Source organism: Urocampus carinirostris, chromosome 3 (genome assembly GCF_059441175.1).
Source record: "Urocampus carinirostris isolate Australia breed hairy pipefish chromosome 3, RoL_Ucar_1.0, whole genome shotgun sequence".
In the NCBI taxonomy this organism is placed as follows: domain Eukaryota; kingdom Metazoa; phylum Chordata; class Actinopteri; order Syngnathiformes; family Syngnathidae; genus Urocampus; species Urocampus carinirostris.
Window position 1 is genome coordinate 16,544,314 of NC_142351.1, and position 60,948 is coordinate 16,605,261.

Consider the following 60,948-nt stretch of genomic DNA (forward strand, 5'->3'; position numbering starts at 1 on the left):
CAAATTTGAGTTGTTTTAAAAACAGATTAGCACATCCATCCATCCATTATCTGCACCGCCTATCCTCAGTAGGGTCGCGGGGGTGCTGCAGCCCATCTCAGCTTCCTTCGGGCAGTGGGCAGGGGACACCCTGAACTGGTTGCCAGCCAGTCGCAGGGTAAACAGGGACAGACAATTCGCTCGCTCATTTACACCGAAGGACAATTTGGACCGGCCAATTTACCTGACATGTATATTTTTGGAAACATGATATGGATCGTCTGTCATGAGTTCAAGTTTCGGTTGTAATCCATCCATTATCTGCACCACTTATCCTCATTAGGGTCGCGGGTGTGCTGGAGCCCATCCCAGCTATCTTCAGGCAGCCAGTCGCAGGGCACCCAGGAGACAGACATCTCACTTGCTCATTCACACCTAGGGACAATTTGGAATGTGGGAGGAAACCGGAGTGCCCGGAGGAAACCCACGCAAGCACGGGGAGAACATGCAAACTCCACACAGGAGGTTCGATCTCATGACCTCAGAACTATGCTACACACGCGCTAACCACTGCCCCCCCCGTGCTGCCCAGAAAGAATTATATTGTATGATTTTTGTATTTTCATAATGTCATTTGAATCCATCCATCCATTTTTCTCGGATTATCCATAGTTACGAGCTCCTTCAACTGGCTCCTCTATGCGGAGGAGGAGCACTGAGTTCCTCCTGGATGGCTGAGCTTCTCACCCTGTCTCTAAGGGAGAGCCCGGCCACCCTGCGGAGGAAATTAATTTCAGTCGCTTGTATCCGGGAAATCCAAACTCCCGGAGTACCCTCCACAGAGCTCCAGAGAGACGCGGTCGAGAGGCCTTCTGCAAGTCCACAAAACACATGTTGACCGGATAGGAAAACTCCCCTGCACTCTCGGAGACCCTGCAGCTGGACCCCGTGAGTGATGGCCTGGCCACCATGCGCTTGCCAGCAAACCCCACCTCCGTGCCTGGCTCCAGAGGGGGGGCCTGGTGACGCACGTCCGGGCAGGGGTAATCGATTCCCTATGTTTTTTTCCCGTCATAAGGGGTCTGCGAGCTCCGCTTTGTCTGGCCCCTCACCGAGGACCTGTTTGTCATGGCATGAAGCCTCAGACGGCATACAGTTTTTAGCTGGATTCCTTTTGCAATATGAAGCTGTTTCATATCAAAGAAATGTATTGTAAAATACAGTACAACTATGTGAAAAAAAACATCTTAAAAGAAGCATAATTATCTGCAAATAGAAGAACTTTTGACTCTGGAAATGTTTTAGCTGAAAATTTGCAGTGAAAAGCCGTTTGGATCATACATAATGTCGATTTTTTTTGTCCATTTAAAAAAAAAATGTTCCCAGCCTTTCACTTGATCTTGGGGGAACCTCTAAGAGCAAGATGGCAGACATACATTTCAGCTCCCCTCAGGTGATTGACTTCACATAGGGTTTCATTTGGCTTTAGGAAGTTAAAATTGAAAGAGAAGAGTTCATTACATTCCCTTTTACTGTAACGAACAGACTTTAAGCCGCGTAATTCCAAACGTGTTGTTTTTGCAGCGATGCGGGTGGAAGTTTTCTCGACCAGTAGGCGCTAAATAATACACTTTACATGCAAAAGGTCCCCGGTTCAAGATAGGGTGGAATCATTAGTTGTCCTGGAGAGAGATGGGCGCCACCAGGCTGTACTTGCCCAAGACACACTACAGGAAATGGTGCCCCCATGACCCTAAGGCAGGGGTGTCAAACTCATTTGAACTCTGGGGCCATACGATAGAAAAAACATTCTGTTGGGGGCCGGACTAGTAGATTAAAGAGAAAGAAAAAGCGAGATAAAGAAATAAGAGAAAGAGGGAGGGAAAAGGAGAGAGGGCGGGACAAAGAAAGAAAGAACGTGAGAGAGGGAGAGAGCGTGAGAAACAAGAGATAAAAAGTCGTGAAAGAGGGGGAGAAGGAAGGGGGAGGAAGAAAGAAATCCAAAGAGAAATAGAAAGACAGAAGGAGAGAAAAGAAAGCGTGAAGTGTAGGAAGAGAGAGAAAAGTTAAAAAGGAAGTCAGAGCAAAATAAGTTAAAAAGACACAGAGAGAGAAAGAGACAAAGAGCAACAAAGGAAGAGAAAAAGAGAGACATAGAGAGTGAAAGAGACAGAGAGTGGGAGAAAAGGGGTGGAAAAGAGAGAGAGGGATAGAGAGAGGGAAAGGCAAGCAAAGTGTCTTTGTTCGAGGCACCTGGCTTTGGCAACATCAAGTTGACATATGCCAACCTGCAGCTTGTTTTTCTCTTGCGTTTCTCTGAGTGTTGTCTCGCGGGCCGGATTCAATCCCTTGGCGGGCCTGATCTGGCCCGTGGCCCGCCTGTGCCCTGAGGTATTCACCCACCACTGCTATATATTATTATTTTAGGACGTGCAGTTCTCCAGAAGCCAAACGTCTGGATTAAAACTATTTGATGTACAATGCTGTCATCTCTTGGTGAAGTTATAAAGAGTGAAGAGGATGGGTCTCAAACTCAATTGAGTTGGGGGCCGCTGAAGCTAGGATTCGGGTGAGGTTGGCCCAAATGGTGTTGAACAAATCAATGCTGATAAAAACATACAGCTGTTCTTAAAGGGACAGTGTTGTGGTGATTAGGGCATCTACCCATATACCAACCCTGAGTTTGAGGACCCATCATAAATCCATTTTAACAAATCTTGTTTCAAAATAAGTCGTACTTGCTTATTTTGCACCACATCTGTATACTCACCTCGCTGTCCCACTTTGTTTTTAATCAAAGCAGCGACTTTTTCCACACTTTCTTTCTTTCGAACATCGAGATGCGCAGTGGTCAAGTTTCCTGAGCACGACTTCTTCAGTTCTTCTTCTCCTTTTTCGGTGTAGCAGCCGGCGATGACTCGGAAGCCCAGCTTGTCCAAGTGACGGGCCAGCAGGTTTCCGAAGCCTGAGTCGCAGCCGGTTACGTAGACATATTTGTCGGCCTTGTCGGGGACCCTGGCCAGCTCCCTGAACCAGCGGTACACGTAGTACACCACCACCAGTCCCAGGAGGTACAAATACATGCCTGCGGGAGAAGCTGGCATTCAACATTGTGTTAATACAGGCAGGACCGGCCTTCATGGGGCCCTAAGCAAAATTAGATTTGGGGGCCCTATTATTTGATAATTTGCACATCTACTAGAACTCAATCCATGTTCTACTCCAGTGGTGGGCAACTATTTGGAGTCAGGGGCCGCATGTGACATGTTATATTTCTTTTTAATGATTAATTTCATCAAATTGGGTTTGAAACGACCACAATTTGAGCAAAATAATATATTGGGTCACTCTTTTAAGCTTTTCATTTGTTATTTCGTTTTGAAGTATTACTGTAGGTTTTTAAGTCAAGTCAAGTCATTTTTATTTGTATAGCTCTTAATCACAAAGAGCCTCAAAGGGCTGCACAGGTTATTGCACAGACTATTATTTCAGACTATAATTATACCATCCCCTGATCTGAAACCAACATGAGGGCGAGGAAAAACTCAAAAACCTCAACATGAGGAAAATGAAGAAGTCAGATTTGTAAGTTCTGTGTTTTTTTGTAGTGTTACTGTACTTTTATTTTTGTACTATTTTTGTCGTATTTCTGAAGTAATTTCTATGTAGTATTTCCATAGTAGTAATTTTTAGTATTTCTGTAGTACATTTGTTGCATTTCGAAAGTAATTTTTTTTGTGTGTATCCGTAGTATTTTTGTTTTACAGTAGTTTTATGATTATGGTATTTGGTAGTATTACTGAAGTATTTTTTTCTTGTATTTTTGTGCTATCTCTGTTGTATTTGGTAGTATTATCATATAAGAGCGTTTGTTGTATATCTGTAGTATTTCTGTAGTATTTTTTTTTTTTTTTTTGTGATTTTTCCATCGGATAATTTTTTGTAGTATCGCCATACAGTACATCTGTTGTAAACCACCTCAGTAGTACTTTTGTAGTAACATTTCTCTAGTAGTTTTTTTATGTTATAGTATTATCTATTTATATTTTTTTAGTATTTCAGTAGAAGTACAATTCATGATTTTCCAAATCAGTATTTTAGTAGTATTTTTGTAGATTTTTTGCAGTATTTATATAGTAGTAATTTTCTCACATTTCTTTAGTATATTTGTAATATTACTGTAGTCGTCTTTTGGAGGTATTTTTGGAGTAAAAAATTCTGCAGTAGTATTTTGTAATATCGTATGACTGTAGTAGTATTTTTTAGTAAATCCATACTATTTTTTTATTTTCAGAATGAAAGCATAATAATTTACATACGAGGTCCCTGTTTTTAGGCACTATATTTGATATTTATTTTTGTAGTTAAGTGTAGTATTTTTGTTGTATTTCTGTAAAAGTATTTTTGAGTAGACACACAAAGTGACAATGGGGACAATGGTGGTTACGTTGCAATAATAATAATGCAATGAAAAAGAATAGTGCATTGTAACAATAGCGCAATGCAAATAAATGGGTGGGTTGATCCCTATAACACTGGGACATCATTGGGCAAGTATATATACTATATAGTATATATGTGTGTGTTTATATAATTGAAAATGCATAATTGCATTGAAATACTGCTACAATGAACATTATAAAGGAATCAAGTTTATTTAGCTTTGAAACCTTATCCATCCCACAGTTTGGTGGTATAGTACCTGATTTTAGCTAACCTGCATTGGCTCCCTGTTAGCTTAAGTTGTGATTTTAAGGTTCTGTTAGTAGTATACAAAATCATGCATAGACTTGCTCCCTCATATCTTGCAGATTTAATTCCCCCTATGTTCCGGCCTGGAGCCATCGCCCTGAAAATGCTGGTCTTCTAGTGATCCCAAGAGCCAAGAAGAGAGCCGCAGGTTAGAGAGCGTTCTCCATTCAGGCCCCGGTGGTGTGGAATGCTCTGCCCTCTGAGATTCGATCTGCAACCTCAGTGGAACTGTTTAAATCTAGGCTTAAAACACACTTAGATTCTATAGCTTGTAAATGATCTATATTTCCTGTTTACCATATCTGTGTATTAATTGTTATTGCAACATCCATTGCAGCCTGGTCATCCTGGAAGGGGATGAGGTCCCTTCTCAAGGTTTCTTCATTCACCTCATGTTGAGGTTTTTGAGTTTTTCCTTGCACTCATGTAGGTTTTAGATCAGGGGGTGGTGTGATAATCTGTGGTCTGTGCAGCTCTTTGAGACTTCTTGTGATTAAGGGCTATACAAATAATTAGACTTGACTTGACCTGACTTAATTTGTTATTTTGATTAATCGGTTTTCAGCTATTAGGTCCTGGGAAAATTCGCTCAACATGCAAGCCATCCTAGATTGGAGCAAGATCTGGGAATGGATTAACCTCGCATAATGGATGTATCACTGTATCACAAAATCTTCTTGGAGATTTTTAGGATACTTAATTCCTTAATTCCAGTCATTGACATCAATATTTAAATACTGGAATGTGGTTGGCGCCGATCCGTCACTTCACAGATATTGTAATCAACAGCCATTGTGGTAACTAACATTTTTGGTCAAAGCACTCTTTTGATTCGTTAATTCTAGACACTTCGACATTTTGCCACATTTGGCCCGCGTTCCATGAGTTTGACACATGTGTTCTAAAGAACACCATCACAAAATAAATATATTTTCCCTCACCCATCTCTCCATTTTCAAACAATTCCGAAAAATCTCTAGGGGGCCACCAGGGCAGCGCTAAAGAGCCACTTGCTGCTCTCGGGCCGCAAATTGCTGACCCCTGTGTTAGCAAATAGCAAATTGGAGCTAATAAATAGTAAACTTTGAACTTTTGCATTCAAACAATCTGGAAGGTCATGAGGTTGACTTGTTAATGTTTAACTCAAGGGTGGGCAAACTATAGCCCGCAGGCCACATGCTTTTTAAACCGGCCCACTGAACGAAAATAATAAAAAAATATACAAGTGATATTTAAAGGTAATTAAAATAGTACAAATAAAAACTGTGTTGTGATTTTAGTGCCACCTGCCCAGTGTCCCTTTGAGTGTCACCAGAAATACTGTATATTTTTTCATGAAGTACTATTGTGTAGTTCAAAATCAAAATCAAGAACCGGCAGCTAGTATCTGCAGTGAGGATTCTAACTAAGATGAAAAGTTTGATCACATTACCCCGATTTGAGCTAACCTGCATAATGTCACCCCCCTCTACGTGAGGTAAAATGAGTAGAAATTTCTCGACCTGCGAGTATTTAAAATAAATACACATTTATATGATAGTTCATGTGATTTTGCTAATCATTTAAATCAATGTATATGTTTTTTATGAATAACATTGTTGTACCAGTACGCGGCACTGAAAAATATACGCTGTCCCTTTAAAACACAACCTTGGTCGATTATGGATTATTTATTACGAATTGATTACTTTATTTTCATATGAATCCTTTTTAGGTCTTATTTTGTGTAGGATATTTAAGAAAACTGATATTTGTAAACTGCCTTGTGACTGGCTGGCAACCAGTTCTGGGTGTCCCCTGACCACTGCCCGAAGATAGCTGGGATGGGCTCCAGCACCCCCGAGACCCTACTGAGGACAAGCGGTGTAGATAATGGATGGGTATTTATAAACATCGGTAGATTTTAATCCAAACATTTTTGCAAAAAACCCAATATGGCCCAATCTCATCCAGACTCTAGCTCCAGCGGGTAATTTAAATTGAGTTAGAGTACTTAAACCCAAACGATCAAATTCAGTGCTTGAAAACATGGAAGTAATATGTTATTATGCTTTTTTTCTGAGTGTTTTTCAGATCAAATTATTGTCATGATTACCGATGTGAGTCACCTGTGCCCGCTCATCTGGCGCCAACTGCCACGGGTTCTGATTGGTTCCCTGTCAGTATTTGAACCCAGTCCTGTCTGTCTCCCCTGTTGTCAGTCCGTCTGCAAACCTCAGTTTATACTAGGCAAGCCCTTTTCAACCCCGACTCCCACCTGTCCTGTTTTTGCTCCCTTCTGTTTCTGGCCACGACCGGTTTTTCTCCCGACCACGTCTGCTATCCCGTCCCAGCTTACGACCCTTTTTGTCCCCGACTACGTCTACTCTCCCGTTCTGGCTTACGACTTGTTTCTGACCCCGACCACGTCTTTCTCTCCCAGTCCCAGCTACCGACACATTTTTCCGTCCCTGACACTGCCATCGCTCGCTACAGAAGATCCACTTCCGTGTTAGAATCACAGTCCGAGTACGAGAGCTACTTGCTTCCCGCGTCCAGCGAACACCGGATCGTGGGCGCAGCCCTTACCTTTTCCGTCAATAAAACTTGTGAAAAACGTAACGCAATTGGGTCCTGTTTCTGTTATTGTCCTGACAATTATCCTATTTATAATAAATATATAAAATGAAATACAACATGTAGATGTAGATGGCCTCATGTATTTTTTTTCATAAATACAAATTAGAAACATTTTATAGGTCTACATGATCTTTCATTCCTCATGCATCACTGAGGTATCGGATTTGAGGCTATCAGCAGATCCAAAGAATTAAATCAATCTTTTTTTTTTTTTGCTCATTGCTTGGCCCCCAACCAAATTTTTTAACCCAATGTGGCCCGCTAAACAAAAACCTTGCCCACCTCGGCTCCAGATTGATTTCACATAGGGTTTCATTTGGCTTTAGGAATTCAAAATTGAAAGAGAAGAGTTCATTACATTCCCTTTTACCGTAAGTAACAGACTTTAAGCCGCACAATTCCAACCGTGTGGTTTTTGCAGCGATGCGGGCAATGTGCACATTTTCATACCTGTCAACATGTACGTTTTTCCGTACAAAGTACGTTTATTATGCATTTCAAGACGTGTACGACGTACAAGAAAATCTGTACGGAAAAACGCAAATTTGTCAATTATGGGTACCATCTGGTATCACCGACTATCACGAAACGGCAAATCAATCAAGTCAAACCAGTTCGCCGCGGTAGCCTTTATCTCGTTTTTTTTTCATTGCAACACAGCGAGCGATTTGATGCTACTGTGCGCATGCGTCTGCCGCCTCGGATTTCATGTCGTAGTTGTGTAGTGAAAGGAAGTCCGTCTCTTTTTAGAGAACCGGCTTTTTCGGCTTAACTCATTAACGGCTCACTCGCTTTGATGCATTATATTACGAATTATTTTGTTGTATAAAGAGTTTAAGAAAAAACAGGGAAGCATAAAAGGAGAAAATGAAAAAGACAGGTTTGTGGTTTTCCCTTTAATCAGTATATTACCAACAATAATTGAATGCAGAAAATGAATTAATAATTTGAATAAGAAAATGTACTGTTCTACTTAATTATATTTGCATGTATTTTTTTCCTTCTACAGTGAACGTCCAAGCTACTTCATTTTTGAACTTTTTTTTATAATAAACGTCATTCATGTCGAGCAACTCAGTATCCCACAACAAAATGTTAATTAACACTATATATGACATAACGAAACACATGTACAATATAAGATGATAAACTACATAAATAAACACGTTTGAAAAAAAAAAATAGTGTAAGATTTTTTTTGTATTTTGTAAGGGAAAATACGACAGTTTGTAAGGGCATGGAGCCGTGGAGGTTGACAGGTATGCATTTTTTCTGTTTTATGCATTGTTACTAGTGTCGCTGCTGATTTACCAGTATGTGTTTTTTAACCAGCGTTGTGTTACTTGTGTTGTTATGTATTGGTGCTTTTTCTTCATGTGTGTTTGTTATCAAAACTTGGAAACTCTTTCTGTCTTTGTAGATATGTCATCATTCAACGCAGGAGCATGTGGCTTAAAGTCAATTAAGGTTATGTGAGTACAAAATGTTTCCTCCTATAAAAAAAAAAAACAATGGGTGCAACTCCTAGTCTGGAAATGACCGTAGTAATGAGTAACAAAACCAATTCTCATCCACTATATCTGAATAAATAGGACTATAACACAGAAACTGTAGTTACTTTAAGAAGAAATAGGTTGATTGCGGCACTAAATGTACCGAAAAAGGCAGTTTCAATTCCCACCAAGCAATGAACCCATACTTTCTAAGCATGTTAGCAAGAAAAAGGAAGACATAGAAAAAGTCTTACCGTTCACGGAGTAGGCCGAGAGCAGTGCGTGTGGCTTGAATATGGAGCTGTCCTCTGCCCTATTAATCTCTAATCTTTTACAGCCTTTGAAGCACACACCCCCTTTTCTCCACCATTTTTTTGACATCAGACTTTCCACAAAGTGCCCCTAGCTGTTAAAGTAGCAACACATGGCAGCGTGAAAGAAAAATACGATAGCGTGGCAGGGATTATTTGTTTTAAACGTCAAACTTTTGAATTTGGTCACAATTTAGACAGGCAATTTCTTAAACATCCTGGGATGTAAAAAAACTTGAAATGGTACAGCCGGCAGGATTTGTTTGTTTATTTTGGCTTCCTCTTTTGACCAGCTGTAACCTGCACAGTTCAGTGGACAGAAAACTCAAAAAGTATTGGAAACAGCAGGGGCAATTCCGTTTGTGTCATTTAAAAAGACAAACGAGAAGACATAAGTATAACGTGTGTCCGTGTTCGACATTATTTGTCTGCATTAGTTTGTGTGGGAGAGTGCATGCATAATAGTGGGGATCTTGGAAGGAAATGGGAGGGTTTTTCCTCTTATTGTACAACAGATGGCTTTATTTTACTGAGCATGTTGAAAACTTTTTTTTACAAAGGGTAGTGCTGCCATACCAACAGAAAACAACCCATAACAAGAATCGTAAGAACAATTTAAATAGCAGTTATCATGTAACCAATGCCAATGCTCAGGTTTTGAAATAATAATACACATTTTTAAAAATAATGATTACGACCGATAAAACCTTGTGTGGAGTTTGCATGTTCTCCCCATGCTTGCATGGGTTTCCTCCGGGAACTTTGGTTTGCTCCCACATTCCAAATACATGCATGTCAGGTTAATTGGCCGGTCCAAATTGTCCCTAGGTGTGAATGAGCAAGTGAGATGTCTGTCTCCTGGGTGCCCTGCGACTGGCTGCCTGAAGATAGCTGGGATGGGCTCCAGCACACCCGCGACCCCAATGAGGATAAGTGGTGCAGATAATGGATGGATTACAACCGAAACATGAACTCATGACAGACGATCCATATCATGTTTTTTCAAAGTCATATTTGTGTTTTGATATAGGGAACCCTATCATGAAACATTTCAAACATTATCATGTAAAATGTGAAACTTATGAAAAATGTGAGATATGCTGTTAAATTTCACTGCATGAATTTTTCATTAGACTGTTCCTATGCAACTTAGGTCAACATCCATGCAGTACCTTGTACATATTTTTGCCTTTTTAAATGACTTTTTTAAGCCATTTTTTTCTCTTTTAGGCCTTTATTAGGTGTTTATCCCAGACAGCTACGCCTATAGTAAACAATGTTCACTATGTTGTTATCAATGACAATAAAGGGAATTGTAATTCTTATCCATTAATGTTTTGTTTTCTTTTATTTCATTGATCATAAAGAACAAACTTCCCTGGCCAAAAGAGGACCTGGAAGCAAATCAAAAGTAAATAGTGTGTGCATCTTCCCCTGATCATCTGAAAATACTCTTTTGAAGGTTTCTTTTAGAATATTTCTTGGCGCTCTAACAAGGAACTCAAACAACGTTTTGTTCTGCTTTGATTCATTTTGCACATGGAGAGTTTTAGACATGTTTCTGGTAGTGTTTTGTTTTATAGCGCTATGAAGTGGTATTTTTGAAGTATTTGTGTAGAAGCATTTTTTTATGTATTTCCAAAGCAGTGTTTTAGTAATATTTTTGTATTTTTTTGTAGTCATCATAGTATTTTTTGTGTGATATTTCTTTTGGATTTTTTTAATTTTAATAAAATTGTATTTTTGTAGTAATTCTGGGGTAATATTCCTGCAGTATTTGGATCACAGTATTTTTGTAGTGTTTCTATACTACTTTTTCTCGAATGAAAGCGAAATAGTAAATGAGGCCCCTGTTTTAAGCACTGTATTTAGTTTTGAAGTGTTTTAGTAGTATTTCTGTAGTTTTTATGTTGTAGACACACGAAAGTGACAATGGGGAGAGAGTTGGCACCAAAAACGTTAACCACCCTTTGGGGCCCCCTAGTGGTCGCGGGTCCCTAAGCAGCCGCTTAGTTTGCTTATGCCTTGGGCTAGGGGTGGGCTCTGTTCGTGCGTGCCAGTACGGTGACTTTCTTGGACGCGCTCGAAGAAACTCTTTCTTTTTTCATCTCTTTGGGGTGGAGGTTGGCATTTGGGACAGTCCTTTTCTTACTTTCTCCATTTTCATCCTTGAATAAAAGAGAAGCACGAGCACACTCGTGAAATCGCCTCATTCCTCTGCCCCTTTTTCTTCAGCGTAATGCGCTCTGTGGCTGCAACACCGAGGCTGAAAGTGAGATAAAATAATCTGGTGGGAAAAGAAAAGGCTTTTTGATTTCAATTGGGCATTTTTAACACATACTTATAAGACAAAAACAAATCCACTTTCAACTTTTTAAGGACACCTCAAACTAAGCACTCCACTTTGAGAGAGGGGGGACAAAAAAAAAACAAATGAAAAGAGTGAACTGATATTTATTTTTTCACCTATCAATGATCAAACATCCTCTCATCAGTTTACACATCACTGTCTGAAGTTTTGGTCAAATATTTGCAAATTCTAACCAAAATCTGGACGTTTTGTTCTCTTCACGACCTGACCTCATACTCCTAACTGACCACACTTTTCTTGGATTACGTTTCTTCAGTTAAAAAAAAGCTTTTTTGAAACAGGTACACACCTCATCTACGTGTTCTGTCTCTGTTACCTGGTAACCTTTGTTCTCTGTGAATTCAAAACAGTTGGTTGTTCTGGGAGATTCTTTTTTAATTGAATGCTTGCAACCAATATATACAGGACTATATTAGACAATCACTCTGGCATGCACATTAGTACAGTATGGTAGGGCGCCCGCTCTGAGACTTGGAGGTCGCTGGTTCAAGCCTCGGCCGAGTCATACCTAGGACTTACAACATTGGTACTCATTGCCTCCCTGCTTGGCGCTCGGCATTAAGGGTTGGAATTGGGGGGTTTGGTCACCTAATGACTCCCAACACAGCAGTTGGGTCTAAAATGGCTGCGCCCTGTTTGGCTGCGGCTGCATCGGCTCGCTACAGTTTAACTGTACGGGTCAGGTGTATCGACATTTCGTTCTGTGTGCATTGTTACAGAGAATGACCATAAAAAGTAACTTCTATCCTATGTTCATTGAGTATCCCACTGCTTTATCCTCATAAGTGGTATGGGGGTGCTGTAGGCCATTACAAGGCCATAGACCATAGACAATCATCCTCACATACACTTATACATAGGGACAATCTGAACTCACCAATCTACCTACCTTCCTTTTTTTGGAATGCGGGAGAAAACCAAAGCAGGCACGGGGTGAACCTGCAAACTCCACACAGGGAGGTCCTTAGCCAAGTCAAGTCAAGTCAATTTTATTTATATAGCCCTTAATCACAAAAATGTCTCAAAGGACTGCATAGGATTACAATGACACAATTACCTGATCTTAAACCAACATGCGGGCAAGGAACAACTCAAAACCTCAGCGTGAGGAAAAAGAGAAACCTTGAGAAGGGTCCTAACAAGTGGTATCCCCCTTTCAGGATGACCAGGGTGAATTAAACTTCCATAGTGGCTGAGGAGATCGCAAGTAGTGCATTCTTCTACCAGAGGGACAAAAAGAATCAAAGTAAAATAAATGAAATGTAAGACACTTTTGTTTTTTCCCCTCCTGTTTTTATACTATTGTTAGGAATAGATATTTGAGCTTTACAGGAAAAAATGAGAGCAAGATAAATGATCAATGTGCACTTAAAGTCAAGTCAAGTCAAATCAAGTACAGAACACTGAACCTATGAGGCAGTTGAGCTATTATGGGAAAAATAATTTCATAAAAAAAACATGAATATTAAATGCAGAAGAGAAACTGGTATATTAGTATGTTTTATTAAATAATAATAAAAATCATTCTTGTTTTTTAGATTAAAAGAAAAGATTCATTTGTTTCCAAATAGATTGACAGAGGGGATTCTGCAAACCCACCCATCCATCCACTATCTGCACTGCTTATCCTCAGTAGGGTCGCGGGGGTGCTGGAGCCCATCCCAGCTATCTTCGGGCAGTGGGCAAGGGAAACCCCGAACTGGTTGCAAGCCAGTCGCTGGGCACACAGAGACAGACAACCATTCATATGCTCACTCATAACTAGGGAGTCACCAATTGACCTGCCACGCATGTTCTTGGAATGTGGGAGGAAGCCGGAGTGCCCAGAGGAAACCAGAACGGACACAGGGAGAACATGTAAACTCAACACAGGTAGGCTGGTAATTTAAACTAGCGGTAAGATCGGGCCTAAAAGATTCAGCCCGACCCAACCCGAGTATACAAGCCCAAACTCGACGGATTAACTTGACACACAGAGACGGACAACTCACTTGCTCATTCACACCTAGGGACAATCTGGACCGGCCGATTACCCTGACATGCATGTTTTTGGAATGTGGGAGATAACCCACGCAGGCACGGGGAGAACGTGAAAACTCCGCACAGGAGAATTCGAAACTCTGCAAACCTTGTCAGAAATGTTTTCTAAATTGCTGGATGAATGAGACTATTTTGATATCAATATTCTATATATCTTCAAATAATCCAATCATCCAGTACATAATAACGTAAATGAACGTGTAAATGGTTAAATGTATGATGAATGTTTATTATTTTGCTAATATTCTGTATATTTTTAAGTAAACTGATTTCCCACTTTATAATAACATAAATTAATGAATATCTAAATGTATGATACATATTTATTTGTTGCTACTATTCAGTATAGTTTTAAATAAACTAATTACCTTAGCCATTTCATTATATAATCAAATGAAAGAATGAATGAATGGTGGAAGGTATGATTAAAATGTATTTCCTGCTTGAATTCTGGATATGATCAAATACACCAATATTCCATTGTATAATAACATAAATTAATGCATGAATGGTTAAATGTATGCAGACCCTGCCTCTGGTACAAAAGGCTGCAGCGAGGCTTATAACTAAGACAAAAAAGTTTGATCACATGAGCCTGGTTTTAGCTAACCTGCATCGTCTCCCTTTCAGCTAAAGATGTGATTTTTAGGTTCTGTTGGTACGATACAAAATCATGCATGGACTTACTCTCTCAGATTTAATTTCCCCCTATGTTCCAGTCCGGAGCCTTCACTCTGAAAATGCTGGTCTGCTAGTAATCCCAAGAGCCAAGAAGAAATCTGCAGGTTCGAGAGCGTTCTCCATTCGGGCCCCGGTGCTGTGGAATGCTCTGTCCGCTGAGATTCGATCTGCAACCTCAGTGAATGACCTATATTTCATGTTGACAATATTTGTATATCGTTTATTACTGCAACATCCATTGCAGCCTAGTCATCCTGGAAGGGGGATCACCCTTCTCAAGGTTTCTTCGCTTTCCTCATGCTGAGGTTTTGAGTTTTTCCTTGCCCTCATGTAGGTTTTAGATCAGGGGATGGTGTAATAATAGTCTGTAGTGTGTGATAGTCTGTGTTGCCCTTTGAGACTTATTGTGATTAAGGGATAAGCGAATAAAGATGACTTGACTTGAAAGAATAAAAGCCATAGAATAAATCCTAACAAATTGGCATGTTGTTATTTCTGAAGGATAAAACGGATTAGATGTCCAAGTGCATTCTAAAATGACAATAGTAAGAAAATGAATCATATGGATTTTTGTGTTACGGTACTTAAGTTTTTGGGATTAATTGATTTATGAATACCTATCGGTTTTGGTTAAGATAAGCAAATGAAAGCTAGCTGTATTTTGAATTAACTAATAAAGGCAAGGGACATTTCTGATGTCTCGCCGCAGGTTCTTTACCTCGACCAGGCCGAGTATTGGGACTTTGGAAAAACAGAGCTGGAGAGGAGCAATGCAGTTGAGGACATGTATTACAAAGTTTCAAAATATAGATAAAACAAAGTGCACTCCGGTACAATCGATGGAAAGCGCGTCTCCCACCCTGTAAGACATCGAAATTTGTTTCATCTTGGATTATGCAACACTTAAAAATGAAACTCGACCGGGAACTCACTTAACAAGATAAAAGAAAGGATCTCAATGAACATGAGACTTTTGTTAAAACTCTGCACAGCTAGATTTTCGAGGTGGTATGATAAGATAAGGGTGGAAGACCATTGCTGGAAAAGTACTGATAAGAAAGGATACAGCAAGTCAAGTCAAGTCAAGTCATTTTTATTTGTATAGCCCTTAATCACAAAGAGTCTCAAAGGGCTTCACAGGTTATTACACAGACTATTTTTCAGACTATTATTACACCATCCCCTGATCTGGAACCAACATGAGGGCAAGGAAAAACTCAAAAACCTCAACATGAGAAAATGAAGAAACCTTGAGAAGGGACCGCACAACACACTCACTGACTCACTGACTCACTGACTCACTCACTCACTCACTCACTCACTCACTCACTCACTCACTCACTCACTCACTCACTCACTCACTCACTCACTCACTCACTCACTCACTCACTCACTCACTCACTCACTCACTCACTCACAGTTGTAACACGAGGAATACAAGAAAGAGAATTACAAAACAACCAATTGCATGGCGTCTTCACTCTTTTTACCTTTCCCACTAGAGGGCAGCATTGTACTTTACATCGTTTTAATCCAGACGTTTGGCCTGTGGTGCCTTCGGGTAACCCAGAAAACTCCATGCCCTCACATAATATGAATTACCCGTAAAGAAAGGAAAACTATCTAGAGATTCACTTACCAAATACATACAAATTTAAAATGTTCACATCCACGAGACACTAAACAGATATTATGATTTATATTAACATTCAAAATTAATGTTCTGTTGGTTATAACTCAGTTTTTAGATCTCTTTGTAGCCGGGTGCGTACTTGACCGGAGCCATTGAAGACAACAGGACGACATGAAGTGAATGACCTGCAGAACGTTGGCTTTTCTGCAGTTCGTTGTTTGAAGAGAAAAACAAATTGGGTCACCTATATAAAATGAGCACTGATAGAAATGTGGACTGAAATACATCGAATGCGTGTCACTAATATAGTTCTTCAAACGTTTGTTGCCTGGTAGAAATGACAAAACTCTAATTTTTATTTTTGCAGGACCGGTGTTATGCCGAGAAATGCATCCCTACCGAGATTTGTATCCCCTAGCTACTATCACAACTTTTACCTCGTTTTATCTCACTTTTATATCACTTTTCGGGAATGTGATGGCAAACATAGAACCAAAACCATCTTGCATTTGTTGGGAATGTAATACAACTTAAACCATTCCTTCTTTGTATTTGTTGTGAATGTAATCGAACGGTAATGCACACCGTATATAAATCACTTTTGAGCAGGTTACATGTTTATTTTGCCTTTTTCTACTCAAATCGCTCGTATTGAAACTGTTATGCACTCTACCATAAAGCTTATTTCAGCATAATAAGATTTATGATAGACCATGATTCAATTTTTTCCCCCTCAGAATTGAGTGATTCTATATTTATTTTAGTGTGTCTGAATGCACTTTGGAATTACTTTATGATTGTCTCATGTTTGTGATTTGAGTTTTTTCTACAGAATAAAATGTCTGAGTGATGGATTGCCCACAACTGGTGATTCCATACTTTTTGTTAGGGTTGTAGTTGGATACATTTGTATTTCTTTTACATAGTGGAAACCATACATAGTAGTTGCTGCCATTTTTGTTTGGAATTCAGATTCTGCGCATTGATTTGGCACTGCTTTTCCTTCGCATTAGACAACAGAGGACTCCACTGGTCAAATATTGCACACTGGATATAAATATTTTGATGAGGAAAATAGCAGTCTCATATTTCTTTCGACAAGCTGCCATCCAAAATCCAAACACAATTGCCCTCTTCTTTAGAATGCTTTCACTGCCTCCACCTGGAAGACACTGATATAAAATAATCATCATTTCTGCGTTTGAATTTGATGATGTCATCTGTTGAGCTGCAGGCAAGGGTTTATTACAGAGGCTTGATGTTCCTTGTAACTCTGTCTTCTACTTAAAAAGAAATCATCTGTAAATCGGCTTTCATTAGGGACAACTCAATAAACCCGTCGGTTCTTGTTAATATATAAAACACTCAATGGTCTATCACTAACATACCTATAGCAGTTGGCGCATATTCCATCACCATCTTACATCACTTGCTCAACTAACCAGTAGCCCCAGTCTGCATTTCACGCTGCAGTAGTCCTGATGTGGATACAATTGCGGAAATTGTTAACTACCATCCTTATTCTTCCAAAACCACAATTACGGTGGAGAAATTTGAATCGATGTTCCAAGACAAGGTGGTAATATTGAACTATGAAACTGCCTATAATTAGTCATGATTGCATAATTTCTTCATTCATGTCTACATTTATTTAGTTCTATTTATGTAACTTAATTTGTGTTTTATTTTCTAGTCAAAAGTGGCCTCAAGCGCCATTTTTGGGCCCATCACCTGTAATACACAATGAGAGACAGGTAACATCGATTTCAGCTCATGAGGAGAGTAATCAGTCAAAGAATGTCAGCGCAGACGTGGTGTTTGGAAAACCACCTCATACTTAACACCACAAAAACAAAAGAACTGATACTGGACTTCAGAAGGAATGGCAGGAATCCAGCACCACTCATCATAAAAGGAGACTGTGTAGAGAGTCCACTCCTTCAAATTTCTGGGTGTGCACATCTCCGACGACCTCTCCTGGTCTGCAAACACCAGAGCGGTGGTAGGGAAGGCCTAGCAGCGACTGCATTTCGTGAGAGTGCTCAGGAAAAAAACATCTAAAACAGCAGCTGCAGGTGTCCTTTTACAAAGCCACGGTGGAGAGCATTCTAACGTACTGCATTACAATGTGGTATGCTGGGTGCACAGCAGCAGACAGGAAAACGCTCCAGAGGGTCATCAAAACAGCCCAGAAAATCGTTGGTTGCTCTCTGCTCAGTCTGGAGGACATTGCCTGCTCTCGCTACCTCAGCAGAGCAGAAAACATCATCAAGGACTTTTCTCACCCCGGCCACCACCTCTTCGACCTGCTGCCTTCCGGCAAGCGCTACAGGTCACACAAAACAAAAACAAACAGACTCAGAGACAGTTTCTTCCCCAGAGCCATTACCACCCAAAACACACACCGCACAAAAAACTGAAAAACTCTTGCAAAAACACAACCTCATACGAACGTAAAATGGTACTCATGTCTATGTTTCTTGCACATGTTGACTGCACTGTGTTTACTGCTCACCTTGCACAATGTTGACTATTTTTTTTTTGCACTGTGATGACTATTTTTTGCACCAAATGCATATGTTGACTATTTTTTGCACTCTGATGACTATTTTTGCACCAAATGCATATTGCATAAACCCTTACGATACCAAACTGTATGTAACATCCTACATGCCGACATTTCTTGTGTAAATATTGTGTAAATTATAACCATAACCTTATCCTCCTTGTTTTATAACCTTATCTTCTCTGTTCCTTTATCTTCTTGGTTATTTTTACCTCACTGTGAATGTGTGAAACTGGAGTGTCATGCCCAATTTCCTTGTCACAATATGTTAACTCATTTTGTAACAATGACAATAAAGGTATATTCTATTCTTCTTCTATCAAGCAAGGTCTACCTCTCGTCCCTGTTAAACAAATACAATTGATTTCTTCAGGCAAAGGTTGAGCGGCTTGAGCAAGATTTTCCCATGGATAAAGAATCTTATTAGTAAAACAATACTCTATTCAACTGTGGGGCCCCTTTATTTTTTAATGTTTCCAATCATCTTATGGGTCGTCATTTTTTGTACAAGAGAGATAGACAAGTCTATTTGTTCCCGGAATATTCCGTAATAAAATCTTTGGAGGAACTGCTCATTTCTTTTTCAGACTCTCCTAGTTACCCAGGAATCCAACAAGTATTACAACAGCACTTTCCATATTTGTGTAAGAAGGCAGCAAGATGTCTTTGGATCATGTTTATTGTCTCCCCACCGCTGTTTGAAATAGCAGACTGCGCCGAATGAAGACTGTAAAATATGTTTCTGTTTCTTTAATTGTATATATTTTGATTGCATTTACATGTTCCATATTCAATCGATCAAAAATCTACGGTTGTTAATCTTATGCTAAATCTTAGCTTGGTTTTGCTGTCAAAGATCTGAAATCCAATTTCACAGATCAGGGGTCAGGAACCTATGGCTCACAAGCCATAGATGGCTCTTTTAATGAGTACATATGGCTCGGATCATAACATTCTGATCATGCAAAATTTATCTGCAGCGTCCTAATTCAGACAATCTGAGAGTTGAGTATAGTGCATTCACAAACCACGTAATTCCAGTATTAGGAGTCAATCGGTCCAGTCCCACCTCCAGTTTACGGTCAAGGTGGTACACCAACAGACCCTGTTTTGGCTGTAAATTGCTAAAAAATCCTTTATATATAAGCTCATTAAGTAATGTATGTCCAGTGTTGAGATATGTTATGATGAAAACCAACAGAACAAACTTTAAACACCCAGGAGGGGAGGGGGGTATTTTTTTGTTCACATTGTTAATAATATAGTTGTATGCGACTGTACAGCTGAACATTCAGCTATTTCTGCCATACGAAATCTCTGCTGGCCTAATGCTGCATGAAACACAAAGGATGGCCCAGCAATGCTAGCTAGCATTGATCTTGCGGTGTAAACTGTAACCACAAAACACAAATGTTGTACTGACCTTACCGACGATGCTTTGCCTTCTTTTACGATCCATTGAAATTTTTCTGGCATTTGGTCATCTTTTGTTATGTACAATCAAGTAACCTTGTAGTATCTCCATATATGATTCAATAGACTCGAGTAGAAAAATAATGCCCGCACAAAGGTCCTTTAATAAATCCATGAACTCTCAATGCACAAGTGTTGAATTATTTACATTCACTGTGTTTTTATTGTTTGATTTAGAGCACAGTTCAGGTAATGTTTATTTGTATAGCCCCTAATCACAAGAAGTCTCAAAGGGGCTGTACAGACTGCAGGCTATTATTACACCATGCCTTGATCTAAAACCTACATGAAGGCAAGCTATTATGCTGTTGGCTGACCTACTTCCTAGGTCTATTTTTTTAAGTAGCGGGGACACTGACTAAAAACCGTAATTGATCTGAAGCCTTTCCATTCATTTTAAAGGGAAAACATGATTTCTAATTTGAGTTTGTAGCCTGGTCACTGAACAAAAATTCCATGTGTTCATTAAGACAAGGGATTCTCCAAACTACGGCCTACAGGCCGTGTCAGGTATGCCAACGGATTTGATCCGGCCTTCCGAGACGATGCTGAGATAAGCCTAAATAAAAAGAGCCGCTTCTCATCAATGACCTGAAGTATAAGATATGTCCCCAAAGAAATGCGCTACTCCAAACAATCCACTGTAGCTGTACATGCTGACTACCATTTACCAAACAAAACATTTGTGGAAACTGATGTAATATTATTTAAAATATAACTCTTTTTTTTGGCGGCATTAGCTCAGGAGGCAGAGCGCTCGTCTTGGGATCAAGAGATCACCGTGTTATATGTTAAAGTGTCCTTGGGCAAGACACTGAATCCCTAATGCCCGCAATAAGCAGGTCGGCGCCTTGCATGGCTTCATGGCCGCTATTGGTGTGAGTGTGTGTGTGAATGGGCAAGTGTGAAACACATTGTAAAGCGCTTTGGGAGGTCTTCATTGACTTGAAAAGCGCTATATAAATGCAGACCATTTACCATTTAAGGTAATGCGATCGGATACCCCATGGATTTCTTGGCCTAGGTCTCTTTGTGTACCCCTATAAAAACTACATTTTTCATTGTGCTCAAGAGGCAATATTCAAATAGCTGGGAATGCTTTTTCTAAAATCAATCTTATTTATCATGATATGACATTTCATGCCATGAAACATTTATAAAGTAGCATTATTGCACTGAGGTTTTAAGGGAGATACTGCTTTGCTATTACTCCTGATTAAAGTTCTTGTTTGTCCATGAATGTCATGATTAAAGATTGGGATCACCTGTGCCTGCTCATTTGGCGCCAGCCGCTGCGGGCTATCTGATTGGCTCCCTGTCCCTTTTTAAACCCAGTCCTGTCACTCTCCTTTTGTCAGTCCGTCTGCGATCCTCTGTTGATACAAGGCAAGCCTATTTTGACCCTGACTCCCGCCTGTCCCGTTTTTCCACCTGTCCATTCCTGATCTCCCCGTCTGTCTCCGGCTACGACCTGTTTTTTGATCCCGACCATGTCTGCTCTCCCGTACCGGCTTACGACCCGTTTTTGATCCCGACCACGTCTGCTCTCCCGTCCCGGCTTCTGATCTATTTTTGATCCCGACCACATCTGCTCTCCCGTCCCGGCTTACGACCTGTTTTTCTGTCCCTAACACCGCCATCGCCCGCTACGGAAGATCCACTTCCGTTTTCGGATCACAATCTGATAGCGAGCACCGGATCGCGGGCGTTGCCCTTCCTATTTCGACTTAATAAACTTGTGAGAAACGTTACGAAATTGGGTCTACCCTTTGTGCTGGTCGTGACAATTAACATGTTTATTTGTTTATTTTGTGTGTTTCAAAACCAATCGGATAAAATGTGCTCTTTATACAGTGGGACCTCGTTACTTCGCGGTTCGACGTTCGCGGATTCAGAGCTTCGCGGTCTGTAATGGTAAAATTTTTTTTTTTTTTTTTGAAGGGGCGTCGCTACTTTGCAGATTTTCACTTTTTGCGGGGATCCCCCTCGGCCGACGACCCTAGCACGGTGCGCCGTTCTCGTTACCGGCGCGTGGTTTTGGTGCGGCTTCCGCTTCACCGCCCCCTAACCCCGCAGGTCCCCCCTACCCCTTTCCCCCGCGGCTGCCCGTCCGTCGGCCGGAGCCATCGAGGGCCGTGTAGCGCCATGTAGAGCCATCGCGGCCTGAGCGGGAGACGCCGGGCGCCGGTGTTGTGCCCAAATCCGACTCCGGTACAAAATCCAAAATTACAAATTTTCTATTATTTTTTTTTGAAGGTGCGCCGCTACTTTGCGTATTTTCACTTATCGCGGGTGGTTTTGGTCCCCATTAACCGCGATAACCGAGGTCTTACTGTAAACCAATAGACATTGAAACACAACATGAGCAGGTAAATGCAAACAAGAAAAACATGGATTGGCTTGTTGTTTATTTTCCTCAAGGAATCGGATTTAAGACCCTCTATCGGCATATTAAAAAAAAGTTAAATACATCAATCAGCTACTTTTTCTCTTCCGGCTCGGCCTCCGTGCAGTTTTTTTCAACCAATGCAGCCCATCAGAGGCAAACTTTTGTCTTACCTTTCCTTCCCTTTTTGACATATAGATGTAGACTAGTTTAACGTAAGATAATTCTCTTAAGTGTGGATGTGAACCACCTGGCTTTTCCTCGTGGTAGCAAACAGACAAATGCCGTCCATGTGTTTTTACAACCCTCATCTTTGCATGGCTCGTTTCACATCTGGTAAAGCACAGAACTTATTTTGTTAATTTTGACTTTTGGTGTGAAGCAACATGCGGTCAATCATTTCATTACAAACAGTTTTTAACTGTTCATAAGTGCTTTGCCTCACCACTTAGTACCTATTTTGTGGTGTCACAATTGTTTGAAAACCTAACCAGTCTATTAGAAAAGCAAAAGACAAAGTCAGAAAACATTTACCGTATTTTCCGAACTATAAGGCGCACCGGGTTATAGGGCGCACCCCCAAAAAATAGTTTTTGGTCCTATATTTTCTATACATAAGGCGCACCGGATTATAAGGCGCTACAATGGGAACGTCGACAAAACAATCAGATAGTTCAGTCAAACTTATTACCCCCTTAACATTCCGAAAGCTTGCAAAGAAGCAAATACGTGTCTCAGACATGTACGGAAACAGTGTCTGTACGATGTCACCAATCACTCAAATGCATCGTTCCAAATATCATTCGCAAGGTTAAAGTCTTGGGATTCAAGAAATGCCAAACATTTCTTAGTTTCCATTTTATTTTTTGCTGGCAACTGTGTGGACAGCAAAGTAAGAATGTTATTGTGCAGGGAAACGGGGTTCTTTACTGTGCATATGACAATAAACACTTTGAATTGAATTTAGTTTAAAAATAGACTCATCACAGAAACATCAAGATACCGGGAAAATATAAAGCCGCATAGCTCACCTAAGTTCTCTTGCAGCCTTCACGTTCATTAATGATACGTTAACCATGGTCTTCTTACAACCGTGAGTGTAGTAATTCCAGGAGAGTAAAATATTTACAAATACAGAATAGTAAAAAATGTTTTCCCTATGCCGTAGTGCAACCCAACGTGTGATTCACATTCATCTTTTTCGGCCAATTGCATGCTTTGTTTCACCCCCTTGTAAATGATAAAAAGGATCCGCCCCCTTTACCTCCGAATAACTTTAGCCAATAGAGACTGATTCAAATGATGATTGACACATTAATTAGGAAATGAAACGCCGGTATATAAATCCCAGCATACACCGCGGACTACTTCGCCTTCGGGGGAAAATCTAGTCGGCGGCTGCTTGCCTTAGTTGCATGACTTTGCGACTTAATATTGATCCATATATAAGGCGCACGGTCAGCTTTTGAAAAAAAATAAAATAAAGGCTCTAAGGTGCGCCTTATAGTGCGGAAAATACGGTAGTCTGGAAAATGTGGCCCTATGAATAACCATAGATTCCTTGTGATTATCAGGTTTCACGAACAGTACTGGCAGGATCCTCTCGAAAGGATAACAATAATCCTCCATAAGGCTTACAAGTTATAGTATTGATTTATTTGCCCTCAGTAAATAAAGAATTTGACAGAGTGCTTGCAGTTTCAACCTTACATCTGATTTGTCTTTTGCATTGAGAAACATATTACTCTGTGTACAAGAACAAAATAACATATTTTCAAAAGACTTAATATTGTATCATATTCTACCCTGGAGACCCGGCAAATTTTTTAATGATAAGCGTGACATCCTCGGCAGGTAGAACGTTCACCCGTGCGGTCGTCGACCTTTCCAGCAGCAGGACACAAACCGACCGGACACTTACCCTCAAAGAAAACACCATGAACCCCCAACCCCCCAAATACCAACTAAGCCCAACCCTTCTCAAAAACGGCACGTGAATCTCTCCAAAGGTACACAACGTGTCCTCCTCCTATATACATGTGGCATGAAGCCACAACCGGCACTCAGGTATCGGTGCAAAGGACGTACGGACTGCATGTCGACCATAAGGGACGGAAGTGCAAAAGTGTTTCTCAAGGATCTTTTGACCTGACTGCCTTTTCTCAGGACACATGACCCATTTTTCAAAAAGGACAGGAAAAAAAATTGGTTTTGGAAGGACACATTTTGGTAAACGTCTCATCTTCTTCTGCACTTTGGATTTACATACTTATTTCTCAAGTTATTGCCACGTCTCCTTGTATCAAATATTAATTTCATTTCTACGGTTCAATTGAATGATTTGTTTAACTAGAGAATGGGTTGATTTTCAGCAGAGGTGGTCACAGACCATTTGAAGGGTAGGGAAAAATATCCCGTATTTTCCGTACTATAGGGTATTGGCTTATAAATCTCCATTTAATAGTCTTTTGTCATAAGGCACACGAAATTGAGGCTATGGTAAGAGCTTCCATATGTATAGATGCAAAGATTGATCAGTCAATGAGTGGTGCTGACCAAAATTGTAAAACATTAGAGCTCATAACATTATCACACTATTTGTACTCATGCTTCTAGAAACACTGATTTTGCATAGTGGATTCTGGTCAAACAGTCTCTCCATTGCTCTACTTGGGCGTCAATAATGTTGCATTTTATATGAATATGTATATAAAAGAGCTTGTATAGTGTTTAGTTAAAAGACTTTGTTTTCTTCATTCTCTAAGATTCGTTGGTGAAGAAGTGGAAAGACTGTTTAACCCTTAAGAATGCACTATGCAAATCAGTGATTCCTGCACCATAAAATAGTGTGATAATGAGAAAAGCTCTAAAGCTTTTTCGTATGTCAACTGTACCACCGGTCGGCACGCTCAACTGCGTATTTTACGAGTTTGATCAGCGATGTTATCAGTGGATCAATCAGCGGTACATAAGGTGCACTTTCAAATTTCTGGCCAAATTGGGTTTTCCATCTGGCCTTATAGTCTGGAAAATATGGTAAATATCTGTTTTCTTAATTGAAACATAGGCAATCAATTGAAGAGGTTGACAGCATTTACAATAATTGCAGTTCTGTTTTTATTGATTTTCAACCAAATTTATTTTGACTTTGTGTGTTCGAGGACCACGATGCCTTCCGGGTCAGTGAAATTGCAAAGTATCAAAAAACTTGGCCAGGAGAATCGCAGCTATGAGATTACGGATGAAGGTAAATCAAATCAAGTCATCAACAATTGTTTCAAACCAATTTTGAATTATAAGACTTTCTACTTTTTTTTTGCAGAACCAGCTGAATCTTACATGTATGTATTACATCTGTCTTTTGTTTAATAGTAGAGGTGGCTCCATTTTGTTTTCAAGTTAATCTATTATTTCAATTATAACTGCAACATTTCCTCTCATATGTGTTTGAAAATCACAAATTTAAAATCATATGCTGCTGTTGTAAATCACTGCCCACCACAATCATACCACTAAACACATTTCTGACATCTTCTCTCTAGGTTACTTGGAAGAGGGGATTTAATGGTATCACCATAACAATAGAATCCATATTTTGATATGATCCTAGAGTGTGATAATTGGCCCTGTATTGCGGAGAGGTTGTTCAAAAGAAAAATAATATGATGGACGGTCTATGTAGTTCAAAATTCTGTGTGAAGCTGTTAAGAAGTCATGTACTTTTGGAATTTGTATCTACCAGTTACAATCTGCAAACCGATACCTCGACAATACACAAAGATTTTTCTCATTTTGTCACTCTTTTAAAGAAAGACATCTATTTTTGGACTTTTTTCGGTACACATTCATTCATGCAAAAAATTGAAAATTATAAAAAAATGGGATATTGAATTTTTAAATAAATGAACAGGCATATGTACTGGTACATTTTACATTCCAATAAGTTATATATTTAGACCATTTAATAACACTGAATTTTGAAACACACAAAATTAGAGCAAATGAATAAAAAGTGCACATTTTGTTAAGCACTAATCGCTTATAATTTGGATTGAAAAACTCAAACTGCAGAATGGCTAGCTCAGAGATTTTTGTTTCTCATTAGATTTGATATACAGTATATCTTGATACAAATACCGGATAAAATAATAGCACGTATACACAAATGTAGCCAGCTATTTGAATGTTGGGGACACTGGGGCAAGAGTGGCACTAAATCATCCATGCATCCATCCATCCATCCATTATCTTCACTTTTCTGGGGTTTGGTTGCGGGGCAGCAGTCTCAGAAAGGAAAGCCCAGACATCCCTATCTCCAGCCACTTCATCTAGCTCACCCGTGTTACCAGGGCGGCCTAGAGACGTAGTCTCTCTAGCGCGTCCAGGGAGGCATCCTTAAGAGATGTCTGAGCCACCTCAGTTGGTCATTAGGGCATACTTCCGAAGCAGCCCTCTGAAATGAACACAGTCAAATGACATCTCCAGGTCCACAAAACATACACAAACCGGATGGGCACACTCCCATGGACCCTCGAGGATCGTTCAGAGTGTGCAGAGGCGGTCAACTGCTCCATGTCCCAGTTGAAAACCACATTGCTTATCCTGAATCCGAGATTCGACTTCCTGACGGACCCTCTTCTCCAGTACCCCTGAATAGGCCTTACCAGGGGGGTTGAGAAATGTGATTCCAGGTCTCAGTGTGATTGCCCACGTGAGCGTTGAAGTCCCCGAGCAGTACAAGGAAGTCCCCAGCAAGACCACTCTCAAAAACACCCTCCAAGGACAAAGTTTACGCTGAACTGCTGCTTGGTGGGAAATCACAGTCAGGACCCAACCCCCCACCTGAAGGCAGAGGGAGGTTGCCCTCTCATGTATGGGGGTGAACCCCAATGTACAGGCGCTGAGTCGTAGGACAAGTAATCTACCCACACCTGCTCTGTGGCTCTTGCCACATACAACTCCAGAGTTCAAGAGGGGCTAGAAGACTGGTACTGGAAACCAAGCAGTGTGTGTAGTTGAGTACAACTATAGCCAGTCGGTACCTCTCAACTTCACACACCAGCTCGGGTCCTTCTTTGCCAGACAGATGACATTCCATGTCCCAAAAGCGAGTTTCTGTAGCCATGGATTTGTGTGCCAAGGACCCTTCCTTTGGAGGCCACTCAGTTCTCTACACGCCCACCATTCATACAAGTGGTTAGCCCATGGGAAGGGGGACTCATGTCGTCCCTTTGGGCACAGCTCGGCCAGCTTGGCCCCCTGACCATAGGCCCAACCACCATGCGCATGCCGGCGGACCATACCTCCAGGCCTGACTTCAGAGGGGCCCTGGTAACTCATGTCTAGGCGAAAGAAATTGTGTACCGATGTTCTTTATCATTATAGAGGGTTTATGAGCTGCGCTTTGTCTGGCCCCTCACCTATGACCTGTTTGTCATGCGTGATACGCCCAGGGGCCTGAAGCCCCCAGACAATATTGCTCCTCGGATAATTGGGACACTCGAATTATTCCACCACGACAATGTAGCAGATCACTGAGGAGGGCACGAAATCAAATCATCTTTATTAGAAGTACGTTTTTTCCCCATTTTATGCATATTATCATTATGTTTTTTTCAACATTTGGTGGTTCAGATTCAAAATCTTGATGGGCATGTGGCCAGAGGGCTGTAGTTGGCTCACGCCTGATCCATATGATTCTATTTTTACTTCAAAGTGTATTATTCTGTGCACAATGTAAATTCCGCTATAAAATTATATGTTTCAAACAACTCGAAATTGATTGAATTTGTGAAAATATATACTTTTAGATGTGACTTATTTTGGGGATTTTGTTTCTGCTAAGTGTTCTTACACTTCTTTTCACTGCCCTATTGTTATGATGCGCTCCTCTTTTTCATTCACAAACATGGCACTAGTATTATTACATAGGCCAGTCTCTAAGCACTGCGTTGTATATATATTTTCTGGCTTTCATCCTGATAGTCTTCTATCTTGTTTTTCCCTCTTAAAGATTACATATATACTTCGGAGTACCATGTCTAATCTCGTTGCATACAATGTGAACTACGTTGTTATCAATGACAATAAAGACAATTCAATTAAATTCAAAAACAGGCAATTGCCGTGGTCGATCAGCTAATCTGTATGAATGTTTCGTTAACCTGCAGGACCATGTCGAATTCCAAAGAGAAGGATGACAAGTGAGTAGCGCAGATGAACAAAAATACACAATATTTAATCTTTGCAATAACGTCAAATAACAGGGAAACATTTTCTCGTCAACAGAGGAAAGGGGAAAAAAGAGCAACCTGCAATAAGAGTTGGCTTCTTTCAACTGGTAAAAACACAAACAAATCTGAGAAATTCAGCTCCAGACTAATGCCAAATAAATAAACGATTGTATGCACGCAGTTCCGGTTTGCCACGAGCAGGGAAGTGCTAATGATGATCGTAGGGAGCGTATGCGCAGTGCTGCACGGCTCGGCCCAGCCGCTGATGCTGCTCGTCTTCGGCCTGCTGACCGACACTTTCATCGAGTATGACATCGAACTAAATGAGCTCAGTGACCAGCGCAAGGAGTGTGTCAACAATACCATCCAGTGGAATAAAAACTACACTGACTCCTTCGGAAGCATAAACCCAGCGGTTTGGAGCTCCATTAATTATTCACAGTGGGATATCCTCAAACCGTTGGAGAACAGGTCATGCGGGTGCGTTGTTGGTGGGAATCTCAAGGTTGTCTATTGGTCAAAAACTTGTGCAAGATACATTTTATCCCTTCATGTTGATTTTCAGGATACTTGACATTGAATATGAAATGACCAAATTTGCCTTCTACTATGTTGGAATTGGAGTAGCTGTCTTCATTTTGGGATACTTTCAGGTTCGTATTTCAGTAGTGTACATTCATAGACATTTTATTTGGTTTTTGGACTATGGGCTCTATAAACATAACTGGCAAACACCTGGAACGCCAATCCGACCCCAGGCAGCAGCGCCCACCGGAGATCGGGCCCCAGAGCGAGCCTGGTCTTATTTTTTCTCGTCACTTAAATGCAACATGTTTATTCCTCACAGATCTCTCTCTGGGTGACTGCTGCTGCCAAGCAGATCCAGCTCATAAGAAAAACTTACTTCAGCAAAGTGATGAGGATGGAGATTGGTTGGTTTGACTGCACTTCAGTGGGAGAGCTCAATACTCGCATGTCTGAGTGAGTTGTTGGTTGTTGTCCCATCAATGACTTGCGTGTTGTGGAGTTCATCATGAGACGTTTGCTGTGACACAGTGACATCAACAAGATCAATGACGCCATTGCGGACCAAGTCGCCATTTTCTTGCAGCGCTTCACCACCTTTATATGCGGCTTTTGTGTCGGCTTTGTAAAAGGATGGAAGCTAACGCTTGTGATTGTGGCAGCGAGTCCTCTCATTGGAGTTGGGGCTGGCCTCATGGCTCTGGTGAGACATTCATGCTTACTCCGTCATCCACATACTAATGCATAGGACCAAACTTTATTGGCTGTTCGGACTGAGATTCAAGAATTGTGCCCTATCTAGACTATACTCTTAGGGATCATTTCTATAGTTTTTGACTTGTGAAATGTGTTGATCATTGATTTTTGCAATCCGGAGATGGAATAAGAGCTTACTCTGTCCACTCCACGCATCGGCCCGGTATTGCAGTACCTCCGGGAACGGTGCATTCGCAATGATCGCAGCAAGGCTTTAGGGCTAGGACCTTAGTTTGGCCTTTTGACTGAGAGTAAGTGTCCCGGCTCCTAGGCTTTGTAGCGTATTATGAACTGACCGATAACGTATAATGGATAATGAATAACGAAGATAGAACAATAACCCTTAAAAATCCCTCCCCCCCTCATGTTTGGATTTGGAAAGATTTTTTCTTATATTGTGAGTGTTAAAATAGGAACGGAATTTGAAAATTGTGAAAATACTCACTCCCAAAACCCACTGGTGTGAAAGCACAATGCAGAAACACAGATTAGTACTGTAAAGGGTTGTCTTTTCTTCGGCAAGGTTCGTAACACAGAAAGTCAGGTAGCGAAGCAACATTGTCGAGAACACCAGAGGCAACAATTTTGGTCCAAGAGTCAGGCTGGGAGTCCGTTTCTAGTAAATCCATACAACAAAGGTGACAGTCCAAAAGTTCATCAGGCAGGATTCGTGATTCAGCAGGGCAGGCAGGGATTCCATACACTGGAAGTGTTGTGTAAAATAGACTTGCATTTGTAGAATAGAGTTGCATACATTTAGAAATGTAGAAAGACTTGCTTACATTGCTTACAGTAGTGAGGGAATGTTGACATCATTCGAGAAAATCCTTGGCAAGACAGTTGAGTTTCCCTAAAAGGGCATGAGACCTGCAAGGCCCCTCTTCAAGGACTCTCTGAGCAAACTGAGGCGAACAACATGTCCTAATAAGGGTACGACAGCATCTTCCTTGTTTTTACTGAGGACTGGGGCCGCCTTTTGGGTTGTACTTAAACTGAAGCTATAAAAGCGTTGTTATGTCTGGAGTTCTCTGAGTTTCTTTGGGATGACGAAATAAAGAGCTCCCCCTCATGGCAGGCTTTGGTGTACTTTATTAAATCACGTAAGAAGACTTAAAAGATTATCGAACCTGCATTTTCTCCTACAGAAGAACAAAGAGCTGAGACAAGGTCGCTTGGGCTGTGATAAGAAAGAACAACAAACTAGCAAGGAACCAAAAAGACTGAGTACTAATAAAAGAAAGTGAAAGAGTATAGAAAGGACAAAAAAATCATGGAGAAATCAAGACAAGTGACCACTGCTATGAGGAGGAAAATTTAACCGGGAAGAAAGTGGAGTAGCAAAATAACGTAAGGTTGAGTAAGTGAGAGAGAGAGGAGAGAGAGGAACAAACCGATACAGTACTTGAGTGAGGTTTGTGACAGAGAATAACTTAAAGTATACAATAAAGAAGGAACAACGTTTCTTCCTTCGCGTTTTTGTCTAATATCCAGGTTATATGACAGTCAATATAAAATCTGAGATAAGGAGTCACTTCTAACTTTCCCTACTGAATATTCTGGGCACAAATGTGCTGCATGATAAAGGCTGTAGGATTTACAAGTGCACAGAAGGAAAAAAAGGCTAAGTTAAAAAAAAGCTAAAATATACTATAATTTTCTACTGCAAAGAGAAATCTTTGTTCAAACCAGTTTTAAAAAGAAACTGAAATGAGTAGCCCATTTTCTGGGTCCAAAATAAAACACAACTGAGATAATGGATAAACTGAATAATAACAACCGAATCAAGACGTCCAAAAATTGCGAAATAAAAAATGAATAAATAAATAGGTTAAATAATGAGTCAAAATCTATGAGGAGTTATAAATGACTGAAATAATAAAATATTAACAATAAGAAGAAATATTAAATTTATGACTACATATGCAATGAGTATAAGCAACAGTTTTGTGAAGATTGGTTGTGGTATTGCATCAGGAATCGTGCTTTTGTTTATAATTTGTTAAACAATTACGATATATCACATTATCATGTAAAACTATTTTACACTGTGCAATTGGAACCGAACCGTCTTTACTGCCACGTTTTTTTAAAATGGTGGTTTTCTTGAGAGCCATTTGGCTCGGTATGACTTGACGTCATGGCTTTTACTTTGTGGCCAGTTTGTGGCGAAGCTGACGGGCATGGAGTTGCAGGCCTATGCCAAAGCTGGAGCTATTGCAGACGAAGTCCTCTCCTCCATCAGAACAGTGGCTGCTTTCGGCGGAGAGAAGAAAGAAGTTCAACGGTATAACAGCATCGTTTTATTAAATACAATTTGAGGTCTCTCACTCAAACACATATACCGAAAATTCCGCACTATAGAGCGCACCTGATTATAAGCCGCACCCACCACGTTTCGGGAGGAAAATCTATTTTGTACTTACACAAGCCGCACCTGTATATTAGCCGCATGCGCCCACATTGAGAAAATGCAACACAAACACAAAATTAACCCATACCCGACACCGTCCATAAATCACAGCCAGCAAAATGAACGGAAAATGATACTGGTACTTAAGGTTTGATGCAGACCTGCAGAGTCCGGATGCCAGTTGAAAGTAATCCAAGGAAAAAAGTGTATATTTCCAAAGGTACGGGTGGGAAAAATATACATCCACTATTGTTGGCCGCGTCTCACCTTTACTCCATTTCCCGTCAGCCCGTGTTTGCCCCGTCCCTTCTTTCTCATTTGCTTGTACAAAGCATATCAGAATAAGTTTCTAAAATAAATACATTACAAAAATATACAGTTACCAATACATATTATACATAGTTACACATATTTACAAAGAAAGACGGTACACCGAGAGAGTTTTCAAAGCTTTAATAATAATATTATAACTTTCATCCCAAACCGTGCCTGTGAAGGGTAGCAAAACGCTACTAGCAACACACTCACTACACAGCAAACAGCTCTGTTAAAAAAAAAAAAACATGCCGTACTTTTAGTGAGCATGGTAAGCCGTCCTCATCTTCCTCCTTATAACTGACGTCATCAGAGTCGTCGTCTTTCAGTATGGGAAAGAGACTTTGTCATGTCGACGTCGTCCCATGCTCCCTGATTTAAAAACACGCTAGTATCACGCTCGCAGAGTAAAGTTTACGTGCGGTAGCTCTGTTTCCTTCTATATCGGACTGCTCGATTGCATTTAGCTTGAAAGTTGCGTCATGTGCCTATCTTTTTGCAATTTGCATGATGAGGAAATGTCTACGCCAATTTAATTTGTGCACAAGCTAAGAAGTTGCAGTCTAAATCTTACCGTTTGTACTCGAGCGCGGCCGTTAGAAAAATTTCATAAATTGGGCGCATCACTGAATAAGCCGCAGGGTTGAACGTTTGGGAAAAAAGTAGCGGCTTATAGTCCGGAATTTACGGTACAAGCACACATAACCCGTGTACACAAGTTTAAAACGTTAATGTAGATAATCATGAAGATAACCATAATTTGATTATTTGAATAGTCAAAACACATATTATTACTATTACATATGCAGTGACATTTATCATATTTTATCAGTATGTTTTGGTTTTTAGTTTTTCTATGTCCAAATGGAGGTCAAGTAGTTCATATGTTGAATTTTTAGTAGGAAACAACTCTTTTTCTTTCCAGGTACGACAAGAACCTTGTGTCAGCACAGCGCTGGGGCATCAGAAAGGGCTTGATCATGGGCTTTTTCACTGGCTACATGTGGCTGATTATCTTCTTGTGCTATGGCCTGGCTTTCTGGTATGGCTCTAGTCTTGTGGTGGACACAAAGGAATATTCACCGGGGACACTTCTGCAGGTAACAGAGCTACATATATTTTTATTTTTATTTATTTATTTTCAAAAAAGGGCCACTGTGATAGAGATACATTGAAGCCTAAATGAGGAGCCAGGGGCCAAAAAGCAAAACAACAAACCCGAGTTCCAATACTGCTAAAATCTGCTGCTAAATAAATTCGTGCAGGTTGCTAAATTTTGTCTGACAGTAAACTGATGCCTCTTTCAGTCAGTAGTTTGTATCGCTCCTTGTGCTTTACAGCACTCGTTTTCGGTTTCCCTACACCACACAGCGACATCTAGTGGTCAAACATCAAGCCTTTAATTCTGCCAGGGAATTTCGACTCTCAACAGACACCACCAGTAGGAGCACAAACAAGATTTATACTTACTTTATATATACTTCTTTTGTAAATAAAAACATAAAATATTTTGTAGTTTTGTGTTCTTCCAAGTCACTTCATGAATGGAAACTTTATAGACTTGCAAATTGTAAATGTATTACATGCTGTAAACGCTTGCAATACATTTGCAGCGATAAAGTTTTTCCGCTACATTTTTTTCTGCACAGCTCATTAAAAAAAAAAAAAAAAAACTCGGAATACTGGCCCCCAAGGGGAATGGTTAAAACATTTGTGGCATTCATTTAAGTTGCCCATCCTTGTAATGGGTGATTACATTCCCCCTAAGGTCTTGTTAAATTTTAATATCAGCTACAGTAGGCTAGCTTCTCTGATGAGGTTTGCTTTTTTTACTTGGGAAAACTGCAACTGAGTTGCACTATACACAGTGGTGCATTGCTATTTCCCATTTCACTCATTGCCGATTTTTATATGAGTCCATACGATTATCAGCGAACCACTACACCAGGGGTCTCCAACTTGGTGCCTGCGGGCACCAGGGTGCCCCTCCAGAGACAGATCAGTTGTCTGTGGATCTGATCTGAAAATGGCCCACCAGTAATATGTCATTTTGATTTTCTATTAAAATAATTTTTCTTGTGATTAGCGCAGTCAGGTCAAGTCAAGTCACATTTATTTGTACAGCCCCTAATCACAAGGAGTCTCAAAAGGCTGCACAGACCACAGATTATTGCAAACCAATGACTATTATTACAGCATCCCCTGATCTAAAACCTACATGAGGGCAAGGAAAAACTCAAAAACCTCAACCTGAGGAAAGTAAAGAAACCTTGAGAAGGGACCCCACATGGGGTAATCCCCCTTCCCGGATGACCAGGCTGCAATGGATGTTGCAACAACAAATAATACACAGATATTGTCAACATGAAATATAGGTTATTCATAAGCTATGGAATAGAAATGTGTTTTAAGCCTAGAATTGAACAGTTCCACTGAGGTTATTTTGCCTATTTGCCCGGCCAGGTTTTCTTTGGTGTTCTGATAGCCGCAATGAATTTGGGACAAGCATCACCATGTCTAGAAGCCTTCGCCGCAGGCCGCGGAGCAGCCACCATCATCTTTGAAACCATTGAGAGAGTAAGAAATCTCTGTTGATCGAATACGGACATATATCAGAGTTGATTTTGGTTTTCTCTCTTTTTTTGTATGCTCTAAGGAGCCCGAAATTGACTGTTTATCTGAAGCTGGTTACAAACTTGACAAAGTCAAAGGCGACATTGAATTTCACAATGTCACATTCCACTACCCTTCCCGGCCAGAAGTTAAGGTATTGAATTATTTCTCTGTATTTCATTGAGGAATGTCTTTGTTCCTTAGTGTGTTAGTTGGTACTGAATACTGAGAAGACATGTTTTTAAAATAGATTCTGAAAACAAATGAGCATTTCCTTCATAGGTTTTATTACAGAATATATTCTGGGCTCAAATGAACTAATAGACAATGGCTGTATAAAATCACTTGTGGAAAGACTGACATGTTTTACCACCATTCCCATTAATAAAGGGCAGTCCAGAAGCTGATTGAAAAGCTATTACAAGTTAAACAGTTGAATGGAGCACTATTCTATTGATGACCGCCTCATCACCTTTAGGGAAAATCTACTCAAGATCAATGTTCCCTCTAATTTTCCACGGGTCTGAGCGTTCACACAGAGTCGGTGAGCAACGCTTGAAACAACAGTGAGCAACAGCAATCCCAAGTGTGGCAAGATAATTAATTATTAAACATGTCCAAAACTTGACATCAAGTTATATTTTCCAGAGTTTCCGGCAATACAAATTTTTTTTTCTCTTTTGAATGAATTGACTTATGTACTATTGCAAAGGTTGGACGACCGACAAACGTCGTTTGTTCTTCAATTCTTTCACAAGATACCCATTTATTTTTATTTCCTGATATATTTTGTCGCATAATATTAACATTTTTGGGGGCTTATTTAGTCGGTTGTAAGATACAGAACTGTACTTAATCACATTTTTAGTGGAAGTACAATGTTGGCAACAAGAGTCGCTTGATATAATTGGAAATTCTTTGAATGCAACACAAACTTTTTCTTCTTTTTCCGTGTTTTTTTGTTACTTTTTTAAAAATTCCTTTAAAAAAAATCTCATTGTGTTTATTTTTTCCGAGCTGTTACTTTTTTCTTTTTGTTCTCTATTGACTTTTTTCCTACATTTCTTTCTTTTCTTTTTTTCTGGCTTTTTTCAAAAAATTTCCTTCTTTTTTTCTCTTCCTTTAGTTTCTTTTTTTCCCTCAGCTTTTCACTACTTTTTCATTTTGTTATTTTTTTTCTTTTTTGTTCTATTCTCCCGTTCCTTTAAGTCATTTTGTGCATAATTTTACATAATATTTGGTCATGTTGGCATTAAAGAAGCAAAAACAACCTGAAGAGCCGTTTAGGACCCGAAAGAGCCGGTTCCTTTTAGTGAGCTGAGCCGAAGAAGCCGGTTCTCGACAAAATCTACTAACTTTACTCAACTTCGTTCTACTTCGACTCGACTTCAAAATACCGCATTTAGGACACAACGTCCCTTCATGCACTGTAACTTTGACTTAAGTTGTTTCTTAATTAGTAATTTTGAGCCCTCATTTTTGTGCGCTGGCTAGATTTTCTTGTGCGCTGAGAATGTGCGAGCAGTGTGCAATTGCGCACGCGCACAGCTTAGAGGGAACACTGCTCAAGATGCTCAACCTTTAATGAGGAAATCAATTATATTTTGTTAAAACGGGAAACAGCTGGATTTTACATGTGATCTTATTAGCAACGTCTCTTTATGAACTGTAATTGATGTTTCCTGTCTTTCATTGTGTAATCCACTCAAAGAAGTAAGGTTTATGAAATAAAACAACTGAAAATACAGAATTATGATGAGATGAATGAGGGGGTTATAAATTAGTCTCGTTTACTCAGTCTCGTTGTTTACTTCAAAATACCGTGTTTAAAACGCACAAAGGGAACCAGTGTTGTTTTTACATGTATGCACTGTAATTCTGCCTTAATTTCCTAAGGAAACAATTTGTCACGAACCAGGGACAGAGATGGGACACAATTGCGTTTGTTTTACTCAGCTTTATTTAGAAAAAGGAAAGGGCTTGCACCCACGATCCGGGGATCGTCGGTCACGGGTAGCAGATAGCTGGGAATGCGGAAGTGGCACTTCTGTGTCGAGCAAAGGCAAAGTCGAGAGCGAGGAAAAAACAAGTCGATGGCCGGGGCGGAGGAGCAAAAACGTAAACGGGTTCAGAAAAAGGTCAGCAACGGGAATCAGACGGAGAAGAGGGCAGGGTAGAGTCAGGAGTCACAAAAGTTTGCCTAGCGTGTAGCGTAGGTTCACAAACGATCCGACAAATGTTGACAGGAAAGCGGGGGTTTGAAAAAGAGGAAGCAGCCAATTAGCGTCCGCAACTGTTGGCGCCAACGAAGCAGACCCAAGTGCCCCGCATCAGTCATCATGACACAATTTTGCAATTCCGAGCCCTGATTTTTACAACCCCGAGCAATAAGTATGGAATAAACAGTCTTGTACAAGTAGTATTTCGGCATTTAATTATATAGAAAAAAACTCAGATAAAAAGCATGAAAAAGTAATAAAGTACTATTTTTACGTTTAGAAACACTTAAAGAAATTAATAATGGAATCACTCCATTCTTAGGAAAAAATATGGAGTTATAAAACACACACAAATAAATCTGTGGCATGATGCATGGCCATCTTGGAAAATGAGTTCATCGTCCCCAAACATTTTTTTTCAATTGAAGGAATAAGATAGCCGTCTCACCGGAACGGCACCAAACAAAAGTTCCAGCATCATTACCTTGTTCAATGCAGATTCGTGGCTCATCACTGAAGATAACCTTCATTTAGTCATCCACAGTCCATGATTGCCTGTCCTTAGCCCATTGCAGTCATATTCTTTTGTGTTTAAGCGTCAACGATGGTTTCCTACTAGCTTTCCTTGCTGTACTTTTTCACAGTTCTGTCACAAACTTTGACTCCAACTTCCTCCCATTTTGTCCTCATTTATCTTGTTATGTATCCTGTGTTTTCCAGACCTATGGCTTTTAGTTGTTTGTTTTGACACCTACATGTCTTACTTGGCCAACCAGTACGCTTGATTTTAACAACCTTCCCATGCTGTTTGTACTTGATCCAAATCTTCGATGCAGCTGACTGTGAACAGCCCACATATAGAGTTCATTTTTACAATCCTGTCTTTGGTCTCAAGATACATCTCCCTTGTTGGAGCCATAATTCTTGCCAACCCACTTAGTCCAGGAGCGCTCCAAGGCGATAACTGCACTGTTTTTAACTGCTGACTAACAAGCAGATTAAATCAAAGCCAGGTGCCCAATTAATGAAAGGAAATTGACTGGAAGTGTCTTTATTTTCTACTCAAAATGCACTGATTCCATATTTTTCCTTAGGATGGTGTGATTCCATATTTTCTTCCCTGTGCTTGGTCTATAAAAGTAGCATTTAGAATAGAATAGAATAAAATATTTCTTTGTTGTCATTGTTACAACATGGGATATATTGTGACAACGAAATTGACGTGGCACTCCAGTTCCACATTTTACAGTGAGGATAAGGAAAACAAAGAGATAAAGGAACAAATTAATGTTTGTACTGTCCTTGTTGTATAGGCTTTGTTTTCCTCCGGAGGGGGGGTGTATGAGGGGGTGAGGGACAGACATTTACTGACCTCGACAATGTTTTTTAATCATTTCAAACAGGACCAGGCGAGATTGGCTGCGAGCCGTCTCATGGTAGCGTCTGTTGCTGCTTGTGACCTGGATTTTCCTCTGTATAGCGAGCAAGATTTTTTTTGTGCGGATAAAACCTATAAATAAAAGTTCTTGTGTTTAGAAGTGCTCGTGTAAAGAAATACCGCTATATTTCAATATTACAACAACTATAATGATGTAGAAACATTGCCAACTGCACTGTACTTTTCTCAGATCTTGGATCGTCTCAGTGTAGTCGTAAAGTCGGGGGAAACCACAGCCTTTGTTGGAGCGAGCGGTGCCGGAAAAAGTACAGCCGTCCAGCTCATTCAGCGCTTCTACGACCCCAAAGAGGGCATGGTAAGATAAAGATGTATACAGAGACACCTCGCTACTCTGCACTTTGGTTATCGCTGGTTTACTGCTTCACGGATTTTCATTGTGCATTGTGTTTTACATTCTGATTGGCTAAAGAGTGGAAGATGCTTTCTATCACCAACAAACATGGACCTCTCCACTTGCTAAACCTGCTCAGGAGCCATATGTGTGTCTTTTGCTGGTTTTAGAGGCTCTCTAGCGCTTTTTCAAATGTTTGATTTCTGTAAAACAGAACCGGAAGGTAAATGCAGTTTTCCAAAACGGCCCCAAGATAGAGGCAAGGTATCTTGTAAAGTATAGTGGATCATGTATTTTATGCATTGTGCATTAAAATGGCATCAATATTTTTGAAATGATGAAGTACTTTTATTTGAAAACAAATGCTTGAGCCTGTAATTTGGAAGTGTTCTTGAGTACAGTGATAAATAAATAATTAAATAACTACAGGTTTTTACTTCGTGTATTTTCACGTTTCGCGGAGTGTTTATATAATAAAAAGAAAAAGTAAATGGTTCCTGTTGGAAAGAACCGGAAAGTAAATGCATTTTTCCATACCGTCCACATGATGGCTCTAAAGTATCATGTACAGATAGGCGAATCGGGTCCTTAATTCATAAAGTTGTGCTAGAAAACGGCAAATCATTTTTGAAATTGTAATTTGACAGTAGAGAAGGTATCTGTAAAAAAGGTTAATGAAGCACAGTACTTTTGTAAAGAAATACTGGGCTTGTTATTGAGTAATAATCAATAAAATAAATAAATGAAGGTTTCTACTTGGCGGATTTTCACCTTTCGCGATGGGTTCTGCCTCCCATTAACTGCGACAGCCGAGGTAATACTGTATTCACAACAAGATTTTGTATTCATGGATATGGACTCAGGGACTGAATACTGCTTTTCTCTTCATCTTGATGCTTTGTTTTTTTCTGAAGATGATGAACTCTTTCATTATCCTGCAAATTGTTCCAAATTGCCTCATTTTTCCCTCTTTGCTGGCTTTGAACGCCTCATAAAATGCTCGCCTCTGCAGAGGGAAGTAGTCTCTTGTTATTTGACTGCATCATTTTTTGCACTTTCGTGTCATTATTCAGCAATTTTAGCTGTCTGTGTGTCTCAGGTGACACTGGATGGTCATGACATCCGCGGGCTGAACATCCAGTGGCTGCGTTCGCTCATCGGTATTGTTGAGCAGGAGCCCGTGCTGTTCGCTACCACCATCGCAGAGAATATACGTTACGGTCGACCTGGTGTCTCAATGGAGGACATCATCACTGCCTCCAAAGAAGCCAACGCATACAATTTCATCATGGATCTCCCACAGGTGTGAATATGAATAAATATTTGGAGCACTTGCATGGTGTCGGAACGGCATTGGCTCTTATTTCACAGAAATTCAACACCTTAGTAGGAGAGGGTGGCGGTCAGATGAGTGGCGGTCAGAAGCAGCGTATCGCAATAGCCCGAGCTCTGGTCAGGAACCCTCGCATCCTGCTGCTCGACATGGCCACATCTGCTCTGGACAATGAGAGTGAGGCTGTGGTACAAGAGGCCTTAGATAAAGTAGGTCTGGACTCACTGCACTTGAGCGCTTGTTTCAGTTTGGTTGAACACAGACAGTATTTGTTCGAGTATAGCGCGCACATATGTATAACCATGAGGTGTGCGAAAGCGGGTTTGATCCTCTCCGGACAAGAATCCAACATGTTGGTGAGGCAATGATGGACTTTCCCTTAATTTGGTTGGAATGAAGGTTTATCTGGTGATCTTCGCGTGGTCAAAACACGAGGCATTGTTCTCCTCCTGAGAACCTTTATGTTAACCGCGTGGTAAGCCCAGCAGCGACACGAGAGCCGCACGAAAGCAGCCTGGCAACAGCTCGGTCCACTTTCCGAGCACCACTCTCATAGTAGAAGAAAGTGCACACATCTGTAGGGCTGTTCCAAATGTCCGGTCTCAAATTCATGTCCACGAGGGCAGGGTGCCTCGTACTATCGTGTCAAAATTATTTCAGTGTGTAAACTGTATATTAGATATATGACACACAGGACCCAACCACCTGACGGACAGCAGTAAACAGTAGTAAGCATTCCGCCCCGTGGGTGAGGCCTGTAAACAGTAGACAAAAACAACAAAACATCTATAGTATTCAACACCAATGGCAACCAGTGGTCAAACGAATTTAAAAAAAAAAAAAAATAATAATAATACTAATAATAATAATTTTAAACTTGAAGAACACCACAACTAAATAACAACTCCCACAGCACTGTTCTGTTAAAATTGGTGAGAACATTCTGATAGTCAATTAATTGATTAGTTTATAACAGGTGTATATAAAAGACTCGTGACCTGCGGGCCAAATGTAGCTCACAGCATGGAAGTTTGAGGGCCCTGTTCTAATATGAAAATAATGTAATTGTAACCCATGCGTACCATGGATTAATTTATTCCTGATTAATTTATATAAATATTAATTCTTGTCCCTAGGTGTGAATGAGCGAGTGAGTTGTCTGTCCCTGTGTGCCCTGCAATTGGCTGGCAACCAGTTCAGGGTGTCCCCTGCCCACTGCCCGATGATTGCTGGGATGGGCTCCAGCACCCCCGCGACCCTACTGAGGATAAGCGGTGCAGCTAATGAGATGAGATGAGATGAGATTAATTCTTGATGTTTTTTAGTTTGAGATTTTATTTTGCGTAGAAAATATATATATATTTGAGAACAATTGAGGGGTTTTATCTGAGCTTTTCCTATAGAAAACCCTATTTAGCCCAACCTCACTCAGTTCCAAGCTCGGGCGGCCCACAAGTAATTTGAGTTTAAGACCCTCTGGTTTATAGCTTGTTAACTAGATATACTTTTTATCTACTGTTCCTCTTTCTTACTCAGTAAATACACACAACCAATCTCCAAGTGGTTTTGGATCCATTTCAGTTTAGCTAATAAAGTACAATTTGAGAAACTTGCTTATTCCTGATAAGTTGAGTTTCTATTCGAAGTCAAAAAAACATTGGTTGTATTTTTAATGAAGTAAAACTTCTGGTAACTGAGGCGGTTTGTTTAACTTTTAATACTAAAGGTGCGCATGGGACGGACCACCATCTCCATCGCCCACCGGCTGTCCACAATAAAGAACGCTGACGTGATTGTGGGCTTTGAGCATGGCCAGGCTGTGGAGAGGGGCAAGCACAGTGAGCTGCTTGACAGGAAGGGTGTCTACTTCACTCTCGTCACCTTACAGAGCCAAGGAGACAAGGCCCTTAATGAGAAGGCTCGGCAAAGTGGGGTCTACTCGACACTTACAGATTGATTACCAAACATGTTTGATATATACTCACATTCGGTATTGCTTTCAGTGGCTGAAAATGAAGACACAGCAGAGTCAGAGAAGATCAATCTGTCCAGAGCAGGCAGTTACAGGGCCAGCTTGAGGTACCACGACAGAATCAACTGTTCAGTTTATATGACATTGAGCTTATTTATTATTTATGTGGAAGTGGCTACGGTTTATGTCTATTTTTTGGAGAGATATTTGTAAAAGCTCCATTATTTGTATTCTGATAGCTAAAGATAGTATGGAAAACAGTGATTATTTTATTTCTTGTTAGAAAACATTTTTTTTGCTCTTTTGCCAAAGTAGTTGACGGCCTTAATGTGAAGATTGTTTTTCAACTTTTAAGATGAGGGGCTGCCAAATGCTCTATCTAGCTGCAGGTTAGAAATAAAAGAAATAAAAAGGTCTCCGCCACTTTACTTTTGACAGACTACAGAGCCCAATGTACAAACTGCCTCTTGTTGGATTGCCATTTCTCTTACAGTTTGACCTACAACTGAAGTCAACAGAAAGCCTTTTAGATCATAAAAACAATAGAAATGCCCAAGAGCCGTTCCCATTTCCATTTCCTAGTTTTCTGAATGCACGCACTTGTTTGACAGAGCATCCATCCGTCAGAGATCCCGATCCCAGCTCTCAAACCTGATTCCAGAATCTTCTGTTGGCATTGCTGGAGAGCTGGGCCCAAGAGCCTACTCTGTGTCTCAACCAGACAAATCCAAGGTGGGTATGTAGGTAGGTTTATTGTGCATATGGTGGGATAGTTAACGTTTTTCACTTTTCAGAATGAAATTGAAGAGGAGGAGGACCCTGTGGAGCCAGCACCCGTTGCCAGGATTTTGAAGTATAACTTGCCAGAATGGCCTTACATGCTTTTTGGATCTTTGGGGGCAGCTGTGAACGGAGGAGTCAACCCTGTTTACTCTCTTCTATTCAGTCAAATACTGGCGGTGAGCTTTTGTTTAAATGTTAAAAAAACATTTAAAATTATATGATTTTGCCAGCAGTTTTAGAATAAAGAAGCAACTTGGAAAGGACAAACAGTAGGGATAGGGTTAGGGTAAGGGTAAGGGGTAGGATCGATCCAAATCTTGATTTCATTGTTACGTAGCAAGTGGTCGGATTGTATAAATGCTATTGTCCTGGGTTTATTAATCCACCAATTTCCTTAATGGACCGCTTCTCTATGCAGATAACGCAGCCCTTTTCTCTTTACCCAGCACCCTCCGCACTCTTTAAGTTTATGGCTGAATGTAAAACAGGAAGCATAGCATGGACTTTTTATATATACAGAAAAGAACAGTGCCAGGTGTAATTTGTGTGGTTAAGTGATATTCTATTGTGGCAACAATACACATTTACATGACCAAAAATATAAACTGGATATCTGTTGTCACTATGGCAACAGAGCCAATGAAGGACAACTTATGTTTCATTTGCATTACTAAATTTATTTTCTAAATATTGTGCAACGACATTTTAGTTCTCTAGTTGACATTGTTAGATGGTATTTGTATTTGTTACATTCTTGCTTTTGTGGTTTTACTCTCTTGGCTTTTGTTCTATAACGGTTTAATACTGTTAAAGTTTGCAAAGCAGTTATTTAATAAAAACGAAACAAGTTAAGTGTTTTAAATCTTTGTGGTGTGTTTATCGTAATCATAAAATAACTCAAACGGGGGGAAGGAGGGGTAGCTTAAAATATTCAATGATCATGAAATTTCCCAGCAAACAGTATCGCGATCAGTATCAGGCATGTTCTCACTTGTTTGCCTTCTTTCTGTGTGTTTTCAGACTTTTTCAGTTACTGATCCCGTAACTCAGAGAAAAGAGATTGATGGCATCTGCCTGTTCTTTGTCATGGTTGGTGTCGTCTCGTTCTTCACTCAAATGCTACAGGTAAATTAAGGCACATTGGCATAAAAAATGATTGCTTTCGTATCCCTTAATCATCAAGGATGGCAATGAGTATGATACGGAATACAGTGGGACCTCGCTACTTCGCGGTTCGACGTTCGCCGATTCAGAGCTTCGCGGTCTGTAATGGTAAACCAACGTCACGTCTCCCGCTCGGGCCGAGATGGCTCTACATGGCGCGACACGGCCCTCGATTTTTTTTTTCATTTTGAAGGGGCGTCGCTACTTTGCAGATTTTCACTTTTTGCGGGAATCCCCTTCGGCCGACCCTAGCACGGCGCGCCGTTCTCGTTTCCCAGTGTTGTGCCCAAATCCGACTCCCGTACAGAATCCTCCCCCCCTCGCGTGAACGCGCATTCTGCTGCGCTTCCGATAAAAGCGATCGTATTCTATATAATACGCTTATTGAAACAATAAAGCGAGCTAATTAAAATAATTGGGCGAGCGTAGTCTATATAACGCGTTTATTTAAACAATAAAGCGCGATCGTATTCTACAAAATGCGTTTGTTAACGCGGATGAAAAAGTCACCAACGTCACGTCTCCCGCTCGGGCCGCGATGGCTCTACATGGCGCTACACGGCTACACGGCCCTCGATTTTTTTTTCATTTTGAAGGGGCGTCGCTACTTTGCAGATTTTCACTTTTTGCGGGTGGTTTTGCTCCCCATTAACCGGGTCTAAAAAATAATAATTAAAAAAAAAAAAAAAGTTTTTTTTTTTTTTGGAAGGTGCGCCGCTACTTCGCGGATTTTCACTTATCGCGGGGGGGTTTGGTCCCCATTAACCGCGATAACCGAGGTCTTACTGTACACACACCTGTAGTAAAGTTGATCAAATACAAAAGTCGGGCCTCTAACTAGTCTTAGTCTCTTATTAATGTGCAGTATTTATGTCTATCTTCAGGGCTATGCTTTCTCCAAGTCTGGAGAACTGCTCACACGTAGGTTACGCCGTCTGGGTTTTCATGCCATGCTTGGCCAGGAGATTGGCTGGTTTGATGATCACAAAAACAGCCCTGGAGCTCTGACCACACGACTGGCCACTGATGCCTCTCAAGTTCAAGGGGTGAGGCAAGCACGACCAAAACCGTTTCAGTCTAACACTGTTAACTTTTGTGAGATGAGTCAAGCATTATATTATTCAATGGATGAATCAATGAATGGATTTATTTTCAAATATGTATCAAATGATTAGAATGTGAAGCTTGGTCATCCGGGAGGGATTCAGTGTTCAGCTGCTTCTCCTACACGTTAAGAGGAGCTAGCTGATAAGGATGCCTCCTGGAGGCCTCCCCAGGGAGGTGTTCCGGGCATGTGCCGCCGGTATGAAGCCCTGGGGACGACCCAGGACACGCTGGAGGGACTATGTCTTTAGGCTAGCCTACTATTTTATAACAACAAACTTATCATTTATTTTGGGGTGGGGTGGGAAAACATTTTGAGAGGAGGGCCGCGTTGGTTTCAAAAATTTGGCATAACGGTTAGGCCAGAAGGTAAAAAAAAAGTTTGATTTGATATCTTTGTATCTGTAGATACAGTCTCGAATCAGATACGTTGGCAATACATCAGAAAAAAAGCTCATGGAGGCCTATCCAATTTTTTCATCGTCATTACAATTTCAAGATAACATATCTCTATTTTACAGATTTTTTTCATTGTAAAAAATTGCATTCATGCAACGAGTACTTTTAGAAAAGCAGTAAAGATATGCATTCATGAATAATTAGACAGAAATAGATCTGTGAATGTAATACTACACTCCTATTTCTCTATAGAAAATAATTTAATCAAACTGGATTTTAAAACACTGAAGCAAATTCATTTATTTTGTTGTTTGATTTAGGCACTAAATTTTGATAATCTGCATTTAAAATGCAATTGGGCTAGCTCAAAAGTGTTTTTTTGCACGGAATTTGATTAATATGCATTTTATCTATCAAGCTAATTTATTTACAGAAAGTGTAGTTTGTTTTCTATCATTTTATATACATTATTATTAACATTGTTGTTTAGTTTGCCAGATTAATAGTCTGAATGTCGCCCCCTGGCTGTAGTTTGCCATCCCCTGCTTTAGATTATAAATCAAATACAAAGCATGTGATCATCAGCTTTAATTTCCATGAAGAAAACAGAGGATACATGAAGAAATCACTCACAAGGTTGCACATTATCTCCTTTAAAGGCCACGGGCTCCCAAATCGGCATGATCGTCAACTCTCTGACCAACATTGGGGTTGCCGTCCTCATGTCCTTCTACTTCAGCTGGAAGCTCACACTGCTCATCCTTTGCTTTCTGCCCTTTATCGCTCTGTCGGGTGGATTCCAAGCCAAGATGCTCACTGGCTTTGCCAAGCAAGACAAACAAGCCATGGAGGCTGCAGGACAGGTCAGCATCTTGTTAGCTTGAAGTCACAACTGTACTCCTGGCAAAGGCTGGTTATGCTGCTTGTGGCAATGTGCTATATCGGGTGACTCTGGAGGCTGCTAACTGAAAACACTACAAAAGTCAAATTTTGAAATGATAAAAGAAAAAAAAAGCGACACTATCATGTTTCCATGCAAACCTTTCCTGTTGGATTGGTAGATAACAATAAGAATTGTGACAGATCGTAGGTATACATTTTAGTAACGTTACCTTAAAAAGTTTCAAAACCCTATGCTACTTGCCTTAGGATAATTGCCCTCATTATTAGTTGCCCCTCAATAATTACATTTATTTGAGATACAAAAAAGCCATGGAAGTGTGGGCTGGTCACAGGCTGTCACCTGGTCTCATCAGACCCTTGTAGATCACTCTCAATGCATGTCCATTCACATTTTATTTTTTTTCGCAAGAAAACGCCCATTTGTCTCAGGTTGTACACAGAGAAGGCTGGAAGAAGAAAAACATCTCAGAAATTGTAAAAGGCTGTTTATATTGTGATTCAAAAATGTGTTCATTTTTAAATAGATTAACAAATGATTGTTATAATGATGTAAGATAAGATAATTTGTTTATATGATTAATAGAAGAAGTGTCCAAAGTTATTTAAAGGACGGGTCTCTTATAAGCTATTGGCTTCAACCTGTCATCCATTTTTTTCTTTTTGGGTTATTTGTTCATTTCGCGTTGTAATGTTAGTTGTAACACGATTATAAACAAAAAAATAAACGAGAAAATACAAGAATACATTACTCTTGAACAAAAAATCTTCATATAAGAAAAAAACAATTCAAAGTAAAAATGTTTTTCTCTGCAGGCAGATACCTTTTCTCAGGTTTTATACTATTTTCGTTATTGAATGCTTTATTTGAAATTTATTTTATAGTAAAAATGAAGGAAAACATGCTGGAAACGAAATTATCGGGGATTTTAAATGTTTTTACAAATGATTTTTTGGGGGGAAGTAAGATCCTTAATGGTGGGATGTGTAGTTTGAGGTGACATTAAAAAATTTAAAGTGAAATATTTTTTTTCTATTAAGTATGTGTTAACAATGTCCAATAGAGTTCAAACAGCACTTATGCTTTATTTTCTATTGTGCCTATCTGCTTTTATCTCACATAGTTGGGGCAGAACCCATTAGGTCAGAGGAAAGGGGGAGGGGGAGTGCTGGAGAGAGACACCATGCTAGTCCCTGCAGTTTTTTCCCTAATTTGTCAGTGGAGCATAACAATGGTGAACGTAAAAAAAGGCCTGCTTCTAGTTAAGTCCAAACACAAACCCAAAACCCCAAAAAGATTAAAACAGATTATTATTATTCGAGCGCATCTAAGAAATAATCAGGCTGCCTAAGACTGCAATTCTGGCTTTAAGTCAGGAGATGGAGGTAGAGAGTAACTACATTTTCAAATCCAACGTCCCACCTTTATCTATCTGCCATGTATCATATCAGATGATAGTATTTTTGTTTCAAGTAGATAAAATAAAATAAATACATCATTGACTCAAGGTAATTATTACATTAGAATTAGACAAATATATGGTATCTAGTGTTTTTTCTGTTCTCCTTGTGTGTGTGGTAATTTAGCAGCATTGTAACTCTTAGAAAAACGTGGTGAGTTAAGATTAGCGTCCAAGCTCCACTTTTATCCAAAACAGAATAAAACTGAAACATATAATAGAGAAATCGGGGGTCTGACACCATACCAAAAAAAAACCATCGACAAACTCCAATAAGAAATTTGCAATCTAAATGAAATGCATAAAGAAATATATATCTACAAAGAATATATTTTGAAACTTACAGACAATGGTGTCTACAGCACAACAACAGAAGCTGATGACTGTTGATGGTGATGATGCCATGTGTCAATGACAAAATCTAACTATATGTCTTCCAATGTGAACGTCAAATTAAGTTCGACTTGGAAACTTAACATGATACAGTGCTATAATCTATAAACAGTTCTACAGATTTTATTTTTGAGACCGCTAATACTTGAAATCAGCAAAATTATCTGCTAACACAATTAGATTTTTGTACTTGACATGCTTCCCCTTTAAAAACAATGTTGAACCCCAAATAAACAGTCCTCAAAGTCAAAAAGCTTTTAAAATGAAAAACCAGTGAACCAGATGTGAGTTACTTTCATGCTGAATCATACTTTGGTCTACTCACTTTGCAGATATCAGGTGAAGCCCTCAATAACATTCGCACCATTGCTGGGCTCGGAAAGGAGCGGAATTTTGTGGAGAAGTATCTATCGCAGCTGGATGCTCCTTACCAGTCAGCCCTGAAGAAGGCCAACGTCTATGGCGCTTGTTACGGTTTCGCCCAATGTGTTGTCTTCTTGACCAACTCGGCCTCCTATCGATTCGGGGGCTACTTGGTGCGCCAAGAGGGACTCCATTTCAGCTTGGTGTTCAGGTACGAGACAGTCATGGGCATGTTTCTGAAAAAAAAGTAATTAGTTACAGTTACTCAATTTTAAAAAGTTATTACATTGCCCCCCCAGAACACTGACACCTCAAAGAAGCGCGTCACTCTGAAAGTAACTACCTCGTTACCAATTATACCTCACATTGAAACTGAATCCCTAAAACTGCTTTAAAGTAGAGACATAATAAAATGAATAGAAGAAAATTTACACTAACTGGTGGAATTAGTAAAGCCTTCATATTTCTTTGGCTGGCTTGTGCAATCTTGAGAGCTTGCAAATGAACACTTAGCCAAGACACTCCATATCCATTTTGGCTTTAGACCACTTGAAGATTTACTTCTCCATGTTTAGTTCTTGCCAAAGACATTTTTTTCTCCATCCATGGTGTATTTCAAGAATAGTTTAACAAATAGAATGACAAAAATTCAGCAAACCTATACAGTAAACTCTGTACTCACGTTCGCTGCATTGACTGAGTGTGTTTATTGTTCCCTGATAAGACGCGAACCCCTCCCGATGTGATACCTACCATAAGCTACTGAAATCACACAACCAAATATGCTCGTACAATCTGACCCCCGATTTCAGTATTTTGTTTGATAGTTTTAAATAAGGCTTGTATGTGAGTACTTAATTTTAGGAGAGTTATCTCCAAGACAAATAATTCAGTGTCCCTATGTTTTGTGCTTGAAACAGTGCCACTCTAACTGTTTTCAAGTGTACTTAAAAGGAATATATGACCTTGCTGGTGATAAAGGATGTGTTGTTACATTGTGTATGAAGGAATGACAGTGATAACAGGATGTTGACACTAATGATCTGCCCATTTGTAAGTAGCTGAGTAATGCGCCCTATTGAAACAGAAGTTCAGTTACAATATTTTACTAGTAACACAATTTTTAATCCGTGCATCTTATGCAAGAAGTTCCAACAACACCTGAAAAACATCTATTAAGACTTTGTGGATTTTAAGAAGGCATTTAAAAGATGAAGGCAATCTGCTTTATGGGCCACGTTACGGAAATACAACATGGGCTAGAAATGAATTGAGACCATTCAACCGCTGTATGCCAATGCCAGGGTTGGGTAGGGTTACTTTAACTTGATTACTTTCAATTACTTTTGGATTATTCCAATACCAAATATGCTAATAAAAGACAAAAGAAACTAAATATGAATAAAATGATGACTCACAACACGTGGTAAGCTTTCTCTCCTTGCTTTGATCTCTTTGATCTCCGGCAAAACTAACATAAAATGCAACAGAAACAAAATGAAAATAAATCAGCTTGCAAACATCATTTTTGCCGTTCCATGTATTCCGTTACTCCCCAAGCCTGCACAAAATTTAGTCATTTTATTCATATTTAGTTTATTTTGTCTTTTATTAGCATATTTGGTATTGGAGTAATCCAAAAGTAACTGAAAGTAATCAAGTTAAAGTAACCCTACCCAACCCTGGCCAATGCCAACAATACGCTACTGATCAAAGGTACCATTGGAGCGTGACTCCAAACCACAGTCAGTGTGAGGCAAGAATACATTCTCCCTCCAACTTTATTCAACATCTTCCTGGAGAGGATCATGACCGAAGCTCTGGACCGAATTAAAGGTACATCAGCAGTGGGAGACACAACATCACTAACCTCTCTTCAGCTGATGATATTGCCGCACTGGCAGGAGAAGAAAAGGAACTCAAAAATATGCTCAATTGCCTGGACAAGAGATCAACCCAGTAAAGGATGGAAAGCAGCACAGAACAAAAAATGTAATGGCCATTAACCCCCAACGTATCACCACAAACACCACCATTAACCACAGACAGCTTGAACATCTCATCTCATCTCATCTCATCTCATTAGCTGCATCGCTTATCCTCAGTAGGGTTGCGGGGGTGCTGGAGCCCATCCCAGCAATCATCGGGCAGTGGGCAGGGGACACCCTGAACTGGTTGCCAGCCAATCGCAGAGCACACAGAGACAGACAACTCGCTCGCTCATTCACACCTAGGGACAATTTGGACCGGCCAATCCACCTGAAATGCATGTCTTTGGAATGTGGGAGGAAACCAGAGTGCCCGGAGGAAACCCACGCAAGCACGGGAGAGCACACAAACTCCGCACCGTAAGTTCGGTAGCTGGATTTTAACCCACACAGGAGGTTCCCAAGATCTTAGAACTGTGCCGCACACGCGCTAACCACTGCGCCGCAGTGCTGCCCAGCTTGAACATGAACTTACTAAATTTAAATATCTTAGAGCTATCATAGGTACTTCTAGGCAACAGCTACAAAGCCCATGTGATAAACTAAACAGTGCGCATCGGAGGGCGCACTGGAACCTACAAAGAACTGTTGTCAACTTTGCAGGGATGAAAACTTCAGTGATATGGCCGTGTCTCAAGATCCTCAGGAATGGCGAAAAAATTCCCTAGGGGACAGTCCAAGGAGGCAAAAGGAGAGAAAGACAGAAACAGAACTGGGTTGACAACATTAAGGAATGGACAGGTCCCAACTTTGCATCAAACCAAAAACAGGCGAGGGACCCTCAACAGCAGAGAAAGCTCTTCAGGGTGCCCCGACGACCCAGGCGGTTAAGAGATCCGTTTACGCATTATAGTATTCATTTCCGATAAAAGTAACTGCATTCCAGGGACGAGCCTTTATACTGCATTACTCGCAACACTGTGTATGACATTATAAAAAACAGCAGAACCATCCCTTTTGCTTTCAAAGTATGAGCTGATCTCAAATGAGAAGTCATATCAAAAAGACTGGATCAAAAATTATTACTGAAGAAAACCTCTCTTTGTACCTGCAAATCTAACTTCATCTTTACTGAATGGACCCATTTTTTTCCCACCATAAAAGGAGCCAGGGGGATCTTAACATTTTATTTTCTCTGACAGACGACCCACTCTTCTGCAATGAAAATACTCTTTTTTTTTTTTTTTTTTCAAACAAGTACTCGTTTTATCTTGTGCAGGGTCATTTCTGCCATCGTCACAAGCGGCACAGCCCTGGGCAGAGCGTCTTCCTACACTCCTGACTATGCCAAGGCCAAAATTTCAGCTGCACGCTTCTTCCAGCTACTTGACAGAGTGCCCAAGATTAGTGTCTACAGTGACAAAGGAGATAAATGGGTATGTTGGTAGTAAAGGTAAGATTTTAAGCCCTGGCCCACACACGGCCCAAATTTTGGGCCGGCCTTGGACATAAAATGGCAATCATTAAGTCGGGCCGGGCCGAGTTTCTCTCTTGCCGTTTTATTTCATTTTATTTGTGGAGGATCTGCTCAGCATGCAAGCTGTTTGGCGCAGTTACTTTTACTTAAGTAATTATTCGGATGACTACCCTTTACTTCTACTTGAGTAATATTCTGAAGTAACAGAACCTTTACTTGAGTAACAATCTTCAGCACTGCAAGTACTTCGGCGCTGAAGGACCAAAGTAAACCCGATGCTGCAACTCGGGGCTGCACTTTGGCGCTGAAGTGCACACAACAGTGCTGGAACGTAACCTTCGTCGTCGGAGTACGCGCAGCGCCGAAGTGCAGTTTTCTTTTACTTCGGCACAGTCTACCAAATCAACCAGTCGGGTTCAGGCTGGTTCGGGCTTTTATACCTGCGGGCCAGGTTGGGTCTGCCTGGATTTTTTAGGCCTGATCTTACCTCTGGTTGGTGCTTAACAGGATGTGGAAACAATATATTTCCCGCTGCCCGAAGATACCTGGGATGGGCTCCCTAATGAGGATAAGCAGAGCAGATAATGGATGGATGGATAATCTGGTGATATTCAGGTTTTAACAGTCATTTGTAGCAATAATGTAAAATTAATACCCAGGCTTCCACCCAACCCATTTAAGTTGGTATTGTAAACACTGCCTGTAAGATTTACATTATGTTAACTCATTTATCTTGCTAAATCACATGTTTATTCAATACAAAACATTTTTTAGAACTACGTTATCATTCACAAGAGTTTCTTTTCATAGAGTACCTGGGGTTTGTAAAATCGCTGAAGAAGAAACCTTACATTTTTCCCCCCAAAAGGTTTATTTTGTCCACACAAAAACAGGAATATGACATTTTACCAGTTCAAGCCCTTGTTCAATAAATACAAGTACTGTACACAATACCTACACTTTTTTAACATTATTATTATACTTTTTTTACAAATAACTACTTACTCAGAATCAGTCGATGTAGGGGTGAATGACAACAATTAGCATTACAAATATGTAACTTAGCCTGTATCATGAAGCTGAAGAACAGCAGAGTAGAACATTTACTATTGCCAAAACAAACACAAACCTTTGCATCCCCTTTGTTTGCCCTACTCTCCTTTTTTCTACTAGAATAACTTCCAAGGCAACATCGAGTTCATTGACTGCAAGTTCACTTACCCGACCAGACCAGACATCCAAGTCCTCAATGGCCTGAATGTGTCAGTGAAACCCGGACAGACGTTGGCCTTTGTGGGGAGCAGCGGCTGTGGCAAGAGCACCAGCGTGCAGCTCCTCGAAAGATTTTACGACCCTGACATGGGCAGAGTGGTGAGATGGACACAGCAATATACAGTGCATGATCACTTAATTCTCAAAAATGCTCAAAAACATTATTGCAAGGTTTTCGAGAATAGGGGGCTACGCAAACATACAGGATTTTTGTATGGGTTGAGCTGACTTTAGGCCAGCTCCACAGTGGGAGTTACAAACTTTTGATCAAAAGCTCAAGTTTAGTTGAGAGATTTTTAAGGCCCTCCGACAGGGGGATTTTTTGATTAGGCCTCTCTGGTATGAGAAGACTTGAGCTGAACCAGCTCGGTCGCCATGCGGGTAGGGCTCCCGCCCCGAGACTGTGAGTTTGCTGGTTCGAGCCTTGGCCTGGTCATACCTAAGACTTACGAGATTGGTACTCATTCGCTCCCTGCTTGACGCTTAGCATTAGGGGTTGGAATCGTAGGCTTTGGTCACCTAATAACTCCCAACACATAAGTTCAAGGTTCAAATGGACCCATGAGAATCTCATTGTAAGAATGTTTTACCATTAAAAAAAAAACTGAAACTAGGTTGCTATGACTTGTTCTTGCTAGGTGTCTACAAATCTTATCAAATTTATTTGTAAAGCACTTTTCTTCCAATAAATTGCAATTCAAAGAGCTGTATGAAAACATTAAGTGTACAATAAGACATTAAAATACCCTCTTCAATCCCTGGCCAACAACTCCGAAATACCTAATACAGACACATACAATGGTTAAAATACAATAAAAACAAAATAAACAGGTATAAATATAAAAAGTGATCATGACAAGGCATAGATTAACCATGTGAGGAAAGGGACTTGAGGGAGGATTATCCAGACTGATAGGGATGGCTTGTAGATAGCATCAGGATTTTAGTCATCGAACCACACCCTAACAATGTGGGCCTCCAAAATGATTGAACACTGAAATATTAAAAATCTAAATGAAAACTCCAGAAGAAAACATAAAAATGTGAAGTATAAAACTGTAAAAGATTAGAAGTTATTCAAATCACAGCTAAATAAAAATGACCAATTAAAAGTTATATTAAGAAGTGGGTCTTGAGCCTCCTCTTCAAGGTCCCTGGAGACCTGATGTCCTCCATCAGACCATTCTTATCTACATTATAAGCACGCTTGCACACATTATCTACAGTAGCTTGAACTGCTTAAGACCATTGGGCCACATATTAGTACATTAGTAAAGCGTAGTGCCCCAAGCCCACTGTGTCCACTGTGTGATGTCTGTAGAGTTGATAAAATCTAAGAAATAATAATAATGCCAGAACCTGTGTCCCATATCAACAAATACACCACTTAAAATGTTTCTTGTCTCGCTGTTACTTTAAATCGTCGGAGCTCATTTCGACTGTCATTTTTGTCGTAAACAGTGGTTCAAAATAAGGTCCGAGCAGAATTCTTTTGTGAAAATGTCACACAATACTGCAAACAAGAAGGATACGGATGTATTTAAGGGCCCGGTCACACAGCCGTTTGCGTCTGTATCGCGGGTAAAATTTTGCTTTTTTTTTTTTGCCCGTGGTTGCCCGCGATGGAAAATGCGCAAAATTGGCCAACCCGCTGTTCATCGGTGGTATGCCCGCAAAACAGACGCCGGCGACTGTTCCGCTTCCTCATCGCGTCATTTCCGGGTCATTTTCTCGTGTGGACCACGGGTATAAAAGCTGCCGAGCCGGGGTTATGCCGAGAAATTCATCCCTGCCGAGATTTGCATCCCCTCGCTACTACAACCACTTTTACCTCGTTTTATCTCACTTTTAGGGAATTTAATGGCGAACATATAACCAAAACCACTTCGTCTTGCATTTGTTGGGAATGTAATACAACTTAAACCATTCCGTCTTTGTATTTGTTGTGAATGTAATCGAACGGTAATGCACGCCGTATACTAATCACTTTTGAGCAGGTAACATGTTTATTTTGCCTTTTTCTATTCAAATCGCTCGCATTGAAACTGTTATGCACTCTACCATAAAGCTTATTTCTGCATAATAAGCTTTACGGTAGAGTGCATAACAGTTCTCAAAAGTGATTTATATACGGTGTGCATTACCGTTCGATTACGTTCACAACAAAAGGGCTGTGTGACCGAGCCCTAGAGTTTTGAGCAGCGCAAAACTTTTTCGCGCTGCCAACCGCGTGTGAATTTCCGACCGCGTGTAAAGCACCGCTGTATCTCGTCTGTATGGCGATCTCAAAGCGTCCAATAGCGTCCACTTCACAGGCAGAAATTTCTGGCCGTGATTCAGCCTCGATACAGACGCAAACGGCTGTGTGACCGGGCCCTAAGGGAGTGTGCTATGAGTGCAGAGATCCAGCCACCTCTACCGCTAACCCAATCAAATTGCTTTAAGTGCTTGGCTGGCGTTTTTATGTGTTTGAAGTTTGTTCTTTGGGTTTTTATCATCAAGTGCCACAACAGTGAATACAGATTGTTTGATAAGCTTTAATATAAGGGATACCTTGAGGACATCCAGCTCAAAAAGCCTGTTGGTGTTGCTCAGTGAGTGTAACCGAGTTGAAACTTTGCCTGATACAGTGTGGGCAGAACAATTGGCTTATTGTGTTGTCTTGGCTTCGCATACACTAAGATTGGAAAGTCACAGAGAAGATTACCAAGGCCTCATTTAATCTCTGAGCCAGATGTATTTATGAAAAGAGCCATATCTGACTCGCGGGTCATACGTTCCCGAACCCAGCACTAAATAGTTTAGCTTTTATTTGTTTAAGTATGAGTTTTTAAGTACTACGAAATTTACAGTATAAATATAGTAAGTGTACTGCAGGGTAATGTATTTGCAAGAGTGAAACTTCTGTCTACATTTATAGCAATCAGTTTGAAATAGCAGGAACAGATGATAACCTTTTTGAAAATGTCAAACATGTCACTAAGGAATAAATCTCTCGGTGCCATTGAGAAACTTGTCAAACGGCGACAGCGGCCCATTTAACATTTCGTCCAGTTAAAGTATTTCTATACTTTTGATTCTGGCTCACCTTTGGAGTCAGACTAATCTGTGAGGGTACTTTTCAAGATTGGAGGTTGACTCTTGCCAAAGGGAAATTTCTGCCAAGATGTAAAAGGTCTTAATAGAGCTGTATGTGCTTTAAGAACACATAGTCTGATTCAGTGAGATTTAGTAGACAAATGAAACAGTTAGAATTAACATTACGTTGAAGCTCATTAAGTAAATTGTATGCCTATGCTTTGATTACAATAGTAGCTCCTACTTATGGTAAAATCAATTCCTTTTTCCAGCTGATTGATGGCCATGACTCGACTCTTGTCAGCGTGCCTTTCCTGCGATCCAAAATTGGCATCGTTTCCCAGGAGCCCATCTTATTTGACTGCAGCATCTTGGAAAACATCAAATACGGTGACAACTCGAGGGACATTGGCACGGATGAGGTCATCTCTGCTGCCAAAAAATCTCAGCTCCACGACTTTGTCATGTCTCTACCTGAGGTGGGTTTATGCTCGCAAGGACGATACTAAACAGAGGGATGTTTGGGTTCCTAACGGCATCGGTCAGTAAGGGCAAAAAACTAAAAATAATATAAAGCAGAAATATAGAAGTCCCTTAAGGGGGTCCCCAAGAGTCATTGGCACATGAGAATGGAAATGGACAGGCAAAATAAGAGAGAGAAAGTAAGAAAGAGAGAGAAAGAAAGAGAGAGAAAGAGGAAGACAGAAAGATTTGAAAAAGAAAGAAATGTAGAGAATCATGGTGAGGGAAAGATAGAATAAAAAGAGGCAATGAGAAGAGAGAGGTAGAGGGAGATGGAGTGAAAAAAAGGGAGGGAAATAAAAGTGTACAGCTACATTTGCTCTGCGAGTGGCATCTGGCTGTCGCGACATCTAGTGGATATATTGAAAACTGCAGCTCTCGTTTTTCTTGTGCTTTTCACGGCGTTTTGTTGGCGGCCCGGATCCTGACCTAATCCGATCCTTCAGTGTGAAGCGTGTCTTTAAAGTCATTTCATTGTCATCTTATATATTTGACTTCTGTATATTTATGTTCAATTACTGTTTAAATTTATTTTTTGTGAATAGGAAGATAGCTTTTTATGGTTAACTCAGATGCTTTTGGGAGGACAGGAATGGATTAATTAGTTTTCACTTGTTTCGTATTGGGAAAATTCGCTCGGGATACAAAATATTCCAGATGCGAGTACAATTTGAGAACAAATCCCTCTCAAATGTAGAGGTGTCACTGTATGTCACTAGCTGTTTTCAGGAGTTGGAAAAGGGAAATAAAAAATATGCTGGAATTCTCACTGAGGGCTAAGTGCTCTTTTTCAAAAAATAAAGACTTGCTCTGTATTTGAATTTATTTCTCTGATTTTTTTAATTTAGAAATACGACACAAATGTGGGTGCGCAGGGCTCGCAGTTGTCCCGCGGCCAAAAGCAGCGCATTGCGATTGCAAGGGCCATTATTCGCGATCCCAAGATCCTGCTCCTGGATGAGGCCACTTCCGCACTGGACACAGAGAGTGAAAAGGCAAGTAGCACAAATTCGTGATGGGGACCCCACATCTTTTAAAGAAACGACTCTTCTCAGCTTGGCTCACCAAAAATAGCTCTTTCGACTCCCAGATGGCTTTTCAGATTGTTTTGTTGCGGTAATCGATATATTCACAATTATTATTCAAGGTTATGCACAAAATGACTTCATGATTAATCCTAAAAATCATAAAAGCATTTATTATTTCATTTCACAGTACTCTTTTTTACTGATTTAAACTTTAACGTTTTTATGCTAGGCGATGTTGAAGTGAAGCAACATGGAATCCCTGAAAAACGCACGACATAAAAAACTTTGAAACAATAATATTAGGTATTTTACAAAAATAATATTAATTGTGAAAAACAGGATCCCTAAAAAACACAGGAAGTACTTTATAACCTAGAATATTTATAGTGCTACAAAAATCTAAACTACTTTAAGAATCTGTATTTGTGTGTATGTGGAAACGAGAATTGGTACGTGACAAGTATCTAACCGCCATCTAGTGGTAGAACATAATGCTCTTCTGGCTGCTGCCAAATGCATGAGGAAATAACTCATTTGCGTGGACTTACTCACACAATTCATTGGGGAAGGATGAGGAGGGTGCTTACACTCGATCCAGAGGTCGATGGTCGCGGAGTGGATTAGAAATCCAAACAAAAGAAAAGTTGTCCAAAACACAAACGGACCAGACCAAAAACAAAGCAGGGTCAAACGCAGGCAAAATTACAAACTAGGCACTTCTCAGAATAAAACAGAACTTGCAGGAATCTCATCGAAGTCTCACCAAAGTTTAACAGGTATAACAAGGCATATTTCAAAAGAGCACGTTTAAGTACCCACAGAAGTAATCAGTCAATGCGAGTCAGCCGGTGTCAAAGGGCAGGGCCAGCTGGGCGCCATGGCAACCGTGCAAGACATGACAGTTTTGTATTTTCTTGGGTTGTCTCTGAGTGATATTATAATTGGTTTGATTATCTGAAACATTTGTGAGTGATGAATATGCAAAAAACAGAAATCAGAAAAGGGGCAAATACTTTTTCACAGCACTGTACGTATGCATGCCAACCCTTTTTTTTACATCATCAGTATATGTCCTGTCATAAATTAAACAAAAATGTCATTTCAGCCAACAGAAGGCCTTCTTCACAGGATAGGAGGTTTTGTCAGAATACTGTCTCTTAGAGTCGTTTAGTTTGTCAACGACACATCACTAGAACAAAGGGATCTATATTAGGCCTACCTGCTTGATATTCTCCGGTGGCAATAGCTGCTCGTAATTGACATCATTACCGTCATTATTACCTCATGCGGCATATAGTGAGCCTGCATACATACATACATGCATGTTGCAAATGGAGTCATTGACACAGCCGGCGCTCAGTAATCACACCATGAATGTGAAATTGCTGTTATTATGCCACTTTCATACGGATGATTTCCTTCCTATGTGACATGCGTTCACTGTTTCCTCTGCAGACAGTGCAAGCGGCACTGGATAAAGCCCGAGAGGGCAGAACCTGCATCGTGATTGCCCATCGCCTCTCTACCATTCAGAACTCGGATATCATCGCAGTCATGTCGCGAGGCTATGTTATTGAGAAGGGGACGCATGACTATCTGATGGCCCTGAAGGGCGCTTACTACAAGCTGGTCACAACAGGAGCGCCCATCAGCTAACGGCAACAAGGATGATTATTATTTGGAAGATGAGCAGAGATTATTGACCAAAGTGATGAGGCCAAGCAAATGCTGATAGACCATCAAAAAGTATCTTGTATCTTTTTACTTTTACAGTATTTACTGAGAGTATTCATGTCTATTTTTTGTGTTGCTACCAAGTAACAGGGAGTTTGTCACATTGTATTAATATACTATTAATATGACATACATAAAACATTATAGGAAGGGAACACCTGCCACAAATCCATTTATTTATTTTTAGGAGTTTGCCTATTCAGGAGATAATAGAAAGTAAAGGTAGCCGTGCAAACCACTTTACTTGTCATTACCTAAAAACAACATATTTTATTCGATTTAATATTTCTATATGGAGATGAATACGTATATTAGTGAATTAAAACTGTGTAAACTAGTCAATTTCAGAGGATTTTAAAATACATAACAACATTATAAGTGTATCATTTAGTAGACACTCAAAATAAGGAGAGACAACACCAATGAATGTTTAACTTGCAAAGAGAACAGGGAAGGACTGTACAAAAATCATCGCGATGCAAATTCCAATTTGTTCAAAAGGTCCTCCCTGTTGTCAAAACAACGCCTATACAATCTTCAGAAGCAAGCAGAATAAATGCATCAATAAAACCACGGAATTATAGCTAAAAAACAAAATCTTTTGACAATTTAATAGAAACAGTAAGAATCAAACAACATATATTTTATACCTATTGTAAATACAAGTAAAACCAAATACTAAAACAAATAACTACATTAAAATTATTTAGAAATGATTGTGGGAATAAGCACAATAAGCGCAATATTAAAAAGATAATATAATTGACAAAGAAATATAAATGTTTACCATTAATCCATTTATTGTGCTCTGTAATTGACCGGCAACCATTTATATTTTGGTATTTATTTTCACTTTAAACTCAATTTAGATTT

At 40.1% G+C, this 60,948-nt stretch overlaps 2 protein-coding genes and 1 pseudogene across 3 annotated transcripts in view; 2 read left to right on the top strand and 1 right to left on the bottom strand.

Moving 5' to 3' along the window:
* The window catches only part of LOC148368943 (retinol dehydrogenase 7-like), a 12,658-nt gene extending 3,404 nt beyond the window's left edge, over positions 1 to 9,254 (bottom strand). The window contains exons 1-2 of one of the 2 annotated variants that reach the window (XM_088330859.1): positions 9,098 to 9,254; positions 2,750 to 3,076 (exon numbers count right to left, since the gene is read on the bottom strand). In XM_088330859.1, the coding sequence (XP_088186985.1) occupies positions 2,750 to 3,076; positions 9,098 to 9,224 (454 nt within the window). In that variant the 5' untranslated portion in view covers positions 9,225 to 9,254. The remainder of the gene's footprint in view (positions 1 to 2,749; positions 3,077 to 9,097) is intronic. The other variant, XM_088330860.1, reaches the window with a different exon arrangement.
* Positions 9,255 to 24,325: 15,071 nt separating this feature from the next.
* On the top strand, positions 24,326 to 60,666 carry abcb11b (ATP binding cassette subfamily B member 11b). The gene is made up of 29 exons (XM_088330861.1): positions 24,326 to 24,533; positions 25,466 to 25,551; positions 25,627 to 25,645; positions 28,475 to 28,507; positions 28,593 to 28,644; positions 28,719 to 29,017; positions 29,103 to 29,190; positions 29,385 to 29,518; positions 29,594 to 29,765; positions 31,978 to 32,102; positions 33,469 to 33,643; positions 35,007 to 35,120; positions 35,200 to 35,310; positions 39,004 to 39,129; positions 40,265 to 40,468; positions 40,537 to 40,707; positions 42,225 to 42,426; positions 42,502 to 42,577; positions 43,082 to 43,202; positions 43,265 to 43,429; positions 44,274 to 44,378; positions 45,302 to 45,463; positions 46,580 to 46,783; positions 49,006 to 49,247; positions 52,244 to 52,400; positions 53,615 to 53,812; positions 57,064 to 57,270; positions 58,162 to 58,312; positions 59,801 to 60,666. Exons 2-29 carry the CDS (start codon positions 25,473 to 25,475, stop codon positions 59,995 to 59,997), a joined length of 4,089 nt encoding a protein of 1,362 aa, XP_088186987.1. The 5' UTR covers positions 24,326 to 24,533; positions 25,466 to 25,472; the 3' UTR covers positions 59,998 to 60,666.
* LOC148368945 (U2 spliceosomal RNA) lies at positions 29,880 to 30,015 on the top strand (annotated as a pseudogene).
* Positions 60,667 to 60,948: the final 282 nt, after the last annotated feature.

Excerpts from the sequence above, each read along its gene's own strand:
- abcb11b (XM_088330861.1), top strand. The coding sequence starts at position 25,473 with ATGCCTTCCGGGTCAGTGAAATTGCAAAGTATCAAAAAACTTGGCCAG. Across the intron at positions 29,519-29,593 it reads CTCAATACTCGCATGTCTGA|TGACATCAACAAGATCAATG; the intron begins GTGAGTTGTTGG and ends GCTGTGACACAG. Across the intron at positions 46,784-49,005 it reads CCATGGAGGCTGCAGGACAG|ATATCAGGTGAAGCCCTCAA; the intron begins GTCAGCATCTTG and ends CTCACTTTGCAG.